The sequence below is a fragment of the Bidens hawaiensis genome, unplaced genomic scaffold (assembly GCF_021521415.1).
Source record: "Bidens hawaiensis isolate Kalapana, Puna unplaced genomic scaffold, B.hawaiensis_p1.1 tig00009139_1, whole genome shotgun sequence".
In the NCBI taxonomy this organism is placed as follows: Eukaryota; Viridiplantae; Streptophyta; class Magnoliopsida; order Asterales; family Asteraceae; genus Bidens; species Bidens hawaiensis.
Window position 1 is genome coordinate 313,796 of NW_027491672.1, and position 72,089 is coordinate 385,884.

The 72,089-nt window shown below is 34.5% G+C and overlaps 7 protein-coding genes and 1 pseudogene across 8 annotated transcripts; 3 read left to right on the top strand and 5 right to left on the bottom strand.

The window, feature by feature from the left end:
* Nucleotides 1-7,677: 7,677 nt before the first annotated feature.
* On the top strand, nt 7,678-13,438 carry LOC143531301 (cellulose synthase-like protein G3; annotated as a pseudogene). The gene is made up of 7 exons (XR_013134999.1): nt 7,678-8,389; nt 10,184; nt 11,415-11,564; nt 11,647-11,772; nt 11,859-12,302; nt 12,387-12,734; nt 12,826-13,438. The product of XR_013134999.1 is annotated as a cellulose synthase-like protein G3 (transcript).
* A 2,924-nt stretch (nt 13,439-16,362) lies between these two features.
* Nucleotides 16,363-25,371, top strand: LOC143531302 (cellulose synthase-like protein G3). Its single transcript, XM_077026628.1, has 6 exons — nt 16,363-16,944; nt 19,163-19,315; nt 21,977-22,102; nt 23,154-23,597; nt 24,230-24,577; nt 24,662-25,371. Exons 1-6 carry the CDS (start codon nt 16,366-16,368, stop codon nt 25,202-25,204), a joined length of 2,193 nt encoding a protein of 730 aa, XP_076882743.1. The 5' UTR covers nt 16,363-16,365; the 3' UTR covers nt 25,205-25,371.
* Nucleotides 25,372-27,623: 2,252 nt separating this feature from the next.
* On the top strand, nt 27,624-29,481 carry LOC143531268 (protein ABIL3-like). Its single transcript, XM_077026600.1, has 8 exons — nt 27,624-27,739; nt 27,816-27,898; nt 27,988-28,138; nt 28,525-28,621; nt 28,704-28,764; nt 28,869-28,957; nt 29,056-29,210; nt 29,316-29,481. The coding sequence occupies exons 1-8, from the start codon at nt 27,680-27,682 to the stop codon at nt 29,454-29,456; spliced, it is 837 nt and encodes a 278-aa protein (XP_076882715.1). The 5' UTR covers nt 27,624-27,679; the 3' UTR covers nt 29,457-29,481.
* Nucleotides 29,482-29,568: 87 nt separating this feature from the next.
* Nucleotides 29,569-31,383, bottom strand: LOC143531269 (uncharacterized). The gene is made up of 7 exons (XM_077026601.1): nt 31,177-31,383; nt 30,696-30,834; nt 30,493-30,609; nt 30,291-30,404; nt 30,106-30,213; nt 29,925-29,986; nt 29,569-29,851 (listed from the first exon to the last, which is right to left on the bottom strand). The coding sequence occupies exons 1-7, from the start codon at nt 31,261-31,263 to the stop codon at nt 29,780-29,782; spliced, it is 699 nt and encodes a 232-aa protein (XP_076882716.1). The 5' UTR covers nt 31,264-31,383; the 3' UTR covers nt 29,569-29,779.
* A 753-nt stretch (nt 31,384-32,136) lies between these two features.
* LOC143531270 (uncharacterized) lies at nt 32,137-36,211 on the bottom strand. Its single transcript, XM_077026602.1, has 6 exons — nt 36,104-36,211; nt 33,121-33,322; nt 32,924-32,998; nt 32,691-32,768; nt 32,469-32,566; nt 32,137-32,382 (listed from the first exon to the last, which is right to left on the bottom strand). The coding sequence occupies exons 1-6, from the start codon at nt 36,209-36,211 to the stop codon at nt 32,164-32,166; spliced, it is 780 nt and encodes a 259-aa protein (XP_076882717.1). The 3' UTR covers nt 32,137-32,163.
* Nucleotides 36,212-37,909: 1,698 nt separating this feature from the next.
* On the bottom strand, nt 37,910-39,821 carry LOC143531271 (cytochrome c oxidase subunit 5C-2). Its single transcript, XM_077026603.1, has 2 exons — nt 39,678-39,821; nt 37,910-38,286 (listed from the first exon to the last, which is right to left on the bottom strand). Exon 2 carries the CDS (start codon nt 38,265-38,267, stop codon nt 38,073-38,075), a length of 195 nt encoding a protein of 64 aa, XP_076882718.1. The 5' UTR covers nt 38,268-38,286; nt 39,678-39,821; the 3' UTR covers nt 37,910-38,072.
* A 1,175-nt stretch (nt 39,822-40,996) lies between these two features.
* LOC143531257 (bidirectional sugar transporter SWEET4-like) lies at nt 40,997-44,513 on the bottom strand. Its single transcript, XM_077026591.1, has 5 exons — nt 44,471-44,513; nt 44,317-44,353; nt 43,172-43,550; nt 42,957-43,076; nt 40,997-41,260 (listed from the first exon to the last, which is right to left on the bottom strand). Exons 1-5 carry the CDS (start codon nt 44,511-44,513, stop codon nt 41,078-41,080), a joined length of 762 nt encoding a protein of 253 aa, XP_076882706.1. The 3' UTR covers nt 40,997-41,077.
* An 11,988-nt stretch (nt 44,514-56,501) lies between these two features.
* On the bottom strand, nt 56,502-59,195 carry LOC143531259 (bidirectional sugar transporter SWEET4-like). The gene is made up of 5 exons (XM_077026592.1): nt 58,890-59,195; nt 58,635-58,671; nt 58,038-58,416; nt 57,711-57,830; nt 56,502-56,669 (listed from the first exon to the last, which is right to left on the bottom strand). The coding sequence occupies exons 1-5, from the start codon at nt 58,930-58,932 to the stop codon at nt 56,502-56,504; spliced, it is 747 nt and encodes a 248-aa protein (XP_076882707.1). The 5' UTR covers nt 58,933-59,195.
* Nucleotides 59,196-72,089: the final 12,894 nt, after the last annotated feature.

Here is a 72,089-nt window from a genome sequence, read left to right on the forward strand (position 1 = left end):
ATATCGAACAACCTAATTCGAAAATCCGAAAATCGACCCGATAAACACCCATGTTTAGCGTATCATATCATCTTACAACAACCATGCCTTCAAGTTGCGTTTGTGGGGCTATTCGCATCAACACATTCTCGAATATATTGTAGACCTCCATATTGTATATCTCTGTTCAATGGATATTGTCATCTCCTATCGTATTATGCGAAAGGAATGGCATTTGTTCTCTCGAGCTAGTTGTTGTGCCCACAAAGACTTGCCTTTAAAGTACTTTTTTTTATTAAATTTTAGTGAGTATGCAGTTATGGACTTGCTAGTAGCATATGTTTTTTGTTTTAAGACTTAAAAACTAGTGGTGACCAAAAGATCCAAATAGTTGACATAAATAAATGTAACGATTTGTAGTGACAACATTAAAAAGCACTTGTAATAATTATTATGGTCATTCATGTTTGGTGGAGGTAACAACTTTGTGTGAAGGAATATCCATTTAATAGTGGCAAGCTGTAAAACGGTACCCACGGGCCACACCCTTTTTATATATTGAACAATAAAGCCCGGATACCCGGATCATTCTGACAAATAGATCAATCTTTCACCCAAATAACATATCATGGTGACCGGGTGCATCCACCTAGGTCGAAATTCACAGTTGGGAAAACCCTTGCTCAGCCTATATGCGATACTTGAACTCACAATCTCTCACGAAAAATTCATGAGACTATCACTGGATAGATGCGTCTCTGTGAACCATTAATAATTTTTGTGCTGAATGTGAAATTTATTTTATCCTCAAGTAAAAGGGTTTTATTTTGGAATTTTTATCCTCACTAAAAATTATCATATTTAAACAATTAAATTTAAATGAGCTTATCTCGTTATATTTTTGGTTCTGCAACAATATTTTGTTTATAAAAATACTTAAATGAGTTGAGTAATTAGATTTTAAACATTAAAAGTGCATATTTTTTACATTAAAAACATTAACTTTTACGCATAATGAAATGTCGGGCCAGTGTCAATCGACCACCCTAACTCTCCTTGAGAGTTGGCCTTACCATTGGACCAGTTGGTTTTATTCCTTTATTATTAAAGTTTCTTTTAATAATAGAAAACTAAAGTTAAAAAAAATCATTTTTTATTAAAAAAAAAGCTCATATAAGCTTTAATAGCATCCATAATAAGATCACTTATACATAATGTTTTTCTGTGTCAAGTTGGCACAGTACATGCCCAATCAACCATTAATTTTTCTCTGTCATGTCCTACTCGTAACTTTCTAAAAATATAAATTCTCTCAGCTTTCTTCTCTCTCTTAATCACACTCGTAAAGTAGTTTTTAAATGTTTTGTGAAAGAACTAATCAACACCATCTCCCCCTCATGACACACCCCCTTTCATCTAGATCACTCCCTCTCTTCTCAAAAACACCTCTAAAAACTTCTATCGTGAATGACAAACTTAATTATTTTGTTTCTTTTTATTTTGGGTTTTAAAGTTTTTTTATAATATTGCTTTGATTATTGATAAAATATATTAAATGCATATAATCAAATTAGCAGCGTACTTGCGTTTAATGATAACTAGGATATCGTCCATGCGATGCTGCAGTGGTGGCATTTTGCAGCGCCATACTTGTGTTCAACAAACATTGTGTATCGTAGTAGTTGTAGTATATTTGAACGAATATTTATTTGATCAAATTATATATAACTAGAATTATGCCCCCGCGTTGCGGTGGGGGCGTAAAATCATGCCAAGTAGCAACCATGTCACACCACCGTCAGCGACAACCAACACTGGAAAAAACTCATATAAAGAAAGAAATAAAAAACAAAAAGGTTAAACCAAACGACAATAGATGTAAAACATTCAACCACGCACGCGAAACGTAAAACATAAGAAACAGTAACTAAGTCGATGTAGGAATTGTGTGTTGCGACGGGCTCGAGAAACGAGAAATAATAGGCGTAAAAAACGTTGAATCACGCATACATGCATGTTACGATGTATTAACTCGCAAAGTTTAGACTGAAACATAAAACGTAAAATATGTAAAATGTGAAATGTTTAGTGGAACAAAGTTGAAAGTAAAAAAGCGTTAAGATTAAATTGTAAAGGATGTTTGAAGTATTAGGTTAAAACTAAAGTATTAAAAATAAAAAAAAAAGGAAAAAGGAAAACCAAAAGTGAGTATAACCATTAAAGCTCAAAGTACAAACCATGATGCATACTAAAGTTGCTAGTTGTATATATATATATAATATGTAACATATTATAAAATTGATGATGGAAAGCAAAACTATAAAACCAAATGGCCTTTAGCCTTCTTTTTGTTGAGCACTAACCAAGAATGAGTTGCGCATGTTATGTGGTGTTGGACACATGTTTATCAGCCCAAATACATGTAAACAATGGCATCCATGTAATCATGACTAAAATCAAGAAGCAATTTTGAAATTTACAATAATTTCACATATATCATTTTAAACCAACCTGTTTTGGCTGAATCCCATTCTGACCGACACCGTTTTAACCTGAAACTTGTTTTGACATGACCCTTTTGATTCGAACTCGTACCCACCTCGTCAAATCCCTTAATCCAGTTTTACGTATGACCCGAGTTCACATGACTCGACTTATTGCTGTTCCTAATCGATAATCACGTAAAATGTTAATTTTTAAAACTACAAAAATATAGCAACCTAATATTCAAATTAAAAAGAATATAATGTAGTTTCTAACTGGTTGAATCATTGGATTTCACACCTATGATGAGTTTCCTAATAAAAATAAAACTAAAACAATAAGATGGAACAATAACCCGTCAAGTGATTCAAAGGAGTGTTGGGAAAAAAGATAACACATAATGCGCTTTATTTGATACGAATAGGGGTGAGCAAGATAAGGGTCAGACCCTTGAAACCCGGTTACCCGACTCTTAAAACCCTTAATTAGACCCGAATAAATAATATGGGTAGGGTAAAGGGTATTTAAATTTCACCTTAAAGGGTAAAAGGGTTTTAAGGGTCCGACCCTTTTTCAAACCCTTGACCCTTTACTAGATAGATATACATCAGATTCACGATTAATATAAAATTTATGAGAGGTTTGTATTTCATAAATAATTCATCAGAAATTTCCAACTACTATAAAAAATAAAAATAAAGGGTCATACTACTGAATGGAAACATATATATGAAAATCACTGAATTGTTCTCTACAAGTAATTTGTGAATGTGAATATTGCTTGCATCAGTTCAAATAATTGATAAACTTTCGAAGTTAAATTTTACTATGTTATTAAAAGAAAGTATAATTGTTCTATGATTCATATATTAAAGTCATTTATGAGATATGTAACTTGTAAATGCAGAAAAAGGAAATTTGATTACTGTCTTAAAGGGTAAAGAGTTTGACCCTTGAAACCCTTATTTATACCCGACCCTTTTATTGGTTAGGGGGTAGGGTCTCGGGTCCAAGTTTCTTCTTAAAAAAGGTAAAGGGTCCGAATAGAATATTAGGTAAAAGGTCGGATCTTACCCTTTGAACAGTCACGAAGAACAATAAAAAAGTTTGTCTAGTTGTCAACCATACCCCAGAAAAAAAGATGCTATATAAATCATGAAAACCTCTTATCCAATCATTTTGAAGCGTCGGTGATCTAAGATTTTTTCTTATTTACTTAAAACAAATATTAAAAACGAAATCAATAGAAATAAATAAATGGACAATAAATCAAGGAATTAGAATATGAAGAAATAACTACTAAAATAGAGAGGATGTAAGTTTACTTATCTAATAAAAACATTATTTAGAACTATATGAGTGGTTGATGTTCTTTTTTAAATAAATAAATAAACATGACCGGGAGACCTAAGTTAGATGTACATATTTATAATCTAACCAACTACATGATCTGGTTAGAGTATATCTATTACCGGAACATCATTTTCCGAATAGCCTGTTGGTACCTTAATCTTTTCCTTTATAATCGGTGTTATTAACCCTCTTGAAATACACTCTAAAATGGGCTATTTTACGCCATTAGGTTTGTATTTCAAACACATAAAACACTTTTAACAAAAATGAATTCTCTATTTCGGGGTGTTTGGGATTCCTTATTTTTACCTCCTTATAACTTATCAACTTTTGTAAGTTAAAAAGGTATTTGGATAATGTGACTTTTTTAAGTTTTTAAAGAAGGAAAATAGAGTTTTGATAAGCTAGAAAATATAACTTATCAAAAACTCCTTATGTTAATCAAAAAGAGGTGTAAATAAGGAATCCGGCCTTCACAAACCTTATGTGTGCCATGGCAATTTTCTCTCGTACTTTCAAATAAAGTACAAAAAAAACTTTTTGTTGGCCCCAAACTTGTTAAAAAATTCTTGTGTCTCCTCCCTTTCTATTTTAAATCTCATCTTTATCTCATTCAAAGTTCAACCCAAATCCGATAAACTTTGTATTTAAAATTAATTCACTCTTTTTTCTGATCAACTCTTAACTTTAAGCCACTTTTTCTCTAAAATAGATTAGAGTTTATCTACTTATCTTTTGTTGCCGGGTGGGTTTAATCCGTCATGAATTCTAAAACTTTTGTTTCAACCTCATCCCTCTTTTCTCTCTGAAAACCATATCTAGCTAATAAGTATTTTCTGTCTAACCTAAGTATTTCAGATGTTATATACACATGATGAGGTCATTACACAACACTAAAATAACGTGAGAACAAAAAAAAAACAAAAACAAACAAAAAAACTAAATCGCTTAATTATTTTTATCAATGTTAATTTGCACGTCTTGTACAATAAAAGTCATGTACAATAAAAGTCTGATAAGACTAATTTTTGTTCATTTCTTGTTTTAAAAAATGGGATATTGGTTTTTAATACTCTCAAGTCCCAATTTTCCCTCATTGGTAGATAACACTCCCAACTTTTGATTTGTCACACACCACTCCCAACTTTCACCCTATTTTCCTATACCACTCCCCGTCTAAATGAACACTAACTTCGTTAATGTTTTGGACTAAAAATGTCATTCAAATTAGTTGAGGGGGTAAAACAGAAATTTTATTTTTAACACACAATCTTCATTTCCGGTGACTCGTTTTTCCGGCGACCTCGTTTTTTCCGGCGAATTTGAGTTTTCCGGCTATCTTTTCTTTAAGAAAATGGAGATGGTTCATAGGTGTAAAAAGGTGGTGGGAGATCATAAAGATTGTGCACCGGTGGAGATATGATGAAAATAGTGCTCGCCAGAAACCTGCAACTCGATTTTCCGGCACGCAGGCGATCCCAGAAGGTGACTGGGTGAGACATTGGTGGTGGCAGGGGGCGGGGGTTGCGGTTTTGGGGCGGTGGGCGGTAAAATGATGGATATGGTGTTCGCCGGAAACCTGCAACTCGCCAGAAAACTCAAATTCATATGTGAAGCTCGGTGAAATGATGAATATGGTGTTCTGAAAGACGAGATAGTCGGAAAACTCAAATTCGCCGGAAAAAACGAGGTCGCCGGAAATGGGGTTGCGTGTTAAAAATAAAATTTCTGTTTTACCCCCCTCAACTAATTTGAATGACATTTTAGTCCAAAACATTAACGAGATTAGTGTTCGTTTAGACGGGGAGTGGTACAGGAAAATAAGGTGAAAGTTGGGAGTGGTGGATGACAAATTAAAAGTTTGAAGTGTTATCTACCAATGAAGAAAAATTGAGAGTATTAAAAACCAATATCCCTTAAAAAATCTACTCTATTTGCACATCATCACATTGCGTGCAAATAATATTATCAGTCCAATTTGAAACAAAGGATTGTTTTGGCTAAACTAGAAAAGTAAATTGTAGGACGTTGGTTTCAATAAAACAGTATAACCAGCCAGTTTAAAGTCTTGTAAAAAAACATGAAACCAAATCAATAATATAGTATTTGTTATGGAGGAATGAAAGATATAATGTAATGAATCATTTCAAAGAAAAAGAAAAAAATTATTTAGTTATCATGCATGAATAGAATAATGGATCATTCCACAAGGGATAAAACTCCCTCCTCTTTTAGGATTTTCATTATTTAAGGTATGTGTGTTTTTTTTAATTCCTTTAAGGAATGAAAAAGTTAAAAAAGTCAACAATCATTATTACTATTTACTATTACATAATTATAAGACCACCCGCTATGGCACAGTGAAGGTGGCTGGCGGGCGCGAAACACCACTAAGAGCGCCATTGGTGGTGGGGCGCAAAGCCAAGGGCCGTCCCAACGACCGACGCCTTTTTGGTGTGAAGGTGGGCCCTCTCTCTCTCTCTCTCGATCTCTCACACACACATACATACATATGTGTGCGTATATATAATGGACGTCATTGGGCATTAAACCATAGCGGAGCGTTATTGGTTGGGGCTTTAATGCCCCCCACCATAGATGGTCAATGGTATTATAATTATTATTATTGTTATTTTTCAATTATAGTTATTATAATATTATTATATAATTATTTATTTTTTTGTATATTATAATATAATTATTATTATATTAGAGCTATTACTACATTATAAATACTATTTTTTAAATCTGACGAGTTAAAATTTCACAACGCACATATGTGATTCAACATTGTTACGGTTATTTTTTCGGTTTAACGATTTCGTTGAGCACGAGGGTCCTAAAAATTAGTTATTATGAATATTCATATTGTTATTAATATTATTTAATTTTAATTTTATTTAATAATAATAAAGTGATTAATCGTTTCATTCTTACATGGTAACCAAACATAACAATGGAATGATAATGACTATTTCATTACTTTGTCTATTCCATTATCACGTTCGTTCCATCCACTCATCTATTTCATTACCCTATACCAAACATTCCCTAACAGTCTGGATGGTTTTGTGGGTTTCAACTAGAATGTCAACAACAAATTATGTGATTTAGTGTTAACTTGTATCTATTAGTTTTTATCATTTGTGATAAACCAAACTCGAGTGGGTTTAATCAAAACCTGTGAAATGCTTTGACTGTCTCAATTATTTTAGCATCAGGGAATCGAGCTCGAGTCTTCTAGAGAAACCAATAAGAAAAACCATAATAAGAGACCGATGGTGGAATCTATTAGATTATTTACAACAGCTTCTCTATCTCAATTTTTATAATTACACTATAAATCACTGTATTTAATCTTTTTTTAAAATTAAATAATATTTTATACTTTCTCAGTGCCTTTACTCATAATCACTTTCAACGAATATTAAAAAGTTATAGAGTATGAGTATTGTTTATTCAAATATACTAATAAACGGTAGCATTTTATCTCTCTTTCACTCACAACCATACTCTAACATATAAAGACCATTGCTTTGAATAACACTATTATGGGAGAGGAATTTACAATTATAGGGTGTAGTTTTTATTAGTTGTAAGTGTAAATTACAAGACGGTGAGTGAAAATGTCCTGAATTTTTTGTAAATTTGAGAAAACCTTGTTTGTTCATATTTAGTTTTTAATTTTTTTTGAATTATTTGTGAGTAGAAGAGAAAAAACTGTAATAAAAAAGATTAAAAAAATATTATTTAATTAAACAAAAAGATATAAATATAATAATTTTTAATACAATTATAAAAATAAAAAACAAACAAGAGACGTGCTGTGAAAATGCTAAAAAAATAAAATAAAATTGTGACATAAAATCTTATAAAGTACAATTTTAGAATATTTTAGTCTTATTTAGTAAACAAACATTCAAACATGAAACCAATCAACACCTATCAATCTCTCCATATAAATACACATCCCCACTACACTCACATTCTCCACACCCTCCTATACAACCATCACAATGTCAACCCCCACTCCACCACCACTCCACACCGTCCACCTCCTCCGCCGCACCACCCTCAACCGCATCTTCGCCGGAATATACTCTCTAGCCATCCTAACCCTCATCCACCACCACCTTTACCACCACCCCACCACCAAACTCACCACCATCTTATTTTTAACCGCTGACGTCATCCTGGCCTTCATGTGGACCACCACCTCATTCCGACTATACCCAACTCGCCGGAAAGTCTTCCCGGAGAATCTTGAAACGAATAAAGAGGACTTTCCGGCGGTGGATATATTCATTTGCACGGCGGATCCGTACAAGGAGCCGCCGATGAATGTGGTGAACACGGCGGTGTCGTTGATGGCGTATGAGTACCCGCCGGAGAAGATGTCGGTGTATTTTTCCGATGATGGTGGGTCCCACCTGACGCTTTTTGCGTTTGTGGAGGCTGCAAAGTTTACGAGGATTTGGTTGCCGTTTTGTAGGGATAATAATATTGTGGATAGATGCCCGGAGGCTTATTTCCGGTTAAACGACGGTACATTTGCCGACTCTGCTGATGTTAAGTTACAAAAACGGTCAAGTAGTTTTGTTTTGCATTATTAAAAGTTATTATATATTTTTTGTATCTATATTAAATGGTTTTACTAATAACATTTTAAAATGAATTGGGCAACTAGGTTTCACAAAATTACGCCAACTTAGCTTGTGATTATTTTTATTATAAAACGATTTAGTGTGCTCGTTTAGGTTTCACAAAATTACGCCAACTTAGCTTGTGATTATTTTTATTTTAAAACGATTTAGTGTGCTCGTTTAGGTTTCACAAAATTACGCCAACTTAGCTTGTGATTATATTTATTATAAAACGATTTAGTGTGCTCGTTAAGGTTTGAGCTCGGTTTATTTTAAGTTAAGGAGTTTGAGCTTGACTTGGATAGTGAGTAGTATTTTAAGTTTGGACTAAGCAGGTTATTATTTATTTAATTTATATTTTTTATATTTATAATAATAAATTTTATATATAATATAACTTAATTAGTTTTGTTCTAATTTTATACATAATAATAGTTGTTATATATAAATATATTATATAAACGTTATATAAATAAGAAGTTCGTTTAGGCTGACAAGCCAACTCGAGTTGATGTGAAGCTCAATCTTGAGCTCGTTTAAGATGGCTCGATTAAGTGTTTAACGAGCCAATTTCAAATAGCTCACGAGTGGCTCAGCCGTTTTTTAATTGTTTGTTGCAATTACAATTACTTGTATGGAAGTTATAAAACTTGGTTAATTTTTCTTTCTAATTTCTCTATCTATAATCTATGCTATATTGCTATATTTAAAAAGAATAACCTACCAAGTGGCAATATAGTTTTATATCCGTTTCATTTTGACTATTTAATTTTAGCATTTATCAAATATTCATAAAAGTATAAACAATAATACAATTTGAGTGGTTTTTAATCTATTAAAGCTAGAAAAAAGTTTAAGCTTCTTTACTAGAATAAGGTAGAATCTTGATCACAAGTATTTATTTAATATGATTACATTACAAACTTTAACTAAAACTTGTAATGTGAAGCAGGAAATCCATTGAAATACAAGATAGGACATTAAGAATCCATAAACTACATTTAACTGTTTTTAGCTAGTATCTTTTATTATGTAGTTTATATAATTTTGTATTATAGAATTATACTTATAACTTGCTCTAAATTATAATTTGCTATGGCTATTTTTACAGAAAAAGAAAAGAAAACGTAAGTTCGTTAATAAAATTGACAGTTACCTACCTGAGTTAACTCACTGGGGCGATTAATCCTCTCCCACCAACCGACAAAGTTAACCAACTTGAACGGACCACCAATTAAACAAAAGAAGAACCAAAAGATGCAGCCCTCACGTGCCATTCTGAGTCAATTTAAATTATGTGACCCAACGAATCAACTCACCATTTTGGCAACATGACAACAATATTTATCTTAAAAATAAATGTTTCTAAATCTAAGATCACCATATTGTTTTATCTTTTAATCTCAACTAGACAAGTAGACATTATAATACGTATAAAAAGTGGAGCATTTGAAATCGAGGCCGCCACACATTTACATATTATAACCCTCAAGTTTCAACAATTACGCGGTTAACCTCAAACTTTTTGAAATGGTAATCCTTAGGTTTTATTAAGTAGCACAAACAACTCCACAAATCTTTAATATGATAACCCAAGTTTTTAATATGGTACAAAGCTATACTGGCCGATGTTTTGTCACATCGCATGGTTTTTTTTCACTCTACTTAATATACAAGTCCTCACAGCAGTGTGTGAGGGACAAACAACTAATATAAGTCAAAAGGGTATATCTGCGGTTTTAGTTCAGTAGTTTCAAATTTGTGATTTTCTCCCCTATGGTTTCATTTCACTTGCAATTAAACCCGAATTACCTAATTCGTTAAGTCTGGTCGTTAAACCCATCAGTGTGCCCTTCACGTGAGGGCCAGTTTTCTTTTTGAAATGGTAATCCTTAGGTTTTATTAGGGATCGTTTGCGTTTGTGAACGGAAAGTGTGGTGGCGGTTTGTGAGATGGAGAGGAGGTGGTGGTGGTGGGTTGAATGGAATCTGCAACGAGGTGGCCGGAATTTATGGTGGCCGGAATTTATGGTGATGGTGGTGGCTTAGAGAGAAAGAAGAGAGAAAGAAAAGAAAATATATATAATACATTCCCCTATTAAAATTACAATTATGCCCATCACATGTCTGGCACATGTCATACTTAACTGACTTTTTCTAACCCAGTTAGCGTAAAGGACAAAACTTGTAGGAAAAAAAAGTTTAAAGTACACCGCCTGCAAGGAAACTTAGAAAAGGACACGAACCGTAATTCGTCTTATTTTAAAGGACAAAATTTGTAATTATGTCTTTTTTATTTTCCCCCAAATACACCTCAGCCCCTCACGTGAGGGGGCTTGCGAATTAAGACTGAAGTTTATTTAGTGAGAGAAACGACAAAACTGGTCACGACGTGAGGGGCACGCAAATGGGTTAACGACCAAAATTAACGAGGTTAATAAACTAGGGTTTAATTGCAAGTGATCAAATGAAACTACAAGTATGAAAATTGCAAACTTAAAACTATTGGACTAAAACCGCAGATTTGGACAAACCATAAGGACGAAAACCGCAGTTCACTAAAATAAATATTATAATAAAGAAAGGGTGAAAAGACATGTCTACCCCTGAATTAACGATTAAATTTAACGGGGTTAGTGATTTGGACGTAATTGGCAAGAACTGGAAAACGTGGAGGGTTCATATAAAAAAACAAACTTTTTGAACTAAATTCGTATTATTTAAAACCACAAGGACGAAAATTGCACTTTACTCTAAAATAAAAGTATGCTACGGTCTTTGTTACTTTCTTCTTTTTGCATTAGTGCCTTCATACTTTTAAAACATAGTATTCATGCCCTCAAAACTGTTGACCGTTGACTGATGTTTAGCCTGATTATTTTTTCCTTTTATTTTCCAAACTTAAATGCCTAAACAATATCTTGAGATTAATTTTATTTTTTTTGGGAAAAACTAGGCGATGTACGAGAAAATGAAAATGAAGGTTGAGAGTGTAGTCGATAGAGGAAGCATAGACGCAGAGTATTTTGCAAATGAAGACGAACGCAAAGTTTTTGACAAATGGGACGAAGGGTTTACCCGTCATCATCATCCAGCAGTTATTCAGGTCGTCTTTCGAGTACCTTACATTTTAACTAAAACTTACGGTAAAATTTTGTATATAAATTTAATTTAGCTTATTGATGCAGGTTCTGATAGAAAATGGACACGATAAAGACATGAAGGGACACCCTATGCCCAATCTTATATATGTTACAAGAGAAAAAAATAAGGCCCACCCACACAATTTTAAGGCTGGTGCACTTAACACACTGGTAAGCATGTCTAAGTTTGACTGTTTGATCAATCTTTTTTATTTAGCTAATTTTTTTACTTTTTTAAATTGAAATGTGGTTTGTAGCTTCGGGTATCGGCTGTAATGACAAATGCACCTATAGTCCTAACTTAGGACTGTGACATGTACTCAAACGATCCAAAAACAATTCAGAGGATGTTATGCTTTTATGCAGATGAATCGATCCGTCACAATTTAGGGTACATTCAATTCCTGCAACGGTTTCATGGAATAAATAGGGCCGACGTCTATGCTAGCGAATATAAACGTCTCTATGTGATCAATCCAGGGGGGGTGGATGGGCTCCAAGGCCCATGTTATGTTGGGAGCGGTTGCTTTTTTGTTCGTCGAGCCTTCTTTGGCGGGCCATCATTGCCCGAAATGCCAGAAGTCCGTCACCTCTGGCCCGATCATGTGGTTGAAAAGCCCATCAGAAACCATCAAGTACTAGATTTGGCCCATCAAGTTGCAAGTTCAAATTATGAAAACAATTCGACTTGGGGCTCAAAGGTAAACCCAATAAGGCCCATAAATTGTATTGCTTAATGTTGTTAGCCCATGAAGTACTTAATATTGTTATTTCTATTGTTTCAGATGGGCTTTAGATACGGGTCTTTATCTGAGGATTTTAATACAGGCCTTCAACAACACTGCTCGGGATGGAAGTCGATATTCTTCCATCCAAGAAGGCCTGCTTTTTTGGGTGACCTACCAATCACCCTATACGATACACTAAGCCAAAACCGAAGGTGGTGCATTGGTTTACTAGAGGTTGTATTTTCAAAGCACAACCCGTTAACATATGGAGGCCGCTTCATGGGCCCTCTAATGGGCCTTGCTTATGCCCACAATGCATTTTGGCCCATTTGGTCTATTCCAATCATCATATACTCTTTTGTCCCTCAACTCGCTCTTCTTAATCGTGTTTCCGTTTTCCCCGAGGTATGCAATATGCATATACCTAAAGTAATATTTTTCAATTTGCAAATGCCGGAAATCCCTAATATTGTTTTTTGTGACGGTTGAAACGCAGGTCACGAGTAGTTGGTTTATGTTGTATGCGTTCTTATTTTTTGGGGCCAATGTACAAGATTGTCTTGATTTCATGTTGGCCCAAGGCACATTCCAACAATGGTGGAATGATCAACGGATTTGGTTTATACGCGGTCTCTCATCATATGTATTCGGGTCTATAGAATTCTTCATTAAACGCTTAGGAATCTCATCAAAGGGGTTTCATGTGACAAGCAAAGTGGTTGATAATGAACAAAGTAAAATATATAACAATGGGGTTTTCGAGTTCGGTGTAGCGTCACCAATGTTCGTGCCTTTAGCGACGGTTGCGATCGTTAATTTGGTCGCATTCGTCTTTGGGGTTATGCAAGTTATAAGAGGGGGAAATATGAATGGGCTTTTTGGGCAAATGTTTTTATCTTGTTTTGGGTTAGTGAACTCTTGGCCCATTTATGAAGCCATGTTTTGGAGGACAGACAAAGGGAAAATGCCTAGGGTTATAAGTGTAATTTCCACGTTGATAGGTCTCGCTCTTTGTATGCTGGCTTTACTTGTACCAAATGCATAACACGCATTACTTACTTGTACTTTGAAAGTTCTTACACATTTATACATTGGAACGTTGCCCTGCTCCTCAAAGGGGTGTTGGGCCAAGTGTGGGTAGGTGGTTAGATGACACACAATGTTGTGTTTTACACGGGCCGGTCAAATTAATTTGGGGGCTAAAGCGAAGAAAATTTGTGGCACTTTTAAATTTCATTGTTCCAAAACATTACTCATTTCGGGCTTGGGGCTGTAGATAAAGTTTTTAAATTTTTTTTTACTATTAACTTTGTTATTATTATTATTCTTATTCAAGTCCCAATCAATAAACAAACACGACCTAAACGAATAACTCTCGTTTATATTAATCAGTAAATATAACTCCAAAAACTGATTTCAATCCTCAAACACTAACTCGGTTTGACTCTTGATGAACCCTAACTCGGTTGCATCTAGATGAACCCTAACTCGGTTACATCTCACACCACACTTATTATGTCTAACCATGATTTGGTTTATATAGACTAACCTAACTTGTTAGTCAAAACATTACCAAATATAATAAAACCCTAATTACAACCCCACAAACCATTACACATTAATAAATCCCACCGGCCCAATAGGTCTAACCCAGTCACCTACACGTGATGGGCTTATTAAGTTGGAAATTACTTCCAATTATTATTATTATTATGAGTCATATAGTACATAGTACATGCATGATTGTTGTGTGCATATGTCCCAAAAGGACAAAGGAACATGTAAAAAGATGCCTTGGATGTTGTAGAAATATGTTTTCTCTACTTAAAATTATAAATTTTAATATGAAAAGATATAATTATTATTGACGTGACAAAAAATTATGACTTTTAATAAGAAAATATAGAATTATTATTGATGTGACGATTATAAGAGAGTGTAAAAGGTTAAAAGAGAGCGATGTAAGGTACACTCGGGGCATTTGTAGTGATTAGTGAACGGATGCAACAATTATAGACTTTAATGGTCCAAGATGTTTTTCCAAGTGTAATTTACATGAGAGTAAGTGACACCGTATTTTTTCATTTTGCCGTGAATTCACTACGCATGCCCTTATCGTAGTTCTCTAAAATAAAACCTATCTGCTTTGTTTGTTTCATTATCTTTATTCTTATTTATTTTATGAATATGAACTTTTTGTTTGTTAATTGTTGTCATATAACTTCTTTTTACATATCTATTAATAATTGAACAAAACAAGGTCAAAGTAACCGAGGAATATACTTGTGATTGCTTCCCCAAGTACATTATCATCCTCACCTTTATTGTCCCTATTCATCATGTCCAATTCCAATATACATCAATAAGAAATTATTAATACTGTGTTGTCACTTTCTAGTTAATGAACACTAGATGTTTCCACGGCACAACTTGTTGAGATTTTTTTTTCGTCTAGTTTGTTCGTTTGTTTTTGCAGGGCATTGTGTTTAGCTAAGCAATAGTTTGGCATAACCATTGTGTATGGTACATTTTTTTCAAAAGATTTTCCTACTAATATAAGGTGTTTTGGTTACACATAGAGTTGTTATATGAATCCAAATCCTCTTTGCCTTTCTGTGTTATGATCGTACATAACCAAAACATCTATGTTTACCAAATTGTTTAGAATACCTTTCGAAATTACTTTCAGTAACCGCTAATGCTAAACCTCCCACAAATATCCCAATTTATATACACCAAAACTTGGCAAAAAGTTTGTAAAACGCCCAAAAAATGTCTGGCAAAAACGATGGAAATTACAAATATCCCCTTGGTGTCGTAACAATTCGTTTTCCTTTTATATATAGGATAATACTATGGGGAAATCTTTTGTCAATTTCAAATTACAAGAAATTTAAAATAAATATTGAGTAAAGTGATTCAAACTAGTCATTCAACTAAGGAGTGAGCGTTGGCTAGGGATTCATATTCAATACGAGTCATTTAATATATATTTCAAGCATCTCCTAATACGAATGCACCCAGCTGCCAAGGTAGTAGTTGTTCGGTTGAGATGAAAACACCAGTCTATTCAAGCGTGTTTTATTGTTTGTGGAAAAGGAAATGGCAAATGAAACAAGTTGCTTCTCCTAAATTTGGATCAACTATACAAAAACAAAAAACCAATTCTCAAGCAAGTACGTCACTATGATGCGCATGGTCGTCTTTGAGGCATGGTAGGGTAGTCGACGGCCACAGGCCCGACACCCCGCTAGGCCCGAAAATTTTTTTTTTAAAAAAAGATTATATGTATTTTTATCAAAAACATATGTATAATCAATGTTTCAACACAATTACATAACCACTAGTTTGGTCGTAAAGGGGTATGACATCTAATGGATTGGTGGGGGACATAAAAGTTATATTGATAAAAAGGACATTTTATAAAAATATTAGAACTTTTTATGTCTTTTAGACATGCATGAACAAAAGAAAATTGCAAAAAAATCAATCAGGGGCAAAATTGTAAATGTAGGCATATTTGGATGGAAAATATAACTTGAAATTGACGGAGGGACTAAAACTGACTGCGATTAAAAACCATAGGGAGTAAAACAGTTCAAGTTTTTGTTCAGGGACTAAAAGTGACTCCGCTTAAAAACCACAGGGACTAAAACAGTAATTTTCTCCAAATATTTATGCCTGAAGTTAGTGAACGTAATAGGGCGTTGAACTTGAGTCGAGCTTAGAAATAGAGCTCAAAACGACATGCGTTCGAGCTTTGATGAGCTTAGATTTGACTTATTCTTAATATTACATTCACGTAACATATATTTTAGTTCAACATATATATTACAAGATTCAACGACTAAATCGTCAAGCCAAGTCGCCAATATAACTACAAATGGAGATAATAAATGCAAAACATTGTATAATTTATATACTTATTAATAAGGTTGACATATGTAAATACAAATCCGAATGATTTTTTTTTGGCCATGAACTTTATAAATAGTCATGAAGAACGAACTAATATTAATAGTCTAGCTCTCTAAACATGGGTACACTTCTTCACACATACAAACACATGCCATGCACAACCTTCAATCGTGTCTTTGCATTTATATACACTTGTGCCATCCTCACCCTAATCTACCACCACCTCCTCACCCTCCGCCATTCCACCACCATCATCTCCGTCGCTACCACCACCTCTCTCTTGATCTCCGACCTCATACTCGCCTTTGCGTGGGCCGCCACCACTTCCGTCCGCATCCGTCCCATTCTCCGAAAAGCCTGCCCAGAAAACCTAGAAAAAGTTATCAAAACAAAAGATTTTCCACACATAGACATATTCATATGCACCGCGGATCCTTATAAAGAGCCGCCTATGAACGTTGTTAACACCGCGTTGTCGCTTATGGCTTATGACCATCCACCAGAGAAGCTTTCGGTGTATGTTTCGGACGATGGTGGCTCCGAGCTTACTCTTTTTGCTTTCATGGAGGCTGCAAAGTTTGCAAAGATTTGGCTTCCGTTTTGTAGGGAAAATAATATTATGGATAGATGCCCGGAAGTGTATTTTAGCTCCAACCATCATGGAAGTGTTAAGCTTGAGATATTAGAGGAGATTAAGGTAACTATTTTTTTAACTAGTTTCAAGATAAGTTAGTGTTCTAGTCCAATGGCCGGCCGGTGATGGTCAAGCTCGAGACCTTTCTCAATGGAGAGTTTCCCACAGTAATAGGTTTTCTCTTTAATAATGTTCTTGGGGATGTTAGGCCATGCCGTTTCATGAAGGCTCACTATGATATTAGGGGTAGTATTTGACGCTGTTAAAAAAACTAATTTCAAGACACTTGGTGTTGTTTGTTTTTTCAGATGTAAAATGTCTGCAGTATGCGGACCACATCTGCAAACATATGTAGCAGAAGAGGTAGACCAAACCTCTGCAGCCTGCAATAAGAAGACTGTTTGTTTTTTAACGTCTACAGACTGCTAAAATAAACTGAAATTTAATAAAAAAAACTTTAACAATTAACAAAAAGCTACAAACTTTTTTCAACTACAAACTAATAACAATAATTCATCAAACCTAAACTTTCTACAAACTAATAACAATTTAACGAAATTAACAAAAAACTTTAACAATTAACAAAAAAACTACAAACTAATAACAATAATCTCCAATCAAAGCCACCAGATCCAATCCACCCAAAACCCATTTCAACAAACCGAATCCAACCACAAGTGGCAGTCCCAAAACACCATTACACCACCACCAATCTCGTAATCGGGTACGCTCTCTGTTCAAGCTTAATATCAGTAATCAACAAATTCGCCATCACCAAATTCAATTACCCAGGTTTATTAACCGCCTTACAGTACTTAACATCCGCTTAAGGTGAGGTGGCGGCGGCCAGGGCAGGTGGCGGATGCGACGGCCAAGGGAGGTGGAGGAGGTGGCGGCAGGAAAATAGGTGGAGGAGGCAGTCGGCTAGGGTAGGAGGCGGTGGCGGCAGGTAGGGGAGGTGGTAGGTAGGTGGAGGTGGCTGGGTTTGATAAGGGAAATGAGAGGAGATGAGATTAGGGTTTTAGTTGTAAAGAAGTCTGATGAATAATATGTGTGAAAAGAGACAAGAAGTGGTTGGACCATGTCTGCACCAGGAAGTGGGCGTGCAGACGTTTTTTAATAAATCGTCTTCAAAAAACAAACAGTATGCAGAGGACAATGTCTGCACGTGGTCTGTGTGACACAGACAAAAGAGGTCAGGGATAGCTCTTAAAAAAACAAACACCACTTTAAAAATTCATAGTTTCTTGATGTCCTCTAGCAAAACATGGATACTTGAATTTGGATTTAATCTTAACGTAACCAAAGAATGTAATTTATATTTTTAATGTATTTGAATTTCAGCAAAGCAAATTTAAAGTGTAACTTTACCAACATAGGGTGTATTGATTCACTTACAAATTTCAGCAAAGCAAACTCAAATAAATAAGTTTGTATTCACTTAGAAAAACGAATGTAAAATTATTTATTAATTGAAAAAGAAACAAGAAGTGGGAAAAGCAATCATCATCATCATCATCATCATCATCATCATCATCATCGTACTCAGTATATCCCACCAATAGCAAAGCTATGGTAGGGTCTGAGGAGGGTAAGATGTAGGCAGCCTTACCTCTACCCCATAGGGATAGAGAGGTTGCTTCCGGTGAGACCCCCGGCTCGATAGTAGTTTTGCATCAAGCCTTGGACATAAGGCACATAGCACTCAATCATCGGGACACCGGCTGATCGGTGCATGTACCCTTATCTTTCAGCTATCAACGCCACTACATGATGCCTGATTAACCGTCCGTCACTTTTAACGTTATTTTCACGAGATTAGTAAAATAACGTCAAAATTAGTGCAATTTCACTTTTTCCCACCCGATGGTTCACACATATATACATCATATGTGCGCACCGCAAGCAGGGCTAAAGTGGGAAAAGCAATAATGGTACTAAATATATAGTAATTCATAAGAAAAGCGGAAAACAAACATATTTATAAAGTGAAGAAGATCAGTGATCAAACTAAATGAGGGCTTACAAAATTGACAATTGTGACTTTTAATCACTTATCTATTATATATAGATATGCAATCGCTTATAACAAAGATGGGGTTAGTCAACCGAAGCTCACACACAATAATTTTTAACTTCAAAATATTAATTAGAAAAATAGATGGTACTCAAATAATAAAAATATAAAGAAAATGATATATAACTAACCAGAGATTAATAACATACATTTTTAGTTTAAAAAAATTAACATACAATTTTTTTTTACTTTTCATCATTGTAGACAATGTATGAGAGCATGAAAATAAGAGTTGAGAATGTTGTAGAACGAGGTGAAGTATGCCCCCACTACATTACCAATGAATCACAACATCAAGCCTTCAACAAGTTTCGAAAACCAGGATTTACTCGAGCAAATCATCCAACTATTATTCAGGTATAAAAAGGTTTAAAATCTAAGTACTATTGGTAACATTAAAACTCCGATATTTTACACACAAACATGTATATTCAGCTATGATATGTTTTTTACTCATATTTCTCTCAAAACTCCTTTTACTTTGCCATACTTAAAACTCATGTCTATTCCACAAACGCTCCTTATATTAGCCTCACAAATAAAAATGCTTTTATATTAATGGGGCCTACCATAAACCTCATGATGACCGTCCTTTTAGTGATGTGCGACTAGTTTTAGAAATCTTTTGTGCCCTAGACGGCATCTTAATGGTTCATCATTTTTTTTCTCTTTTTAATAAAATAAATATTTATTATTTTTTTAGTTATTATTATTAGTACAGCCAGCTTAATTCCTGACGGTTTGTGACAGTGCACTCTCCAAGAATTGTGAAAACATTTTGTGTTGAAAACGAAAAACATTTTGGCCTTAAGTAAAAGGTATTTGTTTTTGTTTAAATAATTACATTTTTATATGAGCTTACTTAGTTATAATTTGGGTTGTGCAAAAAATATTTTGTATAAAAATATCCTTAAATAAGTTGAGTAATTGAGTTTAAACATTATGTATACATAGTTTTTTTATAATTTTTTTTAAATATTCAGGAATAGCAGGGTGTCGGGTTGGGGTCCGTCAACCTGTGCTCCTTCATAGCCGGCCCTGGTTCATGGCAACAAAGTGTTGGTTATTATTATTATATTTTTACTTCGTCATTTTTACTAATTCCATCACCTTCGATACCGACCGGTTTTGTATCAGTTCACAGCCGCAACACATGTTTTATTTTGCTTTGTTCACCGCGAGTTTTATTTCTAAAATTACTTTTTTGTTTAGTATCAGTATTTTAAACCAATACCGATTGACTAAATTTGTATCGGCACGTGATTGTAACGCGCGGTTTTTCATCATCCCTGGGTGTAACAAATACGATGTCACTGGAAGAAAGTAAATCTACATATATACTAATAAAAGAAAATAATTGTGACACGTGTCAGTTTGTGGTTAAAGCTCTCATATTCGCTTCCCTTTTACATTCTATTTCAAAATAAATATTAACATATTATTTTACTATATATTTCAAAATACTTATGTGAAATTTAAAAATTAACAACAAACCATGTTATTTAAGATTGAAAATAATATAATTTCAAATGTTATCATTAACGTACTGTACTATGTATATTATTGAAGATTATAAAGAAAAACAAAACTCGAATATACTTTCATTTTACAAAACAACATTTTTAATCATTAAATTATAAATTTATGCGTAAAAGTTTATCCATTTATTTAAAGTCAATCTATTTATCTATTATTATTATTATTATTGTAAATCGTTATATAAGTTTATAAATTATAAATATATGCTTTAAATATATCAATTTATTTTTTCGGTTATTTAGTAAATATATAACAATCACTTTCATATATAACAAAGTATATCATATTTAATTTATTGATTTTTTTGTCAAGGATTCTTTCAGGTTTGTGGAACTTGAATTTGATTTTTACAGAAAAGTTGGTAAATAAATTGTTTGTTACAAGTTAGCTGCATATATGTCTAAATTCGTTACGGGTCAAAAATAAGAAATCTAAGTATTTTTAAAAGTTTAAGAATAAAAATAGATTTATCGTCAAATTTGTTAGGAGTACAAAGTGTTGAATTGAAAATGTCAAACGGATGAAAGTTAGAATTTTAAACATTGTTCGGGTTTTAAATTTACTTTCAAGGACATTTTGGAAATAATCAAAAGGTTTGGGATTTGACAAATTGACTATTTTCCCATCGATTATTAAAATTTAAGAAAAGACAGTGAGCACTTCCGACATGACACCCTTATGCATATCAATGTTTCTAACTTTTATCAAATTTGAAACTTCTGTGTCAGCATTAACTTTTTGTTTAATGGTGATCAGAACGTTATATGAGAAGCATGTCATGCAAAACTATGCTCAAATGTAGCAACATATTAACAAAATTGAATGGGTTAACATGTTATTTTTTATGTTGTCATTATGGCAAAGTCGAGAAGCCCCAAACTTATCAAAATCTTTTTCATGGTGTATCTTAGAAAAACATAGTTTCTTGAAAAAAAACATCTGTCGTTATAATTTAATATTCTCCTTTCCTTCTATGTGTTGTAAATTGATATATATATATATATATATATATATATATATATATATATATATATATATATTTCAACAAAGGTAATGTTCATTCAATATTTAGGCCGAGTGATCAAAACTATTATTATATGATAAGTCTTCTTCCTGAATTCTTTCAATTATACAGATATTATATTGACAATGAAAGTTTTAATAAAAAGGAGTGTTCTTGAGTACGTTTTTGCACGTGCATTTTTTTATTAAGTTTATTTAAAAAATCATTTTGTGATATAAATAAAATCAATTTATGTACACATAGTATAGATGCACGAATAAATGCAATGCATTTTTCATATATGTTATGTAATTATTTGTTTTACTTGTAATATTTAATTTAAATAATCGCGTATGTTACACGGGCTTTAGATTTTAAATCTAGTATATAAATATAATAGAATAATTTGAATTTAACATGTGGTGTATAATTTTTTGAATAATTTTAATTTAATATTTGGAGATATATATATATAGGTATTGATAGAGGGTGCAAAAGAACAGGACAATATAGGGCCGGTGATGCCAAATCTTGTGTACTTGTCACGAGAAAAAAAACAAACATCCCGACACAATTTTAAAGCAGGCGCTCTCAACTGTTTGGTAACACTTTTCAGTCTCATACATGTTCATTGAATCATTGAACCATAATTATTTCTTAATAGACCGGAATGGAAGATCAAACTTTTACGTTTTCAGTTCTAGTTATAAATTTTAGATTTAAACTTTTGTCACAAAACTTGTAGATTTTTAACTCTGGACACATTTTATCGTAAATTTTTTAATGAACCGAACCACGATATAGATTGAGTTCCTGCCGCATACTAGTTCTAGCATGCGGTAGCTTTCGAACATGTAACGCATTTGACATGCTCTATCGCAATTTTGCAAGTGAAAATACTTATTATTATTTTTTTAACAACAAAATTCTACTTTTATTTTGCACTTGTAAACATTTGAATCCATAAACTCACATATATAAGAGAGACCCCATACCACTAGATCAATAGATCATGAGTACTTGTTATTATCTATAATATAACAAATTGTTGGATAATAATAATAATAATTATTATTATTATTATAATAAATAAATAAATAATTATGACATACTTTATAAAAAAACACATACGTAACCAAATAAAAAGGTTGTCTATATATCGCCATAGACTATAAACTAAACTTATTTACATAGCTGAAATCATGAAACGGTGGGTAGGATCTTAAATTTTTGAATAATACTAGGTTTTGAATTTTCAAATCAAAACAATATGATCCATCACGATCGATACCAACGGATTTGTAATCACGTTGATATATAATTATATATTCAAGTATTAGTAACACCAATGAAAAAAGTTCATAGGTCCACCACTCTAACTAATAGCTAACATGTTATAAATACTAAAATTTGTTTATACATGTTTTTAAAAAAAAAAAAAAATACTTTCAGACCTATTTTTTTAAGTATACTTATTTTTAAAATCATTTTATTTAATGTTCCAATTAATTTAGATGATTAACAAAGTTTTTATAATTTTTATTAAACTGATACAAAATTAGACCAATTAAAAAATTATATAAATCAATAGATAGTAAGAGTTACATCTATAAAAATATAAGTTACTAATTGCAGTTATTATTTTTATTGAAGCTCCGGGTATCAAGTATCATGACCAATGCCCCTATAGTTCTTACTCAAGATTGTGACATGTACTCAAATGATCCTCAAACACCTAAGATGGCATTGTGTTATATCTCTGATCCATTAGCTCAACCCAATTTAGGATATGTCCAGTTCCCTCAACGTTATCATGGCGTCAACAAAAACGACATTTATGGCGGTGAGTTCTTGCGTTTATTAGTTATCAACCCGGTTGGGGATAATGGTTTACAAGGCCCTCATTATGTTGGGACCGGATACTTTTTCCTTCGTCGTGCTTTCTTTGGTGGTCCCATGTCAGTGGTCCTGCCAGAAATACAAGAACTAAGACCCGATCATGTGGTGGAAAAGCCCCTTACCGCACAACCGATTATTGAGTTAGCACATCATGTGGCTAGGTGTGACTACGAAAACAACACCAAGTGGGGATTCCAAGTAAGGCCATCCTATACATCTCAAACATGAGTTTGTCACTTGCATGCTTTTTTTTGTAATCATATATAACGTGTTTATGTGAAGTCAACGATGGGGATAGCAATGGGCCGATTTTGGGACTATTCCTAAAACCATACCCAGTTAGCAATGACCATCCCAAAACTCGTCGGTTATATATATCGGGTAATTACTTGTCGGGTATCGGGCAAACTCGTCCAATAGCTGTTAGGTTTTGACAATCATAAGTAGTCAATTGCATCGGGTAAGTAATTATTACTCAACTACTAGATATGATTACAATAAAATATTGCCAGTAACTAATCAATTACAACAAATAATTGTTACAAAAAAGTTTTGACGAAAAAGTAATGCTCCAAGTTTCATATGATCCAATTCTACCAAAAAATACATAAAAGGAACCAAAAATATAAATAATAATTTAAGGTATATTATATGTCGGGTTATAATCAGGTAAATGGAGTTATGCTATCAGGTAATCGGGCGTATTTCAAATGCCATACATGTCCAAACCCATGAAACTTTTCAAATGTTTCGGGTTTTCCCCTCAAGTTCGGTTTTCATTGTGATCCCTAAACGACGATGATGGTAATTATTTGAAATTGGTTATGTAGTTAGGATTTAGGTACGGGTCACTTGTAGAGGACTATTTTACCGGATATAAAATGCATTGTGAAGGATGGGAGTCTATCTTTTGCAATCCAAGTAGGCCAGCATTTTTGGGTGATGTTCCAATCACTTTTATTGATGCCGTTAGTCAAACAAAGAGATGGGCTATTGGGCTTCTTGAAGTATTCTTCTCAAAGCATACGCCGTTGATTTTTGGAACCCAACACATGGGCTTTCTTGCGGGCTTATGTTATGCCCACAATACTTTTTGGCCCATTTGGTCAATTCCCATCACAATATACTCTTTTATCCCTCAAATTGCACTTTTGAAAGGATTATGCATCTTCCCAAAGGTATCAATCATCCTCTAACAAATCTTATTACCATATAAAGAGTTCTTGAACATGGTTGTGTTCTTTAACTTTTGCTGATTGTAGGTGACGGATCCGTGGTTTTTGTTGTATGTTTTCCTATTTCTTGGAGCATACATGCAAGATTGTTATGATTTCGTTATACTCGGTAGCACCTATAAGAAATGGTGGAATGATCAAAGGATGTGGCTTATTAAGGGACTCTCACCATTCTTATTTGCATTTGTTGAGTACACCATCAAGCATTTAGGGATAGCTACACAAGGGTTCAATGTGACAAGCAAAGTGCAAGATGATGAACAAAGCAAGCGATATGAGCAAGGTCTTATGGAGTTTGGGGTTCACTCTCCAATGTTTGTCCCTTTTACAACTGCGTCAATCGTCAACCTGCTCGCATTAATTATCGGGATTATACGGATTTTGACACTTTGGAGTTTTGAAACATCATTTTTGCAGTTGTTTATGGCGAGTTTTGGAGTATTGAATAGTTGGCCGATTTATGAAGCTATGGTAATGAGGAGCGATAAAGGACGGATGCCCACTAAGACCATTGTTATATCGTTTTGTTGGGCATTTGTTTTATGTGGTGCAGCTTCTCTCATACTATAACTCTAAGTCACAGAATTAGCCACGAGTTGTGTGAATTGTGAAATGTGTTATGTACACCATCGTACAGTTTGGGATAATTGTAGATGGTTATATTCAAGCATAAGTTAAGCCACACTTTTAGTATGTGCCATATATGAGGAATGTTATGGTTGGAATGTTTGTGTAAACCCCGATTCACCGAGTTCTAGAAGAATGTGTCAGTGTTAGATATATTTTATGAAATGTTAAAAAAGATATATAAAAAAGGTATCAAATACCAATTAAACATCGTTGCTTATATTGCCATTTTGCATGTGTGGTAATTACACTTCCAACACTAAATTTCTCAACAACAATTCCCTCTGTTGCACTAATTCAAATAGTCATTTTGTGAGACGAAGAGTAACCGGTTTTGGGACGGAAAGGTCATATTTAATTTGTCAAATTTATAACAGCACATCTAAACTAATAACAACAATAAGTTTAACTTCACACAGATGCGTCCAAAATGTAAAAGTTGTAACACATATAGTATTTAAAAAAAGATAGAATAGCAAATATTCTAAATGTTGCTTTGGTTATTGATAAGATATTAGTCTATTACTGTACTTAGCAATTTGGTAGTCTCATAATAATTTAGTTAATAGGCTAGGTAGTTTGTGTTTGGTTCACTAAAAAGACATCTCTTAATATTTTATGAAGCCTTTTAATGGTTAAATTTCAGAAACATGCTAAATAATTCAAATGTACTTTCTTAATCAATCATATCTCTTAGTAATCTAGCAAAAGATTGCCAAACAATTATCAACAATAAGTGCACACTATTATAAAAACACAGTTAAGGTTTTAATATAACATCTTAGACCCGTTTTATAGCAAGACAAATAAATCTTTGTGAAAAAACCCATTAGTTTTATTATTTTTTTTTAATCATTATTATACTAGAAAGAAGGTAAGAAAAAATACAAATGTTTTATGAAAACCCATTAGTTTTTTTTTTTAAATGCAACAAATAAATTGAATACTTAATAGGGTGGGTATGAGTTGGTTACTTGGATAGATGCCGAAAGGACATATTGGATCATCAAATAACTTCATTTAGATTTGGGTAAAAGTAAATCAGCTAAAACAAGCATTAAGCCAACAAGTGTAGGTGCTGGATAAAGGCAAATTATTACAGTAAGATATCATTAGAATCGTAAATTAAGGACAATGATTTGGTGCCACTTAATACTAGCTTTTAACGTAGAATGAAAGAGTAAATATAAGAGATAAAACACCCGCTTTGAAAAAAAGGTAATATATTAATATGATAATTTGCCAATAAAAATTTAACTAGAAAGCTAAATAAGGGTTTTTCTTTGGTTAGTTCATAGAAAAGGTCCATATTATACAAAATTTACTCTTTTTTTCAAAGCGAGAAGACAAACCCAATAAAAAATACAACATTCATTCCATGATGTACAAGATAGTGTTTTCATTATTGCTCTGTATATTGTCATTTGTGCTCTAGAGAAGAAAAGGGTTTTTACCTTATTTCAACTTTTCATCATTAAAAACATGTCTTCATGAAGAAGCAATAATGCAATGAAATCACCACTATAACTCCAATCATGAACACGTTTGTGTCTAAATGTGACATTTTAATTTTTAAGGTTATTATTTTCTTAAAACAGATAGATTAAATACATTTTATGGGTTTGGATCAAATACAAATAAAATTAACCTGCTAACTGTGAGAATCAATTAGAGTAATCATATATACAAGTAGAGTAATTATGTAATTACATCATAGAGTAATTACATAAAGACTCTATGATGTAATTACATAATTACTCTACTTGTATATATAATCACTCTACTTGATTCTCACAGTTCGTACGTTAATTTCATTTGCAAGTTAGCTTTCCCATACATTTTATCTAATACAGACTTTTATATTATGTTTCATATACTTTAATCAAATTATGTATCCTAACTATGGTAAAAATAATACAATAAACTCTTTAACTAAAATATTTTATCTAATACAAACTATTAAAAACTATTTCATCATTAAAACATAGATCAATGCATGAAACATTTTCAAATTTCAAAAAAGTTAAGACGCATTGATTTAACAGATCAACCCGACCCGCCTATTTTGCAACCTGTAACATCTATGCCCCAAAACCAGCATAAAACCATGCAAACCCATGTGAGGTTATTTGTAAGTAACCAGAACCTCAGCTAATAATTTCCCTAATAAGAGGAGTGGTTGGAAAGCATGTCCATAGCATTAACATTTCCCTCCAAAACTAACCACTAAAGATCTTTCCAACTCCCACTTAACCCAACAACTTGTCTGATTGGATAACTAACTCTTTCAATCATCCCAACAAGTGTTCTGCATTTAAATTCTGATTTTAATGAAACACAAGTTCTAAATTTATAACATCGTTTAAGTTTCGTGCCGATGTTTATGCAGGTGAAGGAAACTTGAATTTGTTTGTCCTAATGAAGAGTTATGATAAATTCCGATCGAGCCACTACTTGCTCTTTGCTGATGGACTCAAGGTTTCACTCTCTCACACATAACTGAGATATTCAATTCGAGATGTTATTTTTCTAATTAATTTAACAAACTTTGTAGGACTTACGAAATGTAAAAGAACAGTTATACTCAGCTGCAGAGCATTTTGAAGATTCGTATCATAAGAACGATAAAAAAGAAATGTAAGTGGTACAATACTTGCTTCGTGGTGATATTCTCTGTAAAAATATGTTTTTTTACTTGATTAGCTTCTTTATTTATATGTTTATAGGTTGTTAGAAAGCTTAAAGGACTACATCTCTAAGTCTCTGCTTAAAACCGTTGACCACTTGGGCTGTGTGACAGATAGAATTAACAAGTTACTAGATGAAAATGTCAATGAAGTTTCTAAAACAAAGATTCGAGTATCCGGCATTGAACAGGTGATAATTTAGGTCGATTCTTTCCTTAGGAACAAAATATATATATTATTCTAATATGAAGTAATTAGAGGGAGGCAAGATAACAGGTTCAAGTTGACAAACAAACATGTTTTGCCCATTTTAAAAGAAAAAAAAGAGAGGCAAATAAGTAATTTGTTGCTTGTAGTTAAAAAACATTGTTATAATAAAAATAATAATCTAAATGTTTGAATAAAACCGATATTAAAATTTGTACGCGTCAAAAATAGATTTGAGGCTACATTTAAAATAATATACAACACGACTCAAAGCAACCCATTTATAAGTAACCGAATAAAAATAGTGAAAAATCTTCTATTTTCATCTTCCTCTTAACTAATGTGTGATTTTCTGGGTGATTATGGCAGCGCTTACGTACATGCCAAACGTGTGCTCACTATGGTGAGCTGTCACAGCAATCACTGATGATGCAGACACCAAAGTATTATAAGCAGTACCCTAAAGGTCATTTAAGTTTTCCATTAGCGTCTTTGATATGCATAGTTATCTCATATACTAAGCAAATAATAGTCTATTATTGCTACAGAAGGTTGCATTTCTAAATCTGATAAAGTCAATAATGGATTGGTCCAGTCATCAGGTTTAAGGTAACAGATACTACTAAAATATCATATTTATAAAAATGTTAATAAAAAGTGTTACGTCTGTTGAAGCTCCGCAAAGAAAGCTCATTGTATTAAAACTTGTGCAGAAAAGGGTATTCTAGACAAACTTCTACCGAGTTGCCATCGGGTTTGATTACCTTCTCACTTACAAAGGCTGCATCAAACAAAAAACAAGGTTAGCAAAAATGGAGTTGTTTCGAGTTAATACTATTTTCGACCCTTTTTAAGTCTTACTATGTACTAAACTACTAATTATAATTATCTCAAAACCAGAAAAACGATCACGGTCAATGTCACCTCTTCGGTTCTCGATTAAATGCTCAGGGTCTTCTGCATATCAGCCCACATGTCCAAGCTTTTCTGTCAAGCTTTCTGCCTCTTCTGTTCATCGGTCCATCAGTTCGAACTCGTCTTGTAGGACGCAGCAAGTAAGCAAAGTTCTTTCGTGTCTTTTGTGCTGTAATTTAAGAATTAATAATCTAATATGCCATTTGTTTACCACTGTTCTTTTCTACCATTCTGCGTAATTTCAGCCACCAACAGAGGCTGGGAAATCTCAAACCTTGTACCCACGAAGACAAAGCACAAGAGATATGGAAATCTATTCTAAGAAAACAAGAAATCTTTTTAAAGCATTGCTTAGTATATACAAGTCTAAGAACAATATTATATGATACAGATAACCAGGAAGAAGCCTTTATTTTCTGGAAGGGTGATCAACAAGAAGATAATGCTTTCATTGTTTATTTTCTTGATATAAGAGAGAAGAATATGTTCACATATTATTATGTAACGCGCAATGATGCTATTAGTTCTTTATCAAAATTTCTAGTAATTGCAGAAAATAAGAGACCATATATAAGATCCTCGAGGGTACAACTTTAAGTGACTTAATTTCTATTGATGTCTTGCTAAACAAAATAAAAAATGTTTCTTATTTTCAGCTTTCCTTTACCAAGAGGATGGTCTGATTGTCTGAAAACTGCAATGATGGCCCCTAGTCAAATCCAAGATCAAAACTTGGAAAGTCATCATTTGTTGAGTCAAACATCTTGTTATCACGAGAAATCTGCATTGAAGCAAAATTGTATTCAGCAACTGATGGATCCCAGTATAATAAAGACATTAATACAAACAAGTACCTCAGTGTTACTTTGATCTTTAGCTTCTTTAGCTAGCTCATTGGAGTTTGAGGTAGATTTTGCTGCAAAACATACGAATTTCTACATCAGAATTTGCTGATCACTGCACTAATAAGATCTAACCCAAAAAAATTAAACAATTGCATTGCACGAATCATGTGATCAACATATAGTTGATTACCTTCTGAATACACGTGATTTTCCTCTTGTTCAGCCTCTAAATGTACCTTTTCAACTGAAACGCCTTCTTGAGTTCTCGGTTTTTTCAGAAAGGACAAAATTGAATGGGCTGCAAAGAAAAGTGTGTTTACAAAAATAAATAAAAATAAAACTTTTGTTAAATTAAATGACAGCTTACATACATACCGTCACGTACAGACTTGTTTTTGCTGATAGTCGTTGATATAACTTCATCTGCTACAGACTTTCTAACCTTTGGTTCAGTGCCTTGCAACAAGAATGCTCTTTTTGGAGGTTTTACTATAATTAAAGAAAAAAAATAAGAAAAAAGGAAATTTCATGACCGGGTTAAACAATAAGAGACCAATGAGTTTATTCATACTCTTACCATCAGACAGTGGTCTTGTAGCTGGGATTCTCTTACATAACATGATATCATCCACATCAATAATCCTACTTTCTGGTGTTTCATTTTCTAGTGTAGAAGCTTGTCTTGGGCATTTTTCTACACATTTAAGCCGATAACAGAAAAACATTATCTTATTTGTAGTTTTAAGTAATTTCACAGATTTATACCACTACAAAACCTACCTACATAATTCTTTCTTAGCTCACCAACTTCCACCAAATAACCTGTCATGTTGAATGAACTTCCACTAGTTATGTCTTCTGAGAGTTTAAGGTATCTTTGGGACAATTGTGTTCCATCTTCTGCTAACAAAGTAGCCTCCTATTATGTGAACATGGGTCATTAGAATAAGTGGTAGACAAAAGGTTTAAAACAAATGTCACTAAGGACTGAACTTTAGCTGCAAGAAAGATAAAACTCTTAGCAAGTGTTTTCACTAACATACTCTAAGTCTCTAATCAAATTTAAGCTTTATCATCTTTTACTAAAAGATATTGAAATAATACCATACAAACTTTATCTTCCAATATGTTTTCGATCCCGTCATTAAATCTACTCAAAACTCAAAAGGTTGGTCATTTCAGACTCTTAAATCACTTAAAAGACTTATGAGTTAACCTTGTTACTAAAGCAATAGTAGAAGGACCATTTGTGTAAATTTACCTGCCTCCCTTGTGATCCAGAACTTGTAAGTTTCAAGACACCATCCTGGAACTTTTTGGCCTTTTGGGTTACTTGAGCAGTGTACATGACGTCCCACTCTGAATAATTCAAGAACAATAAGATAAACTATATTAAATCATGCAGTTAATCTGCAAACTGTAAAATAACATAATAAACAACTGTTTACATCATATAGTGAATTTAAATAAACATTTTCTTGGACATTTTTCTACACATTTAAGCCAATAACAGAAAAATCATTATCTTATTTGTAGATTTAAGTAATCTCACAGATTTATAACACTACAAAACCTACCCACAGAATTCTTTCTTGGCTCACCAACTTCCACCAAATAACCATTCATGTTGAATGAACTTCCACTAGTGATGTCTTCTGAGAGTATAAGGTATCTGTGGGACAATTGTGTTCCATCTTCTGCTAACAGAGTAGCCTCCTATTATGCAAACATGGGTCACTAAAATCAGTGGTAAACAAAAGGTTTAAAAAATATGTCACTGAAGACTAAAAGGGCTAACAGAGTAACCTCCTTAAGCTGTCCTTTTTTTACTAAAAGTAGATATGGTAATAATACCATAAAGATTTTAAGCTCAGATCTGTTTTCGATCTCATCGTTAAATCTACTCAAAAGGGTTAATCAATTTAGACTATTAAATCACTTAAAAGACTTATGAAGTTAAACTTATTACTTAAGCAATAGTAGAACCATTTGTGTAAATTTACCTGCCTCCCTTGTGATCCAGAACTTGTAAGTTTCAAGACACCATCCTGGAACCTTTTGGCCTTTTGGGTTACTTGAGCAGTGTACATGACGTCCCACTCTAAACAATTAAGAAAAATAAGATAAACCATAAATTGGAGTTAGTCTGCAAACCATAAAATCACATAATAAAAGCAACTGCCTATATGCATATAGGAAATTTAAATAAACATATATGCCTTGCAAAAGGTCAAAGAGTGTATAAGAACTAGCCTTTTGTATCAGTTTGAATGTTTGACTGCACTGTATTCTGTTTATAGCAATTACTTTCATCAACATTTGTATTTTTGAGAGGTTTATTGTCTTTCAGTTCTACGATGTCCACTATATGACCATCAAATCTCATTGTGACACCAACATTAACAGTTTCCTCATTTTTTAAAAATCTGCTGTCTAAGAGTCTCTTTGTTTCATCATACAACACCGCCTGATAAAAAAACAAAAAAGCAAAAAATCATGAACACATACGCTTCTGTTTTTAATAGAACACAGAGATAGCATGTCAAATTTAACCTGCCTCCCACGCAATCCAGAAACTGCGACTTTCAAGATTCCATCATGAAACTTCTTGGCTTTTTGTGTTAATTGAGTAGTGTACAAGACCTGCCACTCTAATTGCAAAAAGAAATCAATATTCAACTATCCTGTAATGAGCCTAAGAAACAAACTAGTGTTTTAGTAAATCATTTCTCAGATTTTTTCAGTTAAAAAGAATGTGGTGCATTAAAAAATAACCTGTTGAATCATCTTTCACAGGGTCTGGGCAACTGGGTGGTGAAGAACGATATATGTTGACCTCACGTTTCTTGAACTCTGATATTAAGAAGATTAGCAAAAGCACAACAGCTAATATAAGTTATTTGTATGATTGAAATCTTAGTGATATCAGCCTATCAGCAATGTTTCTGCACATGTAACATGCCTTTTTTTCAGAAACACTTTACATTTGTGAAAGTAATATAACTAACCTCTAATCATTTTCTGTGATGGACTCAGATTGGTGGATGATGCTTTACGAGTGTGTAAGCTACCCATGTTGGTTTCTAAAAGGAAAAAAAGACATTAAACTGTTTAACTTACGAACTAAACATCAGAAAACAAGCAAATATTATTTGGCATACAGTTAAATGTACACAATAGTAATGTGTTTAATCTTTTAGCTTACTATTGTTGAGTGCGCCTTTCCTATCAGACATAATTTTGTCTCTTTGAAGAATCGGGTTTGGAACGGGTTTAGTTTCTCCATCAGGATCACCAATATCAACAAGATAAGCACCGAATGTTATTGTTTCACCTGATCTAACAGCATCATCAAGCTTCACAATTTTGCTCTCCAAAAGTTTATCACAGTCATCATATAGCTTAACCTGTTAAAAGATTTATAAGCATTTTTATGAAGAATTAACACTGTTGTTTAGACATAGAGTAGTTGCTTGATTGTTAACATCACCCAAAAGCAGCAACTTGTACTCTACTTCTTTAAGGCCATCTATGATCTATGTCAAATACTGAAACCATTAACACTCAACTTGTATACTACAGTTGCCAGTTGTTAATATCGGTGCCTTTGATTAATAAAAGATTTAAAGGAAAATTGCACTAAAGGTCCAAAATGCAACACCAGCCAGGAATCTAGCACTCAATGAAATAAATATAAATAAGCATACAAATATTTTAAACACATGTGAGTGTTCTTGCCAGATTGAGAATAAACATAAAACTATATTATAAAATCTTATAGATCACTAATGGATTTTAATCAGGTTATTTACAGGCACTAGTGAACAAACTACAGTTTTCTAGTATCTGAAAACTGAATATACACATAAAACTTATCTCAGAATCTCTCAAAATCAGCAAACATCACTTATGTATAACATAATTCATTTATTATTTCTGCATCCAGGCCACATCTACTAGCAAAATTTAGCAACAAAATAATCAATCTGCGTATACACTACCTACATTCCCAATCTATTTAATCTACTTGTGATCTAAAAATCCTTTAGATCATCCAAATCAGTCATCCCTTTCCTAAATACCAAAAGAATTAGGTCTAGCGGTTTTACACCTCATTTAATATAGCATGTCATCAGTTTACCACTTACAGAAGCCAAATTCACTTCAAAATTTTGTAGCATGTGCAGAAATGAATTCAGAACCAACAGATTTCAAAGCAAACACACAGTACGGCGATAATTAGAGTTGTAAAGTGAGTTTTCAAAACAAACAGTACGGTGACAACTACTGGCACGCAATTGATCGATGCAAATTAAACGATTAAGCAATTAAAAAGGTGAGACGTGGAATAGACCTTATCTCAATATCTCTCAACATCAATAAACATAACTCATGTATAACATCAACACATAAATACAGTTATTAGTCTGCATCCACACCACTTCTATTAGTAAACTTCAGCAACAAAATAATCAATCTATGCATACACTACCTAAAATCCCAATCAATTTAATCTACTTGTGGTTGAAAGCCTTTGAAACATCCAAATCAACCATCACTCTCCTAAGTACCAAAACACATTAGGTCTAGTGATTTTATACCTCATTTAATACATCATGTCATCAGTTCACCTATTGCAGATAACTCGTTTGACTACAAAAGCCAAATTTACTTCAAAATTTCAAAGCATATAGACAGTACGGCAATAATTGCAGTCATAGAGTGGTTTTTTAAGCAAACACTGCGGTGATAACTACTAGCACGCAACTGATCGATGCAAATTAAGTGATTAACCAATTAAAAAGGTGAGATATGGAAATGACCTGATCTCAATATCTCACAACATCAACAAACATAATTTATGTACAACATCAACACATAAATACATTTATCATCTCTGCATCCACATCACTTCACTTATATTAGTAAAATTCAGCAACAAATAATCAATCTATATATAAACTACCTACATTCAATCTATTTAATCTACTTATGATCTAAAAAGCCTTTGAATCATCTAAATTAGGTCTAGTGATTTTGCACCTCATTCAATACATCATGTCATCAATTCACCTGTTACAGATAACTCAGTTGACTACAAAAGCCAAATTCACTTCAAAATTTCAACGCAAACAGATAGTACGGCGATAACTACTACTAGCACAGTAGCACGCAATTGATCAATGCAAATTAAGCGAATAAGCAGATAACATGAGCACATAAACACATTAATCATCTCTGCATCCATATCACTTCTATTAGCAAAATTCAGCAACAAAATTATCAATCTGTCTATAAACTACCTACATTCCCAATCTACTTGTGATCTAGAAAGCCTTTAAATCAACCAAATCAACCACACTTGAACACTACACAAAAAAAGGTGGTGAGCATAGTGATTAATATAAGAGACGTAAGATCCAAAATGCAAAACCAATGAGAGAGTACAAGTGCATTAAAATTTTAAAACATGGATGTCTGAGTGTTCCTACCAGATTGATAATAAACATATAGATTTATAATACAGTGCAGTGTTATAAGAGCTTATAGATCACTAAAGCCATTTGCATCTATCATTTCTGCATCCACATCACTTCTATTAGTAAATCAGCAACAAAATAATCTATCTGCGTATACACTACCTACATTCCCAATCTATTTAATCTACTTGTGATCTAAAAAGCCTTTGAATCATCCAAATCAACCATCACCTTAAGTACCAAAAAAATTAGGCCTAGCGGTTTTACACCTCACGTAATACATCATCATATCATCATCATATCATCAATTCACCTGTTACATATAACACTAACTACAAAAGTCAAATTCACTTCAAAATTCCAACTACAGACACACAGTCCGACGAAAAGTGAGATTTGAAAGTAATTACTACATGTACATGTACTATACTGCTAGCACGCAATTGATCGATGCAAATGAAGCGATTAAATAAGTGAATCTACTTGTGATCTAATCATCTAATACATCATGTCATCAATTCAATTAACCTCTAACAGATAACTCAATTAATTGACTACAAAGGCCAAATTCACTTCACAATTTCAAAGCAAACACACAGTACGGCGATAATTACAGTGAGATTTGAAACTGCGGTGATAACTAACTACTAGTAGCACGCAATGCGAATTAAGCGAATAAGTTATTAATAAGTGAGAAGTGGAATGGACCTTGTGACTGGATAACTGAAGCTCTAAGAAACCGTCCTGATAAACCTTGCGTTTCTGCGTTTTGTGCTTCGTGTAGGTTACTGTCCATCTCGTTACGTCATCCGCCATTTTCGTATAGTTTGATTGCTTCAGATATTTATTTATCCCTGATTTGATTTGAGAGCAAATGAGGATTTAGAATGAGTTTGTATTGTGTGTGTGTAAAGGCGGGAATTGATAAAAATGAGGCTCGATTTATATATAATGAATTAGTCAACGTTTTAAACTCCTGTTCGTATTGGCCGGTTGTACTGGTAATACCGGTTTCGTATATCAAACTGGTATTTTGAGTCTGGTATTTTTGATCGGTTTGTTAGAATATCGAATCGACGGTTTTGCTCTAAAATTCGGTTATAAGCCCAAGCGATTTTTTATATTTTGTTGCACATATTTTTTAAATTTGATTTTAACCTAGCGGGCTAGCGATTAACATTGAAAAGAGTAAACTTTGGGATTATTGTTTAAAAATTTAATTCTTTTGTATTATTTTTTATTATGGGTTAACTTTTGGATTATATTTTATTGTGAAATCATATACTTTTGGGATATTTTTTATATGAAGTTTATATTATATAATTTATATTACAAGGTAAACTATTAACGCAGTTTAACCGGTTATATCATTTTCTAGTTAAATTCGGTATGAGTTAAATACTCTTTTTAAATTTTTTTGATGAATTAAGGTCATGTTCAGTTATTTTGATTAAAATTTGGACCGAATTGATAAATGTGGCTGTGGGAAACGATAAAATAAACCGGACAAGTTGGTGATTCGAAGCAAAAAAAATATAAAATAAAATATTATTATCATTATTAGTTTGTAATAAAGTTTCTAAAATAATAAAGATGTCCCATGATTATAATAAATTGCATGTTTTAAAAATATATGTAATAAATAATAAAATGGTTGGTTCAGTTTACACGGCAAGTTAGGAGAAACCGAACAAAACTGTTAAAACCAACATCTAAAAAATAACCATTTGAATCTCAAACCAGCCAACTTGCTTCGTTTTAAACAAATTGATATGTTTCAACAGTTTATATAAACTACTTGATGTCAAAAATCATTTCACTTCTAGCTCATTACAAAAGTTATAACACTTGTGATCCACGTGTGACGTGTTTACATAAAATATAAATTTTATCGAACAAAAATTTTCTTATAGGCGGGGACAAAGACCGGTTCAGACAACCCGAACCAACGGCTAAAACCAGAAACAATCTGACAAGTGCATACGGTCAATCTCCAATCTTGAGTATATACAGTCAATCTCCAATCTTGAACTTCAAAAAGAATCAGTTTCATTCTAACTTGGACATAAATGATGATGATGATACATGTTGTAAACCTCATGACCATCTTTAGTAAAGGTGTGTCAACAACCGATCCAGGTGGTCAAACGAAGACGAAGACCAAGCACATACGGTCTAGTCACTGCCCTGACTAAACCGTCTCTAAGACATAGCCACCTGGTTTTAATGCAATTCCAGTGAGATTAGCAGATAACAGCATTAATCCAACCAAGACATGTTTAAGCTAGATTTGACCGACGAAATCAGGCCTATTGAACCGAGTTTATTCTATTGTTGTTATAACTATAGATTAATAAATTATAAAAAGGTTACATGACCTACTATAAATACATATCTATAATACAAGCAACTTTCTTCTCACTGAGGGATGTGTTTGAAACCTCAAATTCATCTACCAAGTACTCAGTATACCTCAAACTGGTAACTAGATTCCATGAAGAGTAAAACATAACATAAAATTAAAAAGCACCATTCCCACAATTCTTTTTAACAAAAGTACACCTCTTAGCACAACTTCAATGCCACACATTTATGTTTTTCAAATTTAAAACCAACCGTATCGGTTTTATATAACTGTCTGACATCAAATATCATGAACAAACTCACAATGCAATGATCATTCTTCTTCTACAACCACACTGATCTCACCCTTCTCCAAAAGGTCATAAAACACCCTAGTTTTTCTCTGCTCGTTCCAGTGGTGCATCTTCCACAGACCACCAGCGGCTAACCCAAGCACCGCTCCAATGACCAGCTCCTTCACCACGCTAGGGCCTTTCAAGACCGGATGTGCAACTCTACCACCACCCATTATGCTTTGTACTCAAAACCTGCAAATCATAAAAAGCAGTTGAAATTGATTAATCCCGAAAATGAATTATTCATAGAATATAGCTCCGTTTAATCAAATAAAGCATCAGTTTGTTCTATTTCTAGCAGAATAGTTCATCACAGAGTTTGTTGCTGATAATTATTGTAACTGATTTCATGTATGAAATTCATTCTCAAACGGTATGTGGGTGCGCATAGGTTACATGTTTCTTATCCACTATCAATATTGCACTTACGCATTCCAAGAAAATACTTCATCCAACAACAAAAAAAAACAAAAAAAAACTACAATAATATCATATATGGCATTTCATGTCGTAAATACAGTGTTTCTGCTCAAGTTCAGACTAAAATTGTATATTTCCTCATTTCATTATATGTTATAAAAAACATTTACCATCACAAGCTAAAGAAACATGCTTTAATGTTGAAACTGAAGTTGTTGAAATAGCTCACCGCTTGTTTATATAACTTTCGAGCTTAGCCGAGTCTAGGTAAACTCACTCTATTGGCTCGCGTAGTTTATGCATATTATTTAATAAGCGCATCTTTTATAAACAAAAAAACCCAGTGATGTGTTTGTTGTATCTATCCATATACCAAATATTCACATATGCAAGAAAGTGAGAAACTTTATTATTATTATATCTATCCATGCGTGCAGCAGTGTGGAAAATAAAATATCTTCAAAATCTCAAAAAATACACAAGCTGGCTCGTTGAACCAAAAGATGTCTTTAGCTTTATCCATTAAGCCAAGTCTGAGCCTTACTTTAGCTCGCTAAGAGTTTCCAAGCAGAGCCAAGCTGACCCGTCTGGTTTTGAGCCAAACTTGAGCTGAAGTTGACTCCCATCACGGTGCATGGTGCAGGTTTTGTTTTTTGAGCCAAAAAAAACTCCAATCAGTTTCGACCCGAAACCCATTCCGACCCCACCGAAAACAACCTTTTTATTTAATTTGACCAGTTTCAACCCTAACCCGTTAAGACCCGACCCGACCCGTTTACCAGTCCTAGACTGATAGGCGATGTGCAATTAACCAGCTATTTGTTAGATTATTCATTATTATTATTTGATTCACAAAACACCCAATTTTAATGTCATAAGTCATAACTGTTCAATACTGAGTATTTGCATTTAAAATTTATACAAATAACAATTAATCGTGTAAAATTAGTAACGATAGCAACACAAAATGCATAACAAATCATCATCCAATAATAATCGTCACAAAAAATCAAATTCTACACAGATATGAAAAATCAAACGTGTTCAGATCTACGATTTCTACGGATCTACTTATTATTATTATTATTATTATTTGTGATTAAAACTTATGTTTCGTAGAGAGATAAACACGAAATGAGAAAAAGAGATGACGGAAGTTTTACCGGAAATGACGACGATTACTTGCTGACGTTTTCCGCCGTTAACTTGCCCTACGGATTCGCAATAGTTTTGGGCTTCGTTTGGTAAAGCTGCGGTTCTTGTTATTCAACGTCAAATGAATATTTCATTAACGTCCCTGGTATTTTGTTCTATTTTTTAAATGGTACATTAACTTATATATGTACACGTTTACCCTAGATTTTACCGAGCAAGTGCAAATAAGACATTTTTTTTTAAAATGAAGATTTTCTTGTATTTAAGTTACCGCACTCTTCAAATTTGGAGAGTTTTGTTGTCTTACTCTGGTCAAACTATGTTATCTTAACCGGGTCCATGTTGGATTCAGAGTTTGGCTTCGGCGTTCCCCGGGAAACCATACCGCCGACCACCACTTGACAGTTAATATCTAAATAAGCAAAAGAATAGCTGAAATATTAATAAACTTATGTTACATTCACAAAGATTAAAAGAAACGAATATAGTTATATTATATTGTCTAACCCTTTTTTTAGAATACTTGTAGTTAAGAGTTCTATAAACCTTAACTAGTACACAAACTATTTAAGATATATTATTTCAATTTGCTCTATAGTATATGGATATGTTCATATAGTCTAACTAAGTTGTATTTGATGAAAATTTTAGTCCGAAGAGTTAGCTACACGTTTGGGGAATGGACCGGCTGGTGGAAGGTGACTAGAACCGATTTTTTCCATAATACTAATATGTATCAAGCAAAACTTGATTAATGAAAAGCATAGTTTATGATTAATAAACATACATAACTATAGATTCCAAATTTTAGAAGAATTTAAAATTAGTTAATTTTGAAGAGTTGGTTTGGCTTGAAAAGGTCATTTAAGTAGAGACTAATGTAATAAAAATGTGATATTACTAACCCTATAGTTTAAGAACTTTGATGAATAGTTTTGAAATATGATTGGCGGATGTTAGTAAATGATCAACCAGTGGATGTCATATAGCATCTACTAACTTTCTTTTGTTCAGTCTGTTTGATACACAATGAGAAAGTAAGAAACACAAGTGGTGTTGTAGTTTTAAGTTTTTGCGATATTGAATTGCATTTAAATGTAAAATTCATAGACATAGACATACATTAACAAAATTATTTGGCAATTAAACTAATTCAGGAGAAACTATGCTTCTTACCAAACATGATGTATATTATCTCTAAATTAATTGATTCATATTCTAATCAACAGTTCAACACTCACCAAACAAAAGCCCATAACACTTTAGAAAGAAAAGACATGTAGATATATATTTGTACATCACACATCCATGACCATCCACCCTAACCTCTAATACCTAAAAGTCAAAATACTTATTTTCATAATTTGGACCACTAAGCCCAAATGTATAGCTTCACATTCACATCTCTTCAAGGCTGTTCATCACGGACCACATTAGATCTCTTTGATGGGCCCGCAGCCTGGCCCATCTCAACTAAACCCATCTCTCCAGCTGTCTTCCTTTCAGCCAATTGTCGCTGTGTAGACTTGTAAAAGGTGGCATATAGAACCAACTGTAAGATCCCCAAAAGTGACCCAAGCCCATTAGGTATCTGCGTAAAAGTAAAACACCATCACATATCTATATCTATACTATATATAATGCATGAAATATGGGCAAATTAAGACACCTACATTTTAAGTAATTCACAACTTGTAATGCTTAAGATACACCTTTTATAGCATGTAAGATAGGGACAAACTTGTCCATTAGAAAATATACATGAAAAAAGTTACAACATTGCTCCCTCATCTTTATTCAACTTTTGTAAATTTAAAAAACTATTACAACTTTGAACCTTCATCTTTACCTATGTATTCTTTTTTATTTTAATTGTAACCAACTTCCCACCAACGATTTTCCAACGGCCGTAATTTTTTCATACGTTAATACATTTTTTTAAAAATTACACCATAAAAACGAGCATTTTATTGTCTTTCATTTGGGTATGGTATTACTTTAGTTTTTTTCAATTACAAAAATTAACATGTTACATATAGGCATTCACAATTTAGTTTTAACGGTTTCTAAGTTAAATAGTGAGCTAAACCGTTGGTTTGATTTTTTTTTCATTGAAAACGAAAACTAAAGCGTCAAAAATTTAAACTGAATCGTTACTAATGGTTTGGTTTCACGCATTAAGTTTCAATTATAAGTTTACAGTCCGGTCCGGTTTTATATGGCCTATTTTTGGTATAAACCGTAAACCGAACTGTTTTATATGGTTTGAACATTCAGAAACCAACTAATCAAAAGTGACGATTGGCTTAAATGTTTTCAAGATTTCAAACGAACTTTGAACATCCGTAATTGTTACATGATTACTAGGATTTTGGTTTCCTGCAGCATCGCGCGGGCACCCGTCTAGTCTTTTAATATTTACATCAAATTTGTAAAATTAGATATTACAATGTTGATTTATTTTAGAGTTTAAAAATGCAGTATTTAATGCTGAGAGATAAAAGAGACGGTTATACGGTTAAATAATCATGTTTTATGTTAAAGTTAAATAATGATGAAAGTCTTTATATGGCTTCCTTAGTTATATATTTTAGGTTATATGACAGTAACTTTTTTTATATAAAAAGTTTATATGACAACCTTTTGTAATTTAGGATTGGGATAAACAAATGACGGAATGGATGAAGTTAGTTTTTAAGTAGATTTTTTAAAAATTTAAAGATTGAGAAGAAGAATATGGATAAGATAAGAATGCTCTAAAGAAAAAAAGAATGTGAAATGTAGGATTTGAGTATTTAATAATAATCTAATTAATGCTTCATTTCGTAATTTTATGCTACATTTTTTTTAGAAAAAGACATATTTTAAACTTTAAAGACCATATGGTATGCTATATAAATGTTTAAAGACAAGTGGATAAAAAGTGAAACAAATTTTTTAAAACTAATTAACAAACAAATGGTCATACATATTTACTAAAATAAAATAGAAATTAAATACGTATCTCACATTTTCTATTTAATAAATGGAAAAAAAAACAACATTTTTAATAACACATTAATATTCTCACAACTTCCAATGATATTATATGGGCCCCACAACCCAAAAAACACAGACAACATTAAAAGATATCTCGACTTATATTTAATTTTAAATATTTTATATATGTTTTTGTTTTCTTTTAACTTCCTCCTACATGCATCACATACACCATTAAAACATATGTAATTGCACAACATAATATTACACATTATATACTAACTTATTGCATGTATAGAGTGACTTACAACGATATATGGATCAAAGCGAATGAGTGCATATATAGTCCAGCTTATACCGTTAAGCAATGAAAATAATGACAGAAAAAATGGCATATATTCCACGCTTTTAGTTGTGATCACAAGTTTCTACAAAACAAATAAACACCAAAAATTAGACCAAATTAACAAAATTAAGTTGTCACAAGTTAATGAAATTATTGTAAAGTATTAAGTATACATACCATGACCGATAAAGGAGCCGCATACATCATAATATTGCCAACAATAGCAATGCTACCGACAATATTCGACCGGACCTTGGTGGTGTGAGCCAAGGTCATGACCAAGAGCGCTAGAACACCAACAAACACTAGTTCGGCCAGAATTATGAGTACAACCTTGATCCTCTTGTTGCGGTTTGAGTAGATTAGGAAAAGGAGCAGATAAACGCTCTCGATAACAATCCCTGCACCGTTAATTGTAATGACTAGTATGCTGTGTGGGTGCACCATTGGAAGCCCGTACAACGCCCATACCATACAGTTCACGAATGTGGCTAGGTATGGCACCGGCGAGAACTGCTCCACCGAGCCCTTCTTCACAATCTGGATGAACGTTGGCCTGAAAAAAATTCAACCGGTTTTAATTTTTTTATCGGTCCGTTTTAAATGTTTTTATAACATAGTTTTCGTTCTAAAAATGGGTTTTAATTGTTGACTGTTGGTCAAACATAAGAGTCACTGTCTTAAATTCTGTTGAGTCAAATTATAATGTTATTTAATCATTATTACTTTTAACCAACAGAATCTATTAAATCAATAAAAAATAATAATATAAGTCAAAAAGTTCAAAATCCAATCGAAAATATTATTTATACGTTATTAACTTTAACCATGAGAATCCGCAATATGTTAACCAACAAGATAAGATAAAGATAAGATAAGATAAGATAAACAAGAAATTAGCCATAATAAAAACCTAACCATGAACAGAATCAAGTAAATTTTAAAAAACCAGATTCGGTTCGGGTGGTGGTCCGGTCGGTTAAGCCACGTAATCATATTAATAAGTGGTTGAACTTCACATTTCACACCTTCATTCAACATAAAAAGGTCAGATTTACCCTTCACTACGTGACATAATTAGCATTTTTCGAAGGGTAAAATTGTCATTTGAGAAAGAACACATTGAAGTTGTGAAGGTGCATTTGCGTAACATGAGTGCGGTGGAGTAAAGCAAAAATTGTAATAAGTTTGTATTTATCCGAAATGCAAGTGGAAAATGTATACAAATATAGATATACGTATGCGTGTATATGTATACGTTTAGCTATGAGTTATAATAAGAATGCAGAATGACGTGTAGAGGTTGTGAAATTACTACTTACACTGGAGATAAGAACAAGATGAGTGCAATGACGTTACCTGCAACCGATAATATCAAATTAGGTCAAATTAACATCAGCAAATTGATTTTTAAACACATATATAACGAAGAATCGGAATGAATTGAATTGAAATGGTGTGTGTGTGTTTACGGACCGATAACACCGACAGCTGTGCGAGCTAATTCAGCAGAAACCATGGCGGATAATGAAATTGTTAAAGTAGATGAAGATGAATGAAAGGAAATGAGAGATATGGGGTTGTTATATAGGGAAAGAGAGAGAGAGAGAGAGAGAGAGAGAGAGAGAGAGAAAGGGTGACGTTTGTGAGAGTAAATAATAATTAGAAAAAAACTAAATGTTAATCAGAGTTTGTTAAGAACTTGAGATTGTCTTTTTGCAGTTTAATTTCCTTTCACCTAAATCATTATTATTATTAAACATTTAGATTTTAGACCATGGTTTATGATGATAAGTCTATGGGCAGGTATAGCCCGGCTTCACGTCGATTGCCTTTACGTACAAAGCCTAGTGCAGGTCTTATAATTTGTCAAAAGAACAATTTTGTAAGTTTCAATATGAATAACAGGCGTAATTGGACTTGTTTTTTACATATCTCTCGTTATTTGAGACCGTAGATCGACAAATAAGACTATTTGTCCATCAGTAATCGAAATGGCATTACTAGGAATATTTATTTCTAAAACATTTATTAACTATTAACTAGTATTAGTGTTAAAAAACACAAAGAAAGACGTCGCTAAAAAAATATTAACTAATATTAGTATAGTAATTAATTATTTTATACTTAATATTTCTTTAATAAAAACGTTTTACACAGTCTCTTATTCTTCTCATTTCTATAATTTCATTTAAAATAGTATTCTATAAAAGTGGTGTACAATATTGAAATTTTGTGTTTAGTGATCTCGTGATTTTATATTTGGTTTCATTAACCTAAAAGGTACCCTGGGAAACATTTTAACCCGAAATGTAACTATTCGATCTGCCTTGTATGGTTTGAATCAGATTACCCATTTTTTTTGGATCACTAAAGGTTTTGAGTTGACAAAAATAAAGAAATTGACACATTTAAATAAATACAAATTAAATACCAACATTTAATAAACATATCCTAACTAAATATTTACTTTATAAGCCCAATACAAAAATTGGTTTTATCCAAGGGTGGACCCAACCTATAAAGAGAGGGCAACCGTCCATCTTAAATTATTTTAATACCGTTGTTTTTATATAAAATTCCGATCGTTTTCTTAAAATGTGTGTTAAGCTCTTCTATCGTCCTCATGAAAAAAACTATGGGTCCATCGCTGGTTTTATCAGAAATCTTATTATCTGATTAAGCAATAAATTAATTAACTACTTTCATTTTAAAGTGAAATAAAGCCAATTATGAGATAATAATTATATATATATATACAAAAACGAAAACATAAAAATCCTACGTGTCGCGATGTGGTCGCTACCCTTTTTTGGGAGTCACCAGATTTGATTGATTTTTAAGTGGAGGCTTATTAGGCATTTGACCCGAATTCATGGGTATGGGTCTTACAAAACCCAAATATTCCTTAAACGGGTTATAGCATCTCATTAAATAAAAAATTATTCTCACCAAATTATTGATGTAAAAATCCTATAAAATAGGATATACTAAAAATTAAATCTTATTTATTTTAAAAAAAAGATATATATATATATATATATATATATTATTTAAACTAAAAAACCAATTTTATAGTAAAAAAATAAACGGGTCTTGGGTCTCATCAAAGCATAAGTATATTATTAACTTTCATAAATATTATTTATAATTTAAAAAACCAATTTTGTAGTAAAATTAAAAAATAAACGGGTCTTGGGTCTCATCAAAACCATATAGCTTTTAAACCGGGTTATAACATCTCATTTATTTGTAAAGCAATTTATCATCAAATCACAAGTATATTATTAATTTTCATACAGTAAAAAAATATAAATTCAAAAAATAAATAAATATTAGAACAGACAATATAAAATAACCCCCGTAATACGGGGGATAAAAACTAGTATGTATGTATGTATGTATGTATGTATATGAGAAAGTTAACGTACAAATAAAATTAACGTGTTAAACGTGAGAATCAAATAGAGTAACTATGGGCTTAAGAGCCGATGAGGCCTCTTTCGGGGGTGATCAGTCGAGGGAGGGCCTCAATGCTAAGCAGTGTATTTGAAAGGTTACTGACAGGCACTTCACGGCCGCGATTAAAGTTTTGTGCTCTTCGGGTGTTGCTCCTCTTGGTGACGCTACTATGAAAGCGTTGCTTGATAAGCATCCCATCTTGCCCCCGCCCGCCTTGCCCGGGGCCTTACTCTCGGATGCCCCTTTGGTTGTGGACGCTGAAAGTGTTTTAGGGTGTATTAAATCCTTTCCTAAAGGGACTTCTTGTGGGAGAGATGGGCTTAGGGCCCAACATATTTTGGATGCCCTATGTGGGGAAGGATCTGCGATTGCCGTGGGGTTGCTTAAAGCTATCACTGAGGTGGTTAACTTGTGGTTAGGGGGGAGATGCCCTGTTGCTTTGGCGGAGTTTGTGGCTTCTACCCCCCTAACGCCACTCCTTAAGCCCGGCAATGGGATTAGGCCTATTGCCGTTGGCGCGATATGGAGAAGGCTTGTATCCAAAGTGGCTATGAGGAGTGTTGGGAAAGAGATGGCAAAATAACTTGGTGATTTTCAATTCGGGGTGGGGATCCAGAGTGGAGCGGAAGCGGTGTTTCATAGCGCGAATAGATTTCTTAACATGTTCCACTCAGATGGGTCGTTGGCTTTGATTATTGTAGATTTTTCTAATGCCTTCAACTTGGTGGATAGGACCACACTCTTGCAGGAGGTTCGTGCCAGATGCCCATCTATTTCCTTTTGGGTTAATTTTCTTTACGGGCAGCCGGCTAGGCTATATGTAGGGAATAATTGTATCCAATCAACTACCGGGGTTCAACAAGGCGATCCTTTAGGACCCCTCCTCTTTGCATTGGCCTTACACCCCCTCATTCATCGGGTACGGGATGGCTGTAAGTTACTTTTCCATGCATGGTACTTAGATGATGGCACGATTATTGGAGACACCATTGAAGTGGCTAAAGCTTTGGATATTATTAGATCTGAGGGGCCAAGTTTGGGGCTTGAGCTTAATATTAAGAAGATCGAAGTATTTTGGCCGTCGTGCAATGGGGTAAAGGAAAAAGTAGGTTTATTTCCTATCGGGATTGGGAGACCGGAGTTAGGGGTAAAACTCCTTGGAGGTGCGGTTAGCCGGGACGATGGGTTTATTAGTAGTTTGGCCATTACTAGAGCTTCCCGAGCAGTGGAACTAATGAGATGCCTTACTCGCATGCGTGACCCTTAATGTGAGCTTCTATTGCTTCGCTCATGTATGGGGGTGGCTAAGTTGTTGTTCGGACTCCGAACATGTCAACCTATGTTTGTTAAAGAAGCTGTCTCTTTTTTTGACAAAGGGCTTCGAGCGGCGATTGAGGATATTGTGGTACGCGGGGGTCCGTTTTTTGGTGATTTATAATGGAGACTGGCTTCTCTCCCTATCCATTTTGGTGGTTTAGGGTTATATTCAGCTGAAGATGTTTCCACCTATGCTTTCGTAGCCTCGAGAACACAATCTTGGAAGTTACAAGACCACATTTTGCGCGATCGTGGTGTTGATGGGCTAGATTCCGATTTTGGGTGTGCGATGGATTGTTTGCACAATTCTATTCCTGATCTTGATCTTGGCGGGTTCACTAATAAGGACACCCCCCCCCCCCCCTAAAGCCCAAAATGCTTTGGCGAGTGCCCTTTATAGTAAAACCGTCCAAAGTTTGGGAGAAAAGTTTGGCCTATCATCTCGTCAGAGAGCGGTATTAGAATGTCTTCAGGCTCCTCATGCTCAAGACTTTTTGACTGTCACCCCCATCGAAGGGTTAGGCCAGCACACATGTCAGCAGTGGACTACCGAGCCATTCTTAAATATCGTTTAATGATCCCGCTGTTCCCAGTAAATGAGCCATGCCCGCTCTGCCGTAAAGTTTGTTTAGATAATTTTGGCGAACACGCAGTTCATTGCAAAGAACTCCCGGGGTTTAAATATAGACATGATTTGGTCAAGGATTTCCTTTGTGATGTGTTAAAACGGGCGGGAATTTCAGCAAAAAAAAAGGCTCATGTGAATTTCTTGTCGGATTCGCGTGAAGGAAGGTCTACTCTCCGACCGGCGGACATTCTTGTGTTTGGATGGGCGGGGGGAAGCATGCTTGTGTGGACCTTACTGGGGTGTCCTCTCTTGTCGGGCTTAGGGACACCGGGTTTGTTGCTAGGAAGGTTGTGCTAAAGGCAGAAGCAGGAAAAATTGCTAAGCACGAGAAGGCGTGTGCTGGGAATCAACATGCATTCATTCCTTTTGCTTTTGATACATTTAGGTCCCTTGCCTCCGATGCTGCTACGTTTTTAAAAAGAGTTCAGCGGGTCGTGCACAGTAACTCAACGACATTGAAGAACGATAACTTTATTTTCAGTAGGATCGGTTTTACCATTCAAAAGGGGGTGACGGCGCAGCTTGTTGCCCGCTTACCTGTCTTTATATTATAATTGGATCCTTTTTATATGGGTAATGTACGATTGTTTTTTCAAAAAAAAAATATAATGTAATTACATCATAGAGTGAATTACCTTTATGATATAATTACATAATTACTCTAATTGTATATATAATTACTCTATTTGATTCTCACGTTTAACACGTTTTCGTTTGTATATGATCCCAACCATATATATATAGAGAGAGAGAGAGATAGCTTTCCCTAATTTTTTTAAACGATCGAAAAAAATTATTAATAATTTGACAACCGGACCCAACAAAAAGCTAGTCCCATTAACCAATAGTCAAACATTCCAGTGTCTAAGTACAAGCTATCAAGCAAAAAAACCACCACATTTATGTTACTAGATCAATACGTCTTTACATAACAACATTAAAATCTCATCATTCCTCCCTAAAAACTAATAAATGTATAGTTTGCTTTATTTATCCGTTATTTATGACTAATCAACGAAACTCTTATGTTTAAAGAGACTTTGACAAAAATAAAACATTTAACCTATTTTATTTTAGTAAATGATGAAATTTTTTTATTCATAAAAAGGCAAAATATATATATATGTAATGTGTCCAAAACGTGCGGTATTTAGAAACATGGCTGCCACTCGCTGGCCCGGGTGTACGAGCCAGTCCGTCAATCGACACCTGCAATTTTAAGATGATTAAATCTTAATCATATAATTATTGGGTCTAAAACCTTTTTTGTTTTTTCTTCTATAAATTCATTTGATTAAGTTTAAGTTACTGGACCTAAAAAATTAAAAGTTAAAAAAACTAATAATTTAAATAAAAATAAAATAAATAGCAATCAATTGTTATAAGTTATAATCTTAATCGTCATTTATAATAATCGTCATTTATACTATTTCAGCTTAGTTGAGGCATTTATAGATGACTCTGCTAACAAGTGACGTTTTATTTATAAATCATTGTGACCAAAATAAAATTCACCTATGGTATTGATAAGTAAAAATAAGAATAAATATAACTTAATTTGTTGTACTAAAGATCTCATCGTTTCTTTTTCTGTTATGATTATAATTAATTGGATATATGTTATTAAGAAGCTTTTGTTAAACTTTGTTAAACATGTGATTAATTTTGCCGTCCTTTTATTGTTAAAGAGTCGGTGCATTTGGTTTCCTTCTGTCCATATTTAACTGAGTAATTATTTAATTTGTTATTATATTATATTTAAACAACTAAAGTTGTTTTTCTATTTGTCTTACCTCATGTATCAAGTGAGACTAAATTCATAACAACTATTTATCTGAAATTCACATATATTTGTCACTAGACCAAACTTTTTAATAGGTTAGCTAAATACATATATAGTTTCATATATATTAAATTCGATTAAATATGATTGAATAGAAATTATAATACTAGAGTGTTTAGGAAAACATTAAATTTTATTTTGTATAGTAACAAATTTAATTTTTGTGATAAAAATATCTGAATCATACTTAGTCATTTAACAATTGATTTATGTGATTGTAACCTTAAAGTTGTTCGTTATTGTTATTATTATAATACTCATTAATTGTTGTATTAGAAAACTTTCACCAATCAAGATTGGCGAGTAAATAAAGGATGATGCTTTGTTTTGGGTGTCTACTCAATCTAAACACTGCCTAGTTGTGTAAAGGTAATGGTGAATTTCTTGTATATCTTGAAACAATTTGTATATGTGTTGTGTTTGTTTGATGCTTGGGGCTCTGGGTTTGTTTTTGGTTTGTGGAATAAATTTAAACGTTCAAAAGAACAGAAAATTATGATTTGACAATTTTATATCTCAAGTCGGTTGTTTTGTGGGATTAAGATCGATTTTCAAATAGTGGTTATCCCAACAAGTAATTTAACCTCATAAAATCATAAAAAGGTATACATGTGGCCGATGAGTAAGAGTGAATGATACAAGCAGGTTGGATATATATTACCAAAAGTCATCCTATACCAAATCATGTTTCGTCCCTAAGCGTTCATATATACGTTTTTTAGGGCTTGACTAAGCAAGCAATGCATCAAATTTAGTATAACACAGACTAACTAACCAATAATGATAGTCAAAATCAGGTGCATCCATATGTCTATTAACTTAATTCAATCCATCGTATAATTGATTTGACATTGAAAAAAAATCGTCATACAAAGACAAATTACAAGAAACCCAAATTATAAAGAGCAATTTTCATCCTTGATCATAAGATGCAATTGTTTTGATAAATGATTCAAGATTATATATTAACCTAGCCAACCTATGAAGAATCCCCATCGTATTAGAACGTATAAATCATTCCATCATATAATTGACTGACCATAGAACAAAGTGGCCATACACGGACAAAGTACAAGATGCTCAAATTATGATGAACAATATTATTCATCGCTGATTATGAGATGCACTTGCTTTGATACACGTTTCAAGATTATACATCATTCTCGCCAAACTATGAAGATACTTCATAATACGATGCATATTAATCGTTAGCGGATTAACTGAACCATGATTATGCATTATGGACTTGTTGATACACATGATGTGTAGATTTTTTTAGATAAACCACACAAACACGTCATCTTTTTCACACAAGTGACAAAAATTGAGAGTTGAAGAAGAAGACAAAATTACCATTTTTATGATGGGTATGATGTTTTTTTCTGTTAGAATGTAACATCATTTCAAGGAGGGGCATCATTTAGGCTTTGTATACCACATGAACCTTTTTTTGTAGTCATTTAATAGCATGGACCGTATTCATGATTTTGATCCAATCATAATGCCTAAAAATACAACTCTAATCTTTATTTACTTACTATGGTCAAAATTTAAAGAAAAGGGTATTGATGCAAAGCAACAAGTCATATGTTGGTGTGATGGCGTCTTTAGTGTGATCAAGGCAATTTAAGTTTAGTGACATTTACTTATAACTAAAGAGACATGATAATAACATTAAAGAGCAAGCATTTGGTAATTTTGGGTACATATTTATAAGAGCACATTTTGGATACATGATCTTGTTTTCTTTTTAGAATTATCCAATTAAAGATTTATTGCACCATAAAAAATAATCCGATTCTAAGAGTTATCAAGACTATTCCGAACTACAAAACCTAAATCACAGAGGTGATGTAATGAATGGGAGCTTCGCATTTGGTTTTACCGAGAGTAATGAAAAACACACTTTGTGGTGGCCCAATGGCTATTGTAACTATTGCAGGGTGGTGGTGGTGGTGGTGATAACAATGGCAGTGGTGATATAATATGAGTTTCGTATTCCTTTGACTGAATTCATTCGTTATTTGAAATTATGTTATCATTTTAAATTCCTTTATTTGAAAAGGAATTTGAGATTACTTATTACAATTGCAATTATCTTCATTCCCCAACCAAACATGTCATCTCTTGAATTAGATTCCAATTTCAACAAAAGCTAAATAACCAAAAATAAAGAAAATTTTGCGTTCAAGTTTTATTTCATTCCAAGGAACTAAACACTCGCATAGAGTTTGATTAAACCATAAATTAACTATAAAACAAATTTACAATTTTTACCTATCAGATCCTTTGATGATATTATACATTTAAATCATCATAAATATAGAAGTTATTATCTAGATAACACAAATCCGAAAGCAAAAATGTAAATCACAAAGACTAATATAAAGACACTAGAATGATGCTCATGCATAAAAATAGAAATCATATTCATATATGTGACATTCACACATACATAACGTCAGATATTAATATGTGTTGTCAAAATCTTTGTCCCGTTTCTTGAATGAAAGACCTAAAGTTTGTTTAAACGATGTGAATCATATGTTAATACTGTTTAAAAAAATATCTTAATAAGATACTTTTAAATAAAACTAATATATCATCAACAATTATTTAACTACGCACATCATAACACTTAATCGTAAAAACATAAAAAAAATTACAACGGTACCAAATCTAATCAAATAAAAGTTACAAACATAAAGATATGAATTCGTATAAAAACCAAAAATTCTAAATATGAATATCGGTACCAATATCAATGGTAAACGAATACCGATACTGGTTCTTATAATATTGACACCCTTGGTTCGGTATGTCATTGTACCAATATTTGGTATAATCTACTATTACTAAAATATGCTTTATTTCATATATAACTACGTTCTTAATAAAATCTGTATTAGAACATTGATAAAGAAAATTATCCATAATTACGTATTTAGTTTTTTTTTTAAGTTAACAAATGTGTAAGTTATTTGAGAAACTTTTACTTTGTGTTGTTTGCTTTGTTTTCATTGTTAACAAATGTGTTCATCACACACGTATGGTCTTTTAAACTATAAAGTATTAGATGACATTAATTGGCAGAAATGGACATGAAAGAACAGGCATTGAAGACGACAGGTAAGGCACTTAGGTCTAGGTTATTTTCTTTGCTACTTGGCGACTAGACTGTGTTTTATATTTTTCAAAATGAATAGCAAAAGTATTTGTCGATTTGTAAATATTATTAAAAAACGGGCTATTCAATCGATTATTCTAACAACATGTTGGTGATTGTGAAAAGCGATGAATGAAATGTTGTGATCAACAACACGAAAGTATCAATAAGTAGATTAAAGGAAGACATTAAACGATGCTCGTTAGTATGGGTGAAGATTAGGGAAAGGTTGATTGGCTTTGCATGGGATAATTGGTGCAAGTTTTGTTTTTGATTGATATAATTTATACTTGTGTAAACTGTTTTTGGTGATTTGTAATTCTTTGGAGGTTAGTGTCTTGCTATTCCTCTCTGCTTGTTAATAAATTTGGCTGTTTAATAAAAAGTTTATATTTTTAATTATTGAAAATATAAATTGTTTCACCTATCTAAATACAGATCTAATCTACTTTTTTATGTATTTTTATTGTCAAATTTCTACTTTTCTCTTGTATTAATGTTTTTGTTTATCCACATAGAGATGAGCATTTACTGTTAGTACAGAATCGATATCTTGAGTTTTTGGTATCAGATACCGGTATTTCCCGAATTTTGCACGAAATCCCGGTACTGAACTGAAAATTTCGATACCGCTACCAAATATTTCCGATTTTTGAGATCATGATTTTCTAGATCGGTACCGGTATCATCCTGAGCTCATCCCTATATCCACGGTATTATCATCATGCATATGCCTTTAAGATAAAATAGAAAAAATATGTACGATTTATATAAATGATATAAGAATGTATAAGGTGGATAAACATAATCTGTTTATTTATTTCAATGATACATAAGGAAAATCTATTTTTTCGTATGAATATACCAAACAAATGACTGCTCACATGATTAATAATAATAACAAAAAAAAGCCGAAAACCAGTGGATAAAAAAAGACGTTAATTTTCAAAAAGTTTGCCATTTATATGCCGAAAGTACTTGATACACATACAACGCATATTATAATAATCGTTGTATCCATACATTTACCATGTTCTATTTACATGCTTTGAGTTTGGATCAAATACAACTGAAATTAACATACTAATAGTAAAAATCAAGTAGAGTAATTATATTATAATTAATTAGAATAATTATGTAATTAAATCATAGTCTAATTATGTAATTACTTTATGATGTAATTATTACTTATATATATATAATTACTCTACTTGATTTTCACAATTAACACGTTAATTTTATTACTTGATTTTCACAATTAACATGTTAATTTTATTTGTATGTTAAGTTTTCCATACATGTTTCTAGGTTTTTTTACTACTCTGTATACAATGTAATCACTCTCAGCAAGCTGAAAAATATCTACCACATATAGATTTGGAAAAAAACCTTGTTAAAAAAAAGCAAAAGGTATCCTTAAAAATATCACAAGAGGTGATGATAGAATAATGATAGGGCCGACGGTGGAATTTAGTTGACTAGTTGATGAATGGGATTGATTGACTACAAGTAGCATTGAATTTGAGTCAAATTAAACCTTACTTATCCACACCATCAATTTGCATGCATTCAACCACGTCATTTAAAGGCTTAATCGAAAAGCCACACTGCCTCCAATTATATATGTTCTACTCTTTAATTTTTTAATAATTTTAATCATTGAAGTTATCGACAAAAAATAATAATTAATTATTAAAATTGTATTCATTCATACTAGACATCATGTGGTGGCGTTAATAGCCAAAAAGCAAGGGTACATGCATCAGTTAGCTGGTGTTCCGATGATTGAGTGTTATGTTGCTTTATATCCAAGGATTGATGCAAAACTACTATCGAGCCGAGGGTCTCACCGGAAGCAGTCTCTCTATCCCTATGGGGGTAGAGGTAAGACTGTCTACATCTTACTCTTCTCATACCATACCATAACTTTGCTATTGGTGGGATATACTGAGTACTATGATGATTATGATGATGTACTTTTGTCAATCATTTGTTGGTAGCCTCTTAGGGTTACAACATGGGAGAATTTTTAACACGTGGTTAAGATGGTGATATATAGTCCAATAGGGTGGTATTGCATCCCAAAAATCGTCCCCCCTTTTTTTATTACTTTTTGACAAACACACACATATACAAGGCAATGTAGATTTGTCAACCCCCCACCCACCCCACTTGTCGCCCATTTGTAGCCAGGGGGCGTTGTTCTCGCCCTTGTCGACCCATATTTGCCGCCCACCACACAACGCTTTAATGATTCTATTAAGAGGCTACTTCCGAATTGATTAGAGATGGAGTTTGTCTAGTTCACTTATAAAACATCTTGATTTTTTTTGAACAACCAATTTGTATCACACACAATTCACTAACCCACTCGGTTATCTTCATTCCACCTTCAGGAGGAAACCCATCTACAGATGAGAGAACCCCTGGCCCAACTTAGCCCCCTATTTTTTTTTGTCTCAAGTGAGATTTGAACCAATTCCTTCCATTATTAAATTGAAGTCGGTTCATAGACAGATTCTGAATGGGTAAGTTTTAGAAACATGCTGATTGATTTAGAAGTTATTTTCTGATCGATCATACATCATAATGGCCCAGCACAAGATTTCCAAACAGATTAGTACCACTAATTGTTAGTATATTAGTGTAATTGAATTAATTGGTCGACAATGTATCACAATAAACATTAAGCAAGTAGGGATGTACGGAGTGCACACTGAAAGTTATCATACAATTAATTCTCTTAATAACCCAGGTTGCAATTTCAAAATCACCAAACACTAACATCACCTTCTCTCCTTTTTTTTTTTTTTTTGAAAAGAAGTGTTTGAGAGATTTCCTTTTATTGGTTTATTTTACAAGTAAAACCATATAAATTTAAAATAATGTTATTTATATTTACATGCTGGCATGACCTTTTGAAACTATAAAGTATAAATTTATAATCGAACTCAGCTAAATCAAACAATATTAATATGACACAACTTTTATTTTTTTTAAATAAAATTCTTAATTGACTAGACAGACACATTGTCTCTTTAAATAGTCCAAACTCCAAAGAAAGCGGGTTGTGGCCCATTGTGCCAACGGTTCAAGCACTATTGGCATTGCCATTATGCACTGTTGATGGGCCCATTACAGCCAAGCCCAAATCCGATTTCTCTTTTCTTGCTGCCAACATTCTCTTTGTGGATTTATAGAAGGTTGCATAGAGGATCAGTTGTATAATGCCAAGAAGTGCACCGGTCCCGTTAGGTATCTGAACGATAATAATCCATACATAATTTAACACAGGCAAATAAAACCTTAACGATATAATTCGTACCTACAATTTGATAATTACACCGTTGACTTTAATTTTCGTTGCAAGAACAATACACCTCACATGAGAATATGTTGATTTCCACTCAATTTCACTCAAACTAATGATGAGCTAAGAGAAACAAACATCCATGATGAGCGAAATCAAGTGGAGATATATGATATTTACGCGAGAGGGTTGCCATTGTCAATAATAATGAAAGCTAAAAGTGTTATTAGTTAAAATTGTTGGTATGCATTATTATTATCCAACGGGTTATAATTAATTTCTGATTTGCGAAATTTGATTTGAATGCATATAACAACCCAAATCAAGTAAGTTTTAGGAAGAGTAAAACGCAACATTTGTTTTATACTCGAAAATACATATACTTAAAGTGTTAAATTACGACTAAAAAAACTGTATATATAATAATATTATATTTTTAAACAATAAGATTTAACTTAAATCATTCATAACCCGTCGATCAAACCATCCTCCATCTTTAAAATATAAAAATATTCCAAAAACACACTACATCTCTTCCAACATTTCATTTTTTTAACCCGAAATTATGAAAAGTTGCTACAATAACTTTTCATGTATGAAAAACTACTAATTCATCTTCCATCAAATTTATGTGAGTGCATAAAATCGAGAAAAATAATAAAATAAATGTTTGTGAGTAAAAAAAAGGAGTAAAAATAGGGAATGAAATGTGCGGGGTTTATAAAACGAGAGATAAAGGTTGAAATTTATTATTTTTAGTTACATGATAGAGTGAAATATGATGGAGATGATGTGAATGCTCGTAAGAAGTGGTATATGTTATCTCTATTTGGATTTAACTTGGATGTTTTCTAGCTTTTTGACATAACTTAGTTTTTAAGTTAATAAAACCTTTTTTAATCTAGATCGATTTAAACATATTTGACTCAAAATATAAAAATGTTATACGCACAAAATGCGTATGACATTTTGTATAGAAGAAAGGATTACCGCCATGAAGGGATCAAATGGAAAAAGGGCATACAAGAACCAACAAAGGCCATTACTAAAGCAAAACAACGAAAGTAGAAAAGGCATGTACTCCACACTTTTGGTTGTGATCACCAATTTCTGCATTACCAAACTGCCGATTAGTAAAGATTTATAAAAATTCAACCGTGTAATATATGAGATTATAACCTACCATTAAAAACATAAAGATACAATAATATTGTTTTAGTTTAATAAAAATATATACACACCTATGTTCTATAGCATTTATATGTATCAACTAGTTAACCTTTCATTTATATTTATATATGTATATATACGACATACCATAACAGATAACGGTGAAGCATACATAAGGATATTAGCCGCAGCACCTATGCCTCCAACGATAATAGATCGCATGTGTGTTGTGTGCACCACGGTTAGTACAAATATAGTGAGTCCACCAAAGACTAAAACCTCAAGTAGCATCATTAGTGCTACACGAAGCCTCTTTCTCGTGTCAGAATACATGAGAAAGATGACCAAGTAGCCGAGCTCAATCACAGCCCCGGCTCCATTGGTAGTTGACACGAGCAAGCTATTTGGGTGCACAAATGGCATTCCATATAACACCCACAATCCACAGTTGAAAACAGCAGCCAAATATGGAACTGGTGAATATTGTTCTACACTTCCTTTCTTCCATATACGATAAAATGTTGGTCTAGATTAATACAAGTTAAAAACAACAATAAGTATATTAACACTCTTCAGAATAATGCTAACACTAAAGGGCAATTGGCCTAGGGATATTAAGGTGTTGGATAAAACTTTATTTTTTTTAAATGGCAAGGTTCAAATCCCATAAGTAACAAAAAAAACACCCGTTAAAAATAAAATAAAAATGGAATCATATTAACTTTTTATAGATATAAATCTTACACGGTTGATAAGAACAAAATCACTGAAATGGCGTTCCCTGACAAAATCAAACACAAACTATATATCAATTATTTAATACGAACAATAAAAAGTTATAAACCAGTTAAAAATGTGGTTATCTTTTGTATCCAACATAAAAGATGTTGTATTTACTAGTGTATACATGAAACATGGTGACATTTTCATAATTTGCATTAAACACGATACATTCATCATGTAGTTACCGCTAAATACACACGGTTAAAGAGTTTGTACCTACGACACCAAGTGTTGTACGGACAGTTTCTTCAGAAACCATGGCTAAGAATAAGAATTGTTCCTTGCAAAATAAGGAAGGAGCTGTTAATTTGAGTGGGTTTCATTCTTTCAAATGCTCCAATTTATAAATCATCAAAATTTGTGAAAAGACATGACTACCCTTCTAAAGAATTTTAGCAAAAGGCATGATAAGCTTGTGTAACATGTTTTCTAGTTTTAATGGTACTCCTTACTCTAATCAAAACCAATTTAAATAATCAAATCTTTTAATTAGTTTGTTTGGTGATAATTATATTATGATAACTTCTTAAATTATGAATTTGTAGAAATTTTGTGTTTACATTATGAGATTTTTAAGTTAACAAGAAAAACTACAGAAGTGAAAAAAAAAAGTTTTAAAATTGCGTACAATTGTGACAAATGGTTTCCGTCGCAAATCTTTTGATAATTCGTTGCAACGAAACCAAAAAAGAATGGCCACTAATTTCGATCAGAAAACATTTTTCCTTCGTAAAATTATCTAACGACGAAACAGCATACGATACGATACGTTGTACGAATCAAAAAAACAAATAAACACCAAGATAAAGTAAATTATTAGTAATAACAACATTATATATGTGTGTGTGAGATTGTAAGTAGTTTTCCTTGATGCTATAAATACCACAAAATATTTTACTGTCATAAGGTGCATCCTAATGGTTTACGTAACTCCGCCGTCCACACCTGACAACTCATATAGGTTAGGTTGTTCTAGTATAACGACTAATATCTGTTATTTGGTAACATCCAACAAAAATGTGGTTTTGTTTTTATCTAGATATGTATATTCAATTAATTTTTACTATGTTAATGGTGTAACTTTAGGGGGTTAATTTATCCAGGTTATGCGGTGACTAATGGATTTGATCTTATATTAGGTTTTAATTAATGAGACGTGTACTCATGAGCTAATGATCATGGTTTAAGAGAAGGTGACTTGTTCAATAACATTATTATGTGTGATTAGATGTTTTGTGGGAACTTATTAGGAAATAATGTAAGGTTTGTAATTCGTGAGGGTCTGGAAATCTTCTTAAATTGTGTATAAATCACTGTCAAATTGATATTTTAAGAAATTCAACTCGATTACCACCGGAGAAACAATGAGTCTTTTTAGTATGGGGTAATGAAATGAATGAGGGAATGGAATGATCAAATGAATGAAATGAATCATTACTATTCAAATGTCTTATTTAGTTAACACATAGGAATGAAACGAATAATCATTTTGTTATTATTATTTTATTAAATTGTAAACTATTCAATCATAATATTTTTTTTGTCAATTAATAAAACAATAATAAGATAATGTGATAGTAATAAAAAAATAAAAACAATTATAATTTAATAATATTTATACTATAATAAAATAATAATGATGACGATAAAATAACAATAGGAGGAGGAGGAGGAGTAGTAGTAGTAGTAGTAGTAGTAGTAGTAGTAGTAGTAGTAGTAGTAGTAATAATAATAATAATAATAAGGAAAATTGGATTTTAATAATCCTTATTACATGATATTTACCGATAATAATTTCTATTCATTTTATCGCCACTGGCGGTCCCAAATTCAAAAAAGTTGGCCTCCAATGGTCCCCTGTTAAAATTGACTTAACGGCGTTATAGTTTTTTCTGAATTTCAAACCAATGGTGTAGGGCTTTTGATCGTTAGGAGGATACGAGTCATTGGTGTAAACATAGTTCAAAACAGTGCTTCAAAATGACGAAACAATACTTTAATTTGGGTGTTTGAACTTACAATTAACCAAAATCAAGTCGTTTGAATCATTGTTTGGAGCTAAGTTTTATATCATTTAACTTGTATCTTCCTTCCGATTAATAGCCCTAAAAAGTTAGTTTGAAATTCGGAAAAAAATATAACGTCGTTAAGTCCTTTTTAACGGGGGACCATTGGGGCCAACTTTTTTGAATTTGGGACCGCCAATGGCGATAAAATGAATAAGGATTATTATCGGCCAATACCATTCAATAGGGATTATTAAAATCTAATTTTCCTATTAATAATAATGAATAATAATAATAATATTCGTTATTATTATTATTATTCATTATTATTATTATTATTGATCATTTTCCATTCCATTCCTAGAAGAAATAAAAGAAAAACCATATTTTACTAAGGAATGAAAAATGTTATATATGGAAGGAATTGCATTCCTTAGAAATGATTCATTCCATTAATGAATAACAACCAAACATGTTTTATTTCATTCCTTTGAAATGATTCATTTCATTTCGTCTATCATTACTTCATACCAAACACTACCTAACGGTTATCTAATTTGTTTGGTTAGAGATAATGGAATGAAAGGGGGAATTGAATGAAATGGATCATTATCATTCCTTTTTCTTGTTTATTTAACTTGTGAAAATAAAAGTAATTATTAGTTAGTGTTGTTTGGTATATAAAAAAAGTAAGAATGAAATAGAAATAATAAAAACACTTTTATCTCAAAGTAATTTTTTTAACAAAAAAGTTGCAATGGCGACGTTGGTGGCAGCTCAGGTGACGAAAATGATGGTGGCGTCGGTGGTGATAGTGGCGACCAAGCGACAAAGGGCGATGGTTGTGGTGGTGGGAGGGGTGGCGGTGGTTAAGCGATGGTAGCATTGGTAGTGATGATGATGGTAGGGTGGCGATGACGGTGGTGGAGGTCAGGCAGTGGTGGTGGCTGTGATGGTCAGACGACGATGATGACAATGATTTGTGGTGGTTACGGTGACAATGGTTGTGGTTGTTACGGTGACAAAGGTGATGGCAGTGGTAGCGCTGGTGGTAAGGTGGTGGTGGTGGCGGCGGCTATGGTGGTGGAGGTGGTGGTGGAGACGACGACGGTGGCGATGGTGGTGGTGGTTGTTGTTTTTAGGTTATGGTGTTGTTGAGAAAGTATGGTGAGTGATGAATGAAATGAAAAAAAAAGAAGGGGGTAGGAAGTAGTGTTTTTGATGGAATGATATTCAATGTGTAATGGATAATTCAATTTTATTGAGCAACCAAACACTATTTTTTCCATTTCCAAACAATGAATTATTCTATTCCATTCTATTGAGAAACCATACGAAAACCCCTTAGCAATAACTAAGAACTGTTGATGGTCATGTATGATTGGCTCAATGCTTGTTAGTGGTAATTGATAACCAGTCGTTGATGATTTCAACTGCACTGATGGATTAGGTTGCTGATATGAGATACAACTGATGATTTGTAGCAACTTGCTACTATAATTAGTACCAACATACGACCGATATATTCATGCAACCTTCTATCAATCATACAAATTCAAAGAAACTTCTAAAAACGTTTAAACAAGATTTATTATTTACAACCGTATTATCATCAAAATTTGCTATTCATGTGTTGAAGCATAGTGAAAAACTCAATCTCTTAGTATATGATTGGTTTGCTGATAATTATGAATCTTATGATATATTCATGTTGATGTGATCAGTTCTTGCTGATAAAAGCAACCATATGAAAAGCAATTAGAGGCAATTAACTATGAATTAGTTTTTTTTATTAAGCATATGTTCCCGAGTTTTATTAAAGAAAGAAAATTGAAGGAATGAATAAATGAGTAGTGAGACGCACGTTAATTGAACCCTGTGTGGGGAGCTGCCCACAGACCTTGGCTTGGGGTAGTACCCTCTTGGGCCGTCAAGATTTCTTGGCGTTGAAAGCCAGAACAAGCTAGGAAAAAAAATATGCTTCACATAATATTTTAATAAGTTGTATCAAAATTATTCAAAAACATGTGTATACGGAGTTTCTAACTTAGTTATATATGATATAAAAACACTTGGACATAACCCGAAAGATGTATTATACAAATTCATGTTACTCGAAACGAATCTGTTAGATATATTTAAATTGAGAACCGAATTTCAAATGAATCTAGCATTGTTAGACTTAAAATAATAATAAAAAAAAAAGCCTAAAATCAAATGAAACCAATATTATATGATAAGACCTGTAATACTTTTTCCGCAAGTGTTGACTCATTGACTTCAACTTTTTTATCTTTATTTTCGTGGGCCGTATCTAGAGACACGTTAAACTGTTAAAGTGCTTAGTGCTGCTGGCCCGTTGGGTCACTTTTAAAGATGTTTGATGTTGATGTTTTGACCTACAAATTATTGACACCTTAAGCCCAAATGATCAGACATGATACCTCATTACATCTTTTAGGAAAAAGACATCTCCTTTTTAAAAACTTAATACTTCTCCTTTTTAATGAAAAAAATAATGGAGAGAAAAAATTTTCCGCCTTATAACGTGCATTTTTATTTTCTTGTATGTTGTTGGGCTTCTTGCGTCTTGTAAGTTATCCTCTTTCTCCTTTTAATATACTCTTGGGCCTCTTGGCCTTTCCAAAAAAAGTTTAGGGTGCAAACAAAAAATAATTAAGATTTAAGTATAATAATCATGTAAAATGGATTCTTGATGAAAAACAAGTTAAAAACTTAAGTCGTATATTGAGTTGAGTTCGACCTTAGAGTAACATTAGTCAACTTTTTCTCGCCCTCGACTCAAAAGATTTAATGATTTTCGGAGAAGGCCCTGATTTGATTACCGAAGGCCAAATTACACTACAACATGACAAAAAGACTGCATAGAGCTTGATTAACTTAGATATGTGATCGACCGATTATCTTATGAGTTCAAACATATATACTTGTTTTTCCTACCTTTTAAAAATAAATATTGAAAATTCCGGTAACTATTAATAGGCTAGGAAGATGACTAGAAGACACTGAAAACATGCATAGTTGAAGATAAAATGTTTGGAAGATGGATAGTGGTTTGACATGAAAAGGTTTCCAATGAGAATGTTTCCACTTTCCAATGTTTTATGTGATCCAATGTACACTTGTATTCCTTTGAGTTTAGATTGTGGCCATGTTCTTCCCATGATGTATCCATAAATCTACTTCTGAATGTGACTTCCTCCCTACCAGACGCAGACCTACCCTTGTGGTAGGGGGTCGGTCGTTCCTGTGAAAAACTTTTTTTTAGTACTATTACATTGTAAAATTCTAGACCCCATGTCAATTGAAAAAAATTCCGACACATGTGAGAAAATTTCATGAATCTGTCACAGCTTCATACCGTCCATTTCTCACTTCAAATGTGACATGATGGTTTTGAGACTCTTTGAAGTAACTATTACCTAATTTAATTATAGTTGATTTGAAATTTAATGGAAACTGATCATTTATTCATTATATTTCAAGTAAGGCAAATGTTGGTGGACCTTCAGAGTGTAATGGTTGCCTTTTAAATAAAAAGATTAGTTTGGTTTTGGGGTTAAAACCAATCAGTGTAAACTATTATAGCTTGGTTTTATTTTCCAGCTCGAGCCCGAACTAAAACTGGTTTGAGCAGAGGCGGATGCGTGAAGGGCTTAGGAGTAGTCCGGGCTACCCCTCAACTTTGTCGGTGAAGTACAAAATTAGTGCAGTTCCTTCTTCTTTCTTCTTCGTTTTATGTACCGGATACCCTCGAGCAAATTTTATGGCACCCCTATGTCCAAATATTTTTTGGGATACCCGTGAATTTCTTCTTGATTCGGTACTTGGTTCAACTATAAGTCTATAATAACCATGATACTCGTTAAGCAATTCTAAACTAAATCCTAAGAAAAGGAAAAGTAACAATTTTTAATAATGTTTCTAGTAGGTAATACATGATAGTTTAATTGGGGCTGTTTAGTTGGCTAGAATTCATTGGAATTTCGAAATGTGTTTGGTTAGATAAATATGGAACTAAAGATGGTAAGTTTTCTGTCAAATACCATCAACTAAAGGATTTCAACCTTCCTTCCATGTAGTGAATTATGGGTGTCAATCTTGACCCATGGGTTGAATGGGTTGTATCAAAATGTATAAGATGGGTTAGAATGGGTCAAACTAAAAAAAGAAAGTGAATGAAACTGGTCAAAACGGGTTGACATTTCTCGAGTTTTTTTTTTATGGAACGAGAAAAACGGAGGAAACTTTTTGGTATTTTTACTTTTTAGACAGAATTACAAATTTTGTCCTTTAAAATAAGACGAATTACGGTTCGTGTCCTTTTCTAAGTTTCCTTGCAGGTGGTGTACTTTAAACTTTTTTTTCCTACAAGTTTTGTCCTTTACGCTAACTGGGTTAGAAAAAGTCAGTTAAATGCCCTCACGTGAGACGCATGTGAGGGCATTTTTGTCTTTTCGTCTACCCTGCAACTTCTTCTTCCTCTTTTCTTCTTCATTTTTGCAGATCTCAATCCAAATCTAAGTAAGTGGCGGTACTTGAACCTGTCTTCGAATTTGTTTTCGGGTCACGTTCCTGCGACTTTTGTTTTTTTGAAGTCGTTGGTTGTTCTGTCGTTATCGAATAATAACGTCTCTGGCGGCATTCCACCCGAGATTGGTAATTGTTCCGCTCTTCAGGTTCTCGATTTGGGTTCGAACAGTTTGAGTTCCGAAATCCCTGCTGATGTTTCGCGTCTTTCCCATTTGACCGAACTTGATTTGAGTAATAATAATCTTTTCGGTGAAATCCCACCGCAACTTTCCGGCATTCCGTCCCTGAACTCCATTGTTCTAAACTCGAACCATCTTTCCGGAAACAAAATCCTCAACTCCGCCGGCAACCACCGTACACCGGCGCCGGAAAAAATGCCGATAACTCTTAACCTCCATTCCTTGTTCATTTTATCATCCACTTTAATCCTCATCATCTCCACACAATCAACGTCATCATTTCTCCAGCTTCCTTCAGTCTCAAACCCTAACCCTAACAATAATAACATCACCATCTCCGTCACCGCTTTCGGCGCCATCGGCGACGGCATCCACTACGACACCGTACCAATCCAGTCCGCCATCGACGCGTGCTCATCCGCCGGCGGCGGGCGCGTGGTGTTCCTGCCGGGGAAGTACTTAACAGCAACAATATGGTTGAAGTCCGGCGTGGTGTTGGAGGTGCAGAAGAAGGCGACGGTGTACGGCGGGACGAGGCTGGAGGATTACCCGGCGGAGAGTGAGCGGTTGTACGTGGTGGTTGCGATTAACATGGTCTCCGGTGGCCGTTAGTGGTGTGGTGGTGGTTTAAACAGAGAGAGACAGAAGGGGGGGGGGGAGAAAGAGAGAGAGATCTGCAAAAATGAAGAAGAAAAGAGGAAGAAGAAGTTGCAGGGTAGACGAAAAGACAAAAATTCCCTCACATGCGTCTCACGTGAGGGCATTTAACTGACTTTTTCTAACCCAGTTAGCGTAAAGGACAAAACTTGTAGGAAAAAAAAGTTTAAAGTACACCGCCTGCAAGGAAACTTAGAAAAGGACACGAACCGTAATTCGTTTTATTTTAAAGGACAAAATTTGTAATTATGTCTACTTTTTAAGTTTTTGATTTATATTTCGAGTTATAATTTTTTAATTATTATGAAGAGGTAGGTCCCAGCAGGGCCCAGTTGGTCCCGCATGACTCACCTTGAACAGGGATGTCTGCGCAAAGACCATCTACTCCCGCAGGACCCACCATGCTCAGAGAAGCCTACGCGCAGTATGCAAGCTGCATACGCAGGGAAAAGCCTCCCAATGGTAAAGTAACCCGCCTGTTCCCGCAGTTGCGGATACAAGCCATCAGGGAAGGCTACCCGCACAGCATAGCTACACGCATAAGGCTTAACACTTACAAATATTCAGTGTCACCTGAAAGAATGAGCAAAGGCGGGAGGGGGAAAACTCCCGCCAAAATGGGCCAGTCCGTATGATGGAGGATCTTTTGCGTGATACCTGACGAGGTAAAGACAAAAGATCTGACCAAGAATGCGACAGCTCACTGACAGCAGCGTGGCAGACAGCACGCCACAGCACTGTGACCAATAGCCGCCGCCTGCCCACCAACTCCTGCCAGACCACGTGCCTAGCCTGCAGTTGGTAGAAGACGAAGAGTGCACGGCACGCCTGCTCTGTGTCAGCCGCTACCTATCCACCACTCACAGGTAGGGCACGTGCATAGGTTACAGTTGGTAGCGTGTTGGGCCGGCTAAACCCCTTGGAAACCCACCTTCGGCTATAAAAGACAGCAAATGGTATTATCATTTCATTATCTACTATCTCGTATAACTTACTTGATAACTGCTCTAATAGTATTCATACACTTTTATATTCAAAGAGCAATATAGACTGATTCTCACGCCGGAGGGTGGTCACAAGGAGGAACCCCCCCCCTTCTCAGTGACGAGCTTACGGTGTCTGTTTTGCAGGTTCCCTGAAGTACAACTTACTCTGCTGGACCTAACCTTCGTGGGAAACATTACTTAGCCCCCAGATTACCTATAATCTGCCCGGGGTCACTTAGTGTTTCTTCATTGGCGCCATCCGTGCATAAAGCTAGAACTACATCTTTCTCCAGTTTTTCAAAACTTCCAAGATGACTAGAGAAATTCCGGTAACCACAACCCCAGCCACTGGGGTAAACACCGGCAACACAATGTTTACAAACACCACCCCAGCCACCCAAGCTGGGGCAAGTGAAGTACATTTTACGAACACTACCCCAGTCACTCATGTAGGGGCAAGTGGAGTAAATATTCCACTGGGATTCACTGATACCCAGCTGGAAAAACGAACTCGAGCCCCTCGCCAAACACTTGATCAAGTGAAGGCATGGGCCGAGGCACGTCAACGAGAATTTCAGGCTGAGTTGGACGAACGCTTGCGTTCAGTCCAACAAGCTGAGGAATTCGGTAGTACTCGCCAGCACCTCAACATGAGTAGTGAGTACGAGCACTCGGACGACGAGAGGGAAGACTCCGACACCGACGCGAACCCTCGCCATAGGGCGAAAGGGAAGCGTAAGGAAACGGATCCCCAGCCAAAAAGGAATTTCGGGGAAGCATTCCAACCAGTCACGGAAAAAAGCTCGCGTGACTTCTCCAAGGCCTTTAGACCTACTGCTACAAACGCAGGAAGGTCAAAATTTGCAAGGGACATTGCAGAAGCAATCGCCCCGAGGAGTGCCAAACAAATGTCCAACATTGGCACATACGATGGTCTATCCGACCCAGATGACCATCTGAACAGGTTCATTGCGGGGGCAACCGTCAGTAACTGGACGGAACCCACGTGGTGCTACATGTTCCAGATGACTCTGGTAGGAGCAGCCAGAGCATGGTTCGACCGTTTACCGGTCCACCACATTTATGACTGGGCAGACTTCCAGAACAAGTTCAGTCAACAGTTTAGTCAACAGAGGAAGCACACTGAGGAGCAGTGGACGATCCTCAACTGTGTGAGAGAAGAGGATGAATCCTTACTGGACTTCATCACCCGCTTCAACTCCAAGAAGCTGAGTCTGGGCAACATCAGCGAAGACCTCGTTCGCGCCGCTTTCATTCAGGGCGCTGAGTACCCAGAACTTATCCGCACTCTGACGGGTAAAGACGGCATGCCATCCACATGGGATGCCATAATGACGGCAGCCAAGCGCTTCGCCGAAACGGAGAAACAGCTGGGAAGAGATCTCCCCCAGAATACAAACCTCTACACACAGAGGACAAGGGAGAACAATGTGAGAACCGCCCGGCTAAACAAAAAGAGGCGGCAAGGTATTTGGCAGTCAAGGATAAACTTTGACACCCCCTCAAGCTCTCGCCCTCTGGTTGGCGGAAGGGACAACACGCACCCTTCGAACCGGAAAAACCGTTGGACGCCACTCACCAAGAGCGTCACGGAGATATTTGCCACGGAAAAACTGCCATGGCCAAAAGCCCCAGCGATCCGACAGAAACCCAATGCGGATCAGAGCAAGTCTTGTGACTTCCATGGGACAAAGGGCCATAGCACTGAGGAGTGCACATCCTTGAGGGACATCGTCGAGACATTCGTCAAGGATGGGAGGCTCGCACACCTCGTGGCATCTATCAAGAAGGGAGGAAGGAACGACAACAGGTACAGGGGTAACGGACGAAAGCCCGTCGACATCAGCATCAACATGGTCCATGGTAAGGTCAGAGGAAGAAAGAGACCGATGACCGAACCATGCGCATGGAAGGAAGCAGAAGTGCGCTTCCCGCGAGTGCCGGGAGGCCCAAACAAAGAAGGCCCCATTATCATTAAAAGCCAGCTGGGGCACTACATCACCTCCCGCACCCTCGTTGACAATGGCGCATCGTCGACAGTGATGTACAGGCAGTTCTTCGACAAGCTCGATGATGAAGACAAGGAACGCCTGGAGACGGTCTACGCTTCAATGGAAGGGTTTGACGGCAGCATGAACACTCCCTTGGGCATCCTATCTTTCCCCGTCACTCTCACCGATGGGAATTATTCACGCACGGAGGATGTGGATTTTGTTGTGATGAAAAAACCACATCATACGTATGACATCCTATTCGGGAGAGACGGGATGGCAAGATTCAACGCCGTGGTATCCTCAGTCCACGGCATGATGGGATGGCCAACAACTGAAGGCGTAGCGATGATCACGGGCATTCCCCAGGTATGCATCGCATCTGTCTCCTCTAAACCCAAACCGAAGATGGCCAAACAAACCATCACTGAACCTGAACAGTGGGCATTCAATGGGAAATATCCCGATCAGGCCGTTACCATTGGCCCGACAATTGTTGATCCAACACGCACCTTACTCAAGCGCTTACTGCAGCGAAACGCAGACATCTTCGCGTGGACACCAGCCGACATGACTGGTGTACCCCGGGGAAAGGCAGAGCATAAGCTCAAATGCGATCCGGCCGTTACGCCGATCGTACAAAAGCGCAGAGTAATGGGGCCCGAGCAAACCAACGCGTGCAGAACCCAAGTCAAGGAACTCCTTGATGCGGGCATCGTGCGCGTCAGCAAATATCAAACATGGGTTGCAAATCCCGTAATGGTACCGAAGAATAACAAACAATGGCGCATGTGCATAGATTTCAAAGATTTGAATAAAGCATGCCCCAAAGATTGTTATCCGTTGCCAGAAATTGATCTCAAGGTGGATTCGGTGGCACCATTTCGCCTTAAATGCTTCTTGGATGCGTATAAGGGGTACCATCAAATCCACATGGCTGTAGATGACCAGGACAAAACCGCCTTTCGGACGCCCGATGGCACATTTTGTTATAAAATGATGCCGTTCGGACTTAAGAACGCGGGGTCCACGTACCAACGACTAATGGACAAAGAGTTTCACGCCCAAATTGGGAGAAACTTGGAAGTCTATATGGATGATTTGGTCATCAAAAGCCCCGAGCCAGAGGCGATGTTGAAAGACATTGAGGAAACTTTCAACACGCTCAGAAAGATAAACATGAAGCTCAACCCGAGCAAGTGTTCATTTGGGGTGGAAGAAGGGAAGTTCTTAGGAGTCATTATTACTAAAGATGGCTTCAGAGCGAACCCTGAAAAGGTCGAAGCCATTGTCAAAATGGAATCACCTACCACCATAAAACAGGCTCAAACACTTAATGGACGACTAGTCGCGCTTAACCGCTTTTTGGCAAACCATGCGGATAGGTCGTTCCCTTTTGTGTCAACGCTAAGAAATTGTTTAAAGAAAACGCACTTCCGCTGGACACCAGAAGCGGAAGCAGCTTTTCAGGAGATTCGATCACGCCTGATCGAACTCCCAACACTCACGGCACCACAAGCGGGGGAGGAGTTAATCTTATACCTCTCCGCAACAGATAGAGCAACCGGGGCAGTCCTGCTTGTAGAACGAAAAGGCATCCAGATGCCAATCTATTATGTTAGCCGCGTGCTGGCAGACGCGGAAACCCGGTACTCTACCCTGGAAAAACTGGTCTTGGCACTTATACACGCTTCACGCAGGTTGAGACGATATTTCCAGGGTCACCCAATCACTATTCTCACCAACTTCAAACTCTCAAATGTTCTAGGCAAACCCGAGTTATCGGGACGTCTAGCCAAATGGGCAATTGAATTGGGAGAATATGCGATTCAATACAAGCCGAGACCAGCCATTAAAGGTCAGGTCCTGGCTGATTTTATTGCAGAAGTCCCCGCTTCACGGGAGAAAGAGTGCCAGGAGGAGGTTCAACCCTCCCCAGCACACGAAATCGATGAAGTCTGGCGACTCTACACTGATGGAGCAGCTAGTAACGAGGGTTCAGGCGCAGGGTTAAAATTAACAAATCCAGCAGGCCAGGAATATACTTATGCTATTCGGCTGGATTTTCCAAGTACGAATAACGAAGCTGAATATGAAGCATTCCTGGCCGGATTGAGGATTGCGCGAAAGATGGGTGTAAAAAATTTGGAAGCCCACGTAGATTCCATGCTAGTGGCAAACCAAATAAACGGGACGTACACGGCTGTGAACGACACAATGGCCCTGTACCTTGCCCAAGCCAAAGCCATCATGCGCGATTTTAATGATTGTAAAGTGATACACGCCAAGCGCAGCGAAAACAAATCTGCGGATGCGTTAAGCAAGCTTGCATCACTGGCCTTCACCCACTTGGGGAAGGACATCCGCGTGGAACTCCTCGAAACACCATCAGTCCCGCACAAGGAAATTTGTGTCATCCAAACCGGTACAGAAACATGGATGACCCCAATAATAAAATACCTTGAAGCAGGAACGTTACCAGAGTCGAAGTCACAGGCAAGAAAACTACGCTGTAAAGCACTGAATTATCAGCTGGTCAATGACACCCTTTACAGACGTAACTTTCTTGGCCCATTGTTAAGATGCGTGGACAACCAAGATGCTGACTACCTCCTAAGGGAGGTTCACGAAGGCATCTGTGGAGTACACGCAGGCCCCCGCGCTGTGGTAGCCAAGCTAAACAACGCGGGATACTTCTGGCCGGGGATGCATATGGACGCGTTGGCATACATCAGAAAATGCAGATCTTGCCAGCTTTACGCACCCAACACGCATCGCCCGAAAAATGAACTTGTTCCTGTCACTTCCTCGTGGCCATTTCAGAAGTGGGCCATTGACGTGACAGGCCCATTTCCAACAGCAGCTGGGAATGTTCAGTTCCTAGTGGTAGCCATTGACTACTTCACCAAATGGATAGAAGCGAAACCTTTAGCCCAAACAACCGCAAAGCATATCAAAAAATTTATTTGGGAATTTATTATTTGCCGTTTTGGACTTCCACAGAATTTGGTAAGCGACAATG

Coding starts and splice junctions, on each gene's coding strand:
- LOC143531269 (XM_077026601.1), bottom strand. CDS start 31,263: ATGTACACTGCTCAAGTAACCCAAAAGGCCAAAAAGTTCCAGGATGGT. Junction 30,405..30,492: donor TACAAGACCACTGTCTGATG/GTAAGAGTATGA, acceptor CTTTAATTATAG/TAAAACCTCCAAAAAGAGCA. Junction 29,987..30,105: donor AAATCACGTGTATTCAGAAG/GTAATCAACTAT, acceptor TATGTTTTGCAG/CAAAATCTACCTCAAACTCC.
- LOC143531257 (XM_077026591.1), bottom strand. CDS start 44,513: ATGGTTTCTGCTGAATTAGCTCGCACAGCTGTCGGTGTTATCG. Junction 43,551..44,316: donor ATCTTGTTCTTATCTCCAGT/GTAAGTAGTAAT, acceptor AATTTTTTTCAG/GCCAACGTTCATCCAGATTG. Junction 43,077..43,171: donor CGGCTCCTTTATCGGTCATG/GTATGTATACTT, acceptor TTTGTTTTGTAG/AAACTTGTGATCACAACTAA.
- LOC143531259 (XM_077026592.1), bottom strand. CDS start 58,932: ATGGTTTCTGAAGAAACTGTCCGTACAACACTTGGTGTCGTAG. Junction 58,417..58,634: donor ATTTTGTTCTTATCAACCGT/GTAAGATTTATA, acceptor GTATTAATCTAG/ACCAACATTTTATCGTATAT. Junction 56,670..57,710: donor CATTTGATCCCTTCATGGCG/GTAATCCTTTCT, acceptor ATTATCGTTCAG/ATACCTAACGGGACCGGTGC.
- LOC143531271 (XM_077026603.1), bottom strand. CDS start 38,267: ATGGGTGGTGGTAGAGTTGCACATCCGGTCTTGAAAGGCCCTAGCGTG.
- LOC143531270 (XM_077026602.1), bottom strand. CDS start 36,211: ATGGCGGATGACGTAACGAGATGGACAGTAACCTACACGAAGCACAAA. Junction 32,999..33,120: donor GAAAGGCGCACTCAACAATA/GTAAGCTAAAAG, acceptor TTTTCCTTTTAG/AAACCAACATGGGTAGCTTA. Junction 32,567..32,690: donor TGTGAAAGATGATTCAACAG/GTTATTTTTTAA, acceptor TTTTGCAATTAG/AGTGGCAGGTCTTGTACACT.
- LOC143531302 (XM_077026628.1), top strand. CDS start 16,366: ATGGGTACACTTCTTCACACATACAAACACATGCCATGCACAACCTTC. Junction 16,945..19,162: donor AGATATTAGAGGAGATTAAG/GTAACTATTTTT, acceptor TCATCATTGTAG/ACAATGTATGAGAGCATGAA. Junction 24,578..24,661: donor GATTATGCATCTTCCCAAAG/GTATCAATCATC, acceptor TGCTGATTGTAG/GTGACGGATCCGTGGTTTTT.
- LOC143531268 (XM_077026600.1), top strand. CDS start 27,680: ATGAAGAGTTATGATAAATTCCGATCGAGCCACTACTTGCTCTTTGCT. Junction 27,899..27,987: donor AAGAACGATAAAAAAGAAAT/GTAAGTGGTACA, acceptor ATATGTTTATAG/GTTGTTAGAAAGCTTAAAGG. Junction 28,622..28,703: donor TTATAAGCAGTACCCTAAAG/GTCATTTAAGTT, acceptor TTATTGCTACAG/AAGGTTGCATTTCTAAATCT.